Source organism: Lygodium microphyllum, chromosome 15 (assembly GCF_053477565.2).
Source record: "Lygodium microphyllum isolate KBCC chromosome 15, Lygodium_microphyllum_v1.1.10, whole genome shotgun sequence".
Taxonomy (NCBI): Eukaryota; Viridiplantae; Streptophyta; class Polypodiopsida; order Schizaeales; family Lygodiaceae; genus Lygodium; species Lygodium microphyllum.
The window spans coordinates 123,404,274-123,476,362 of NC_141149.1; the positions used below are offsets into that span (position 1 = coordinate 123,404,274).

General features: G+C 40.3%; 1 protein-coding gene across 1 annotated transcript; it reads right to left on the reverse strand.

The window, feature by feature from the left end:
* Positions 1-17,211: 17,211 nt before the first annotated feature.
* LOC148025013 (ribosomal RNA-processing 7 protein) lies at positions 17,212-39,589 on the reverse strand. The gene is made up of 5 exons (XM_087693791.1): positions 39,313-39,589; positions 39,067-39,219; positions 38,646-38,743; positions 38,255-38,462; positions 17,212-17,840 (listed from the first exon to the last, which is right to left on the reverse strand). The coding sequence occupies exons 1-5, from the start codon at positions 39,392-39,394 to the stop codon at positions 17,755-17,757; spliced, it is 627 nt and encodes a 208-aa protein (XP_087549917.1). The 5' UTR covers positions 39,395-39,589; the 3' UTR covers positions 17,212-17,754.
* Positions 39,590-72,089: the final 32,500 nt, after the last annotated feature.

Genomic DNA, 72,089 nt, shown 5'->3' on the forward strand with positions numbered 1-72,089 from the left:
TAGTCACTATCCAAGAGAGAGAGTGGAAGAATGGGAGAGCTTCTTACCCATTGCTTTCTTGCTCAAATCCTTGTTTCCTCTCCTTCACTTCAGTCTTTAAAACCGGCCTCTCTCACTGGTGTCACTCTGATACCATGTCAAGAATCGTGTGGTGGGGGGACTTAATTGAGCTATTGCGCCAAACACACGATGTATACACAAGAGGAAGCTCACTCAAGAACACAAGAAAAGAGATGGAAGCCAAAACGTTTTCTTGTTGGTTTCTTCTTCTTCTTCACACACAATACAATGTACACAAAATATAGATAAGATACAACATAAAGGAAAGTGGCCTACTAAGTCAAATAATGTATAACTGACTATACTAATCGACTAGCACTATTTCTATGCCAGCTATAGGTAGATGTAACAAACTAAATATAATAAGTGATAAGTTAGTGGCCATGTGAGGATCATAATGACCACCGACGTGCTCAGTGTAGACGTGCGGACCCATCTAGCTAGGTGGTCCATTATCAATGTCCACACATGTTGAGCTTGCCATCTCAACAAATACCTGGTGCAATGGTAAGTGAGAAGGTAGCACAATAGGTTGAGAGAGCTGTAGAAGGTAGGGAGAGAATACAAGGTGGGAGGCAAAGGAGTTACATGTAGAGTAGGTATAGATGGAGGAGATGTAGTAGAGGCATAGATGGATCAAGTGTGGGCAAAAGAGACCCAAGAAAAGTTGAAATGCATAAAATAGTCATGGGGGATGAAGACACAAGTGGTGATCAAGCATGCCGAGTGCATAGTAAGTAATAACAAAACTTATTTACAATATATATCATGTCAATCCCCCCATGTTTTTTCATATAGTGGTTCATTTTTGTTTTTGTGAGCTATCAAAGCTAGTGAAGCTCGTTGGGAAATCCATGTTGTGTTTGCCACTCTGGTAGAGCACTAGTCCAATCATAATTTTTGATGTGTCGATGTACACAAGGAACATGATTCTCTAGTTTGGGGCTCATAAGAAGGTATACTAAAAAGAACCTTCTTAAGGGCTTCATATTCTTGTTGATACTCCTTAATCTACTCCTAGTTCACTAAGAGCTAATATGCCAAATTATAGATAGTAAATGATGTGTTTCTAAATTTTCCTTATCAACTTAACAAGACCTACAACACAAGGACTTGTCAATATATCGAACATAATGAATCCTAAAAAAACCTACAAAAAATAGCCCCTAATAATAAACTTAGCATCTACATTTCGACATAATAGCATGTGATCACTTCTTTATTTAGCTTCATAAGGCTAAACTACTTTTCTAGACATAGCTTATAAAGTTTTCCATTTCTAACCCTAGGCTATCTATCCAGGATAGAAGTACGTCAAGGTCCTAAAGTTATCCCCCACGAGTTCACCAAGAACAGCGAATATTCGGTCAAGAGATCTCACCAATAGGATCACTAAGGGATGATTTCTTATTAGTAAGTTGTTATCTTTTAGAGCTAATTGAATAGAGGTTTTTATTTTGTTCAACTGTGAGCATATTAGTAATGGAACCTTCTTCAAATAAATCCAAAGGATATATGGTTAAGTCTAAGGCTCCTAATACATGGGAGGAACTTGATTAGAATAGAAACAAGGTCTATGCCATTGAACACGCACATCAATTTTTATGTAAAGCCACATAACATTTACATTTGACCAATGAAATTTATTCCAGCTAGTTGCCTTCCAATCCAACAAAAATTCCAATCCTTGTATTATGCTACTATGCTACCTCTAAAACCACACATGATTTACTAAATGGTGCAAAAGAGGAAGGGGGATTCCCAACCTCTATATTGCTTCATTATTACCCATTCGAAATGAAGAAAAATGGGACACAAAATGATTTCCTTTACCTTTTGTATGGAACTCTTTTACAAGAGTATTTCTTGGTTGAACTCAACAAAGATAAAGGATTTTTATACCAAGGGATAAAGTAGTTTGGAATTAAGAATACATGCAAAAAAGCCAGAAAAGGGCATGCTACAGAAACATGGTTAATTTTGTTCAGTTGATTTCAATAGAAGGAGAAGTGGAGGGAAGGGTGAATTGCAAAAAAGGAATAATTGAAAAGGATTGAGAAAGAGAGGGGTTTTACTCCCATGCATTGGTTCCGAGGAAAGCACTTGTCGACGAACTCTCTCCAACTCAAATTGGAGAGGAAGGGGTGCCAATTTCATAGGTCCCAAACCTAACAATTATTGTATAGTTAAGCATGAAATGGATATAGCAGCTGATGTGTCTAAGAAAATATTGCACACCTTTTGTGTTTTTAGTGGCAACCCTAAGATGACTTATGTTCTAGATGTGTCTATAGCCATACCATGTTGGAAACCATGTGGCCTAGAATGATGCTATGTTTCTCCTAGAATTGGTAGTTGAGGGGATGCAATGAGATTTGGTATTACATACACTATTCAAAGACTGCTCAAAGTTTATTTAAGTGCTCATTCAATGAAGAGTTGGCACAAACATCATCACAAACACTTCAAGGTACTTGTTGCAAAAGATGTCCTTGCATATCGTGCACATCAAGTATTGAAAGGTTGTAGGTGCATTTGTCGGACCAAAGGGCCTCCAAGAACAAGTGGAATGAAAAAAAGCAAGGTTAACATACCTTACACAATAGCTCCTAGATAGCTAATAAGGCCAAGCACAAATCAAGTTGCATTCACAAGGCTACAATTTTCTTTCATGAGTCCAACCTCATAGGGGCCATAGCTAGAATAGAGAGAGATGTGGAACATGTCAATGTTGATGTGGTATATTGTATGGCCTCAAACCTTACCAATATCTTCTTCTAAGAAATCCATTGTAGAGATCCAATGTTTATATGCAAATATGTCATGACATTACATAATAGAAAGTGCTTCATGATGCCATGACCACTACTGCAAACATATGTGTTGATTATGTGAAAGATCTAAAGGCACAATTAACTTTTTTATCACTATTGTAGAGAATGTAGTTTTTGAGAGGGAATTCAAACTACTAAAATCAAACTATAGTCCACCTTCATAAAAGAGTATATGATGACCACAACCTCAAAGTCATGCATATATGGAGTGATCCCTTTCCATCACCAATCAAAGACCTTCAATCCCAACTTGAAACAACCATGGAGCCACTGTCAATCATGATGCTCATCATAGGAATGCTAGAATTCCCTGACATTGATACAAAAGAAATTTACAAACTAGTAGAAACACAAGACACCCAACAATTGAGGAATTTCCTTGGAGTAACATGAGGTCTACAAAAGAATAATCAAGGCCCTCAAAGCTCCCACTCAAAAGGTAACACACATCCCCCTTGACATTTCGCATAAAGAAGAAGAAGAAGAAGAAGAAGAAGAAGAAGACATAGACATAGATCTTATCTCAAATTCTCACTTTCTTTCTCTAACTCTCTTTTTAGCTTTTGATTTCTCCTTGTCCATGTGTAGGCTATCCACATCTCACATAGATACAAATCTTATCGAATTCTCTATTTCTTATTCTAGATCTCTTTTTAGGTTTTGATCTCTCTTTCTGCATGCATAGGCTATCCACAACTCTGTTGTTTATCTCTCTTTCTGCATCCCAAGATAGTATATCTCCCTGCATCTGTTACATATACACATCGCACCACTTTATCACAGCCGACAGTTGTTCCCCTATCACAACCGACATTTGTTCCCCTTTTGTAGCCATTATCTGGAGTACCAGAGCTATATACGCACATACACATACACGACGCTTATCACACTCACAGCACCGTATTTTCAGTTTCCAGTTTTTAGCTTTTCATTCAGCACTTTTATTTTGGATAGCTGGACCTCATCAGTTGTATCACAGTTTGTCTCATAGGCCAGTTTTGGTCTTTAGAAGACGTTAATATAACTTTCTTTCTTTCTTTGTATATGTATCTTTATTTATACATAATCTATCTTATGAAAACCTCATTTCTCCATCTCTATCATTGTAAGAGGGAGAGAGAAAAGAGAACACACACACACACACACACACACACACACATATGTAGAGGACTAAGGAGAGATGGAGAGTGATAGAATGGAATTTAGAGATGCATACATACATACATACATACATACATACATACATACATACATACATATATATATATATATATATATATATATATATATATATATATATATATATAGAGAGAGAGAGAGAGAAGAGATATGAAGAGTGATACAATAATCAAATTTAGAGAGAGAGGAAGAGAGAGAGATACATGGCAAGCCAAAGATTCAAGCTATGAAGGCTTCTTGAATTACCTAAGGGCAAGGAAGAGCACTCATGGATGAAGTGTTATGCACAATATTCCCAAAAGATTTGACTAGGCTTCCACCAAAAAGATAAGTGGTCCATGACATAAATCTTGTGCCAAGACCCTACAAGATGCTTATTCCAAAGGCCATTGAGCTAAAGGAGAAACTCAAGAAACTACTTGATCAAGGGTACTTCGCCCTTACCAAATTCTCATCAAAGAGGAAGACATTCCCAAAATATCTTTTAATAAAAGGTACATGCATTATGAGCTCATTGTCATGTCTTTTTTATTGGCAAATACCCTGGTTACCTTCAGTTGGTTGGTGCAAGACAAATTCCACCCATCAAGTTTTTTCTAGTCTTTTTTATGATATCCTTATTTACTCCAAGGAATAAAATGGCATCATGCCTCACTTATGGATCTTCTTGGAAATTTTAAGGGACAACAAACTCTATGCCATGAAAGCAAGTGTGCATTTTTTGAGAAATGGATAGAGTATCCTAGATACGTAGTCTTTGAGAGAAAGAAATTATGATTCACCCACCAACTAAGGTAAAATATGTCCCAAGAATGACCACCACCACAAACAATCAAAGAAGTTTAGGGATTTCTTGGATTGATAAGTTGACACTGCATATTTGTGAAGGATCATGGCTTAATAGTAACTCCAATTTTATAAGCCTACATTGTTTGGACTCCAACTCCAATTGAGCAAGACAACTTTGAAAAACTCAAAGAATATCTTTATTGCACCTATTCTAAGATAATCATATCTTAGCAAGTAATTTGAGCTAGTAATTGATGCTAGTTCTCTAGCTTTAGGATGTGTTCTCTCTCAAAGAAGATAACCCAAACTATATTCTTCCTAAAAATTGAAGCCCTATGAAAGGAGTTGTGCCATCCATGAGCTCAAATTGCTTAAAGTAATCCATACTTAAAGGCATGGTGACATTACCTCCTTGAAAGAAGATTCTATTTTGGCTTAGACCATAAGAGCTTCAAATAGTTTACTAACCTTAACATGAGGGAATGGATGTGGATCGAAGTTCTCCAAGAATTTGATTTTGAGCTCAAATATAGGGAAGAAAAGAGAATGTATTAGCTAATGTGCTAAATTGGAAAGCTTTACACCATACCATGAATTTATAATAACCATCAAGAAGAGATACACTAGCATTCCTAGTATCCATGCCATGCCAACCCATACTTGAGCTAGTCAAAGTCAAAGTGACAAAGGATGCCAATTACCAATCTCTTTAATAATCCTTTTTCCAAAATGATTCGAGCCCTCATTTGAATTCAAGAATAGAGATTTCTTAATGGATAGAGAACTCTTATACTTTAGGGACATGCTATGCATACTTAATAGCAAAGAGCCGAAGAAGAAGATACCATGGCAAGCCAATGACTCCCCTTTCTCTAGACATCTTGGATATACTAAGGTGCTTAACTCAACTAGGAAAGACTACTATATGGTAGGATTTTTAAAATGTTAAGTTGCCAAAGGATCCAATCTAAAAGGATAAAATTACTTGAAAAATTGAAGCCCCTTGACACTCTTGAAATGAAGTGGAAATTCATCAATATGATTTCATAGTGGGACTACCCATTGTACAAGGGAGATACAAGTCTATCACGGCTATTATTGATATGCTTACTAAAGTCACTAATCTTATTCTAATGAAAACAGCCTTCAAGGCTTTGAATATTGTCATTTATTCATTAAAAAGATCTCTAGAATCCATGGGTTTCCAAGAAAAATTGTTGGGAACACCATATGCCATGGAAGGATTATCCCAAAGATGATGCTACTTAGGTAGATGAAGCTACCCTTTGTAATCAATACCCCTTATTAAGCCTTGGCTTTGACATGACAATTGTTAGTATACTTAAGACTTAGGCTTTCCTTAGTTCTAAACTTGAATATGTAATAGGCATGGCATGTAGTTGTGAAAGAGCATTCTCATGTTCTTATTCACTCTTTGTATGAGAGATGAGAGTATTGACAAAATAAAGTTCATTATAGTTTAGCCCTAAATTTCCATGTTGATTCTCTGTTTATTCTTCATCTATGTTGTTATTCTCATTGTCTATCAAATCTCACTAGGACCGATGCTTCAAAGACCACACCTACTACTACAGGGACCATCCTCAACATGCAAGAATACGTTGACAAGCATATCTATTGGCTACCATCTCTCTTTCCAAAGAGTAACCAAATGCAATGAGAAAACAAGTGTCATTGGCAATAAAGGTTCCCCTTGACAACTATATTTTTTCATTGAATGACTGGGCTTTGCTATTTAAGACATCATGCCTCAAATCCCAAAGGAGTACCATATCAATATCTCTTCAACATCAACCAATGTTATTTCTTCTGAGGAGACTGGGCTCCTCTCTCCCCACAATAATATCACAAACCTAGGTGTTGACAACCCTATTATACTACATTGTAAAAGAAAATAAAATAAAATTATGCACTCATAGATATGGCACTACACCAAAGGGTCCTCAAATTAGGTATGTCTAGTGACATCGAACAATTGGCTTCATCCTTAACACCCTAGCCCCACTTCCTAATCTCACACAACCTTAGGGAATATCAAGGGCAAGTTACACCTAAGGAGCCTTGGCTATAATTTCCTTCCTTCCCTTCCTAATCGCTCACTATAGCGACAACAATATTAGAAGTAAACCAACCACCAAGACTGTTGGGAACTGCCTAGTAGTACAATCTCACTTATACTATAGTCTTGACTCATTGAGGCATCATAAAAGGACCTCATCCATTGAATCAATGTGATCATGAGCTCCACCCTACTCAAATAGATTGAGGTTTTTGTCGTGATTCCTCTTCAACTTTCTTGTCCCTTAGCATCACCAATATTTTCCATCCTTACCCACCAATTGGCACCCTATATGAGGAAACCATAAAGATATCTTCTAACTAGGTAATAGCATGTGTATGCATATGCTCTCACATATAGTAATCGCACCATAATCTATACAAAGATTGGGTCCTCAAGTATGGGACAACACTCCAAGATTGGCCCATCTCCAAATCCATCAAAACAACTTGTGTATACAAAGCAAACTAGCATTTCCCTAGGGAGAGAACACACAAGAGGGTTTCCCTTGTAGATACAAGAAAATGTGGTAGTCTTACAACTTCCACCATGAGTCAAATCTCCCACTAGTGACTAACTTCAACCACCCCATTATGTTCCAAGAAATCTAATAATCAAATATTCCAATATCCAAACACCCCATCTAATCCAAATCACCACTCTAGCTTAGCATCTTAACTACAAGGCAACTACAACATCCACATCAAGATCTAATGACAACCATTGCTCCTCACAATAGCCACAACACTATCCCAACATTTCTCATTTGTGATGCAAGTTGAAGCATACTATCTCTATGATGAAGAGTGCCATAGTATTGGCACTTGACTAGAAGGGGCTAATATTAACTGCAAAATGGGAAAAGTAGTACAATCGATAAGGGTAGGTAGTACTATAGGAGGCAAAAAGTAAATATGAATGTGAATTTGGCAAAGGCGTAAGGTGCTAAAAACTTTTTGAAAAAATAATCATTTTGGACCATTCATGGCATGCATACAATAATTTTTTAATTGATATTGATTATCATATTTTGACAGTTGGGCTCAACCTCATACAAGTTACAATATTTTTCGATATCAAAAAGAAAGATCCACAACTTGCCAAGAGGGCACTAGTAGCTTTTTTGGGAACTAGACAATGTAATCTAAAAGCACATATATAAAGCGAGAAAGGTTGATCAAGAGCCAAAAAAGAGAGACTGGCACCTAACTTTGAGTGGAAGCCCAAATCCAAATCCCTATTATATATAAAAGCCGAAAAGTGAATGGTAAGCTTCTTCTTGTGGTATGTAATCTTGAGAGCTTTCTCCTTCTCCTTCTTGTTCCTACTCTATCTTCTTGTGCTTCATCTTAAGAGTGAGGGACTTGGGAAATGAAGCTTCCCTCTTGCTCTGCACTCTTCTCTTCTTACTCTTCTTCTTGGCTAAGAGGTGGATTAGAGGATGTGTTGGATTTCTTCTCTTATTCTTTGTGTTTTCTCTTACAAATGGAGTACTTACGATTATTGATGGACTAGGGGAGGCTCATAATCACCACAGGGATTGTGGATTCACTTGTGAGCCTTCATGTTGTGGTATCAAGAAGAAGGCAAGAAGGTAAACTCGATAGACCCTCATTGGTTTTTATATTCTTGCTTTTTTGGTGTTTGAAAGAACGATGGATAGAACAGTGAGAGCAAGAGATGTATAGACCATGGAGAGAGAGTCAGCTATGTGATAGAGAGCCCTTTTTGAAACAAGAGAACCACTTGAGACAATAAGCACTTCGTAAAGTCGGCATCGAGCTTGAGAAATCTTTGACAAAAGCATAGTCCAATACCATTATCCCACTACTTGCCTTAAATCCCACAATCTAAGTTAGTATGAGACAACCATCCTCAGTAAGAATCATGAAATAAGCCATACCAAGGAGTTGAAGACTAGAAGGAGCAGATATCATGGCAACAAAGAGGATCATGACTAGAATAGGTTGCAAAGTTGCATGAGCAAGTGAAGCCCCTCCATCTCTAAGCAATATCCATGTGCTCTAAGTGCTTGATCAAAGTAATGGAATATTTGATTAAGTTTATTTATAGGAAATTTTCCGAACTCTAGAACAAGAACTCTCCCCTATGGATCTCTTGTTGGAGAAAGGGCATGGAACATCAAACTAACCTTCAGGAGGATTTCCATATAATGAGTATCTTCTCATTATAGTTACTACCATGATAATACTAAATAGGCTAAGTTCAAATAGAATATTGAAGGGAAATAAGATATCAATCTAAATTGGGATAATTTATGCTTTGATTATTATCAAGGTTTTTACAATTCTTAGATTACACTTACAAAGAAATTCTTGACTCTAAGGTGTTGGAGAGGTTTTTGTGAGTATTATTTGAGCAAACTCTACTCTCAATAAGATCCTTAGGAGAATAAAAAACGACTACAAGTCCAAAGGAAGGAGATTATCTAAAACTATGGATGATATTCTTTTTATCATTCCCTATGAATAGATCATTGAGAGGACTACAAATAATTGTCTACTCACCTAGCATGAAAATTAGACCAAGAACAATACACCACTTGAATAAAGTCCCATGAGATGAGTCACAATCTTGTGCCTCTAGGCTCAACCATAGTAAAGAAAAGATAAAAAAGAATATTTCTTATAAATGATTTTTTTTCCCTCTCATTTGTTTGAAAATACCATACAAGATTATCTAAAAGATTGTATCCTACATGGGTAGTTTTGGGAAAGTGGATTGGCTCCCCTAAGTCACTCACTGAAAGTTCCTCCACCAAGAACTATGTTCACTCCACTTGCTAGGAATGGTGGTGCAAGTGAGAGATCTCTTTGTAGGGATAGATCTTATTTAGGAAATGATTAGGGAACTAGGGAACCTCTCGTAATAACCCAAGCATGTTAGAATAAATAGGTCCCATGTGAGCTAGGGAGAGCTTTTCTAGAACACATACTAGTCAACGGGTGGGTTTTTGGATTGCCTTCAAACAACAAATTTCAAGTTATGAGGAGTTGGATATGGCCAATTGAGCCAATGTTACTGTATAAACTCTTAATGAATAAAGCTAGGTATCATTATTTGATCTAAATAAAGATTTTTTAACGTATTTTACCCATTATTCAATATTTTCCCATATATTCAATGAATAGTTGAATAAAATTCTTTTTTATCCAAATTTCATTTCTAAAGCTTTTCAATTACTATCTTTGCTCCACCAACCTTCTTGCAAAAGTGTCTTTCAATTAGCATCCTCCTCATCTCAACAAATTATTGCTTTATATGTAAGATTTTATTGCTTATTTTAACATTTTGATCTTTTTTGTGTTTTAATATTTTTATTTGAGGTTTATTCTCATAATTCAAAAATATTTTTTAAATTTTATTATTATTATTAAATAATGCTATTATATTGAAGATTCATCCTACTTTTTTTAAATTTATTTATTATTATGTAATACTTTTGTTGTGTCAAAGGATTACCTCACATTTTAAAATTAATTTTTTATTTGGTCACTCTTTTTGTGTATGTTAGAGGCCTGTCATCTCACACTCTAGAGTTGAGATATTAGAATTAATCACTTGTTGTGTATTGTGTCAAAGGCTTCTACTCACGCTCACAACACAAACAAAACATTTGCTTGGATTTGCCATTGCTAGGGATTGAGACTTACACTCACATTGTAATAGTAAGTCCAAGCAATTAAAAATCCATTTTTGCATGTGCTAGAGGCTTTTCTCACACTCCAAAAATGACTTTAGATTATGATACTTGTAGTTGTGTAATGCTAGAGACTTTTACTCACGCTCACAATACAAATGATAGACTAACATAGCTTTGGTGTTTGTAGTGTTAACACCACTCATTTCAATCACCACATCTCGGAGCATTTATTTCAATCACCACACCTTAGTAACTCAACAATTATCATACTTAAAGCAAGCACTTGAGTGAGAGACTTACGACACACTACAAGACGAATTCAAGGCTTAGGATTTTCGTTCTTGTATTGTGTTTGATCATACTTAAAATCAAATAGCATTTATCTATTATGTTAAATCTTATACAATTAAAGTAGTGACTTTATTACAATATACTCATGCATGAATTTTTTTGTCTTTAGATTATGGTCAAAGTCGATGAATCTACAACAACATCTAGCGTGCAACCTAATGGTCTAGATCATAACAAAGCACAATAAATCCTTAATGAAGAGAAAATAATATGGGATATCAAGATCTATCAAGTTGTGTTTTAAAGTGTACTTATTATAGCTTTTCTATCGTGTTCATCATATATAATGCACTATGAGTAAAATGTATTATGTATTCAAACTTTGATACTTTAAGTGTATCAATTATAAGTTATGTGATGATCTTTGTTTATGGTTTATGTCAGAGTATCTAATAAAAGTTCATGCCCCTTACAAAGACACATACGAGTACATAAGTATAACCTTTGTCAAGACTATTATTTATTCCATACATTTTCATACTATAGACACATATGAGTATGAAAGTATGATTGGATTATGATCACTTCACCCAAAAAAAAAAAAAAAAAAAACCTGCATCAAGAATTTTCATATATCTACTAGTGTTTGCTTTGCATCTCACATTTTGACTCATGATACTATATTTTTCTCCAAGTATAAGTGTTATTTTACTTCTTAAGGATTATGATATTAGCTCAAAAAATAATTTTTTCTCCAAATAATTGATGCCACTAATGTATATAGAAAATAGGAGTTAATGTAGAAGCCTTAGAGGTCCTTGGTATAGAGGACAATTACATTGGATACAAGATTATCTGTTGAGAGGCCCAACTAAGAAGTTGCTTTTCTTTCTTTATAAAGCTTCACAAACATGTTACTTTGACAATGCCAAAAATATCTTCAATGTACCGTAGAATACATAGTATGTCATCTTGTCAAACACTTAGTAGTGATATTAGGAACAAACACTTAATAGAATTTCATTGTAGGTGTTACTTGTTGTTGAGATTAGGTGTCAATTTGTTTAGTGGAGGAGTCATGCAAGAAATTTGCATGTATTGTGTTTTTCTCATGTTTACTTAAGGTTGCTACATTTTTTTAATATACCATTCATAGTTACATCAATATGTAGTGGCAAGTCTTTAAAGTATATCAAACATAAAGAAATTGTGTTATTTTTCACTCAGACTTTGTCTAGATGTTTGGGGTATTCCCACACACATGAAAATAGAGACAAAGTCATACTAACTGAAAAATATGCTACAATCAATTGTTTTGCTATAGTCCAAGTTACAAAGGTTCAAGAAGTAAATACTTCTTGTGCTACAATGCTTATGCCTTGGTAGCCAATCCTCAAAAGAACCACCCATTGCAAGGTTATAGGAGGCAAAGATACCTTTTGCACAACAAAAGCACCACCTTCATGCTTGAGGACAAAGAGAAATATGGGGAAGCAAAAGGAAGCAAAAGGAAGCAAAAAGAGAATGCTTTTTTATTTACCTCTATAATGTAATAAAATAATACTAGTAAACCTTGATTATTTATACAGAAGGTTACATGAGTGACTCCTCTACAAAATAATGTGATGAAATTCACATGTCATGAACAAACTCTCATCATGCTAATGATAATCTTGATATTGAGTTACATTTGCATCTTATGTGTTTTCCTTGATGTGTTATCTATTATCTAATGATTTTATACATAGAAGCATAAAGAAGTGTGTTATGTAAGGAAAAAATCTCGTTAGTGTCATAAAGAAATGAGGTTACGAAAGAAAGTGGAAAGATATTATGCTTACTAAATAAGATGCGGTGTCCTTTACCCAAGATTTTACCATTGCTTCCACCAACCTTTTGATTGTCAGCTTAAGCCCAAATTATTCATATTCTACATCAAGAGTTATATGAAGTTATTGAATTCTATCTAGATCTTTAATAGAATCATTTGTTATCACAAGATTTCTATGTGAAATATGGTTCTTCCACCACCATATGGATAGGGATATTTTATTTATTGGAGGTTCATCCATGTTTTTTTAAATGAAAAGTGAGACCTACAACATTTAAAGATATGTTCATGAGTGACTTATCAAACTAATGCAAGTATAAACACATTGCAAAATTTAGGTATAAGTATATCAATAGTACCTTGACAAATTTATTGCCTCTAGGAATCCAACTGATGCACCAAGCTTCTTTCAATTGACGATGTTAATACACAAAAGGAGGAAGCATGATAGCTAGAAAGAAATAAGACAAAGCATTCAAAAGCATGTTAATACACAAAAGAAGGAAGCATGATAGTTAGAAAGAAATAAGACAAAGCATTCAAAAGCATGTTTACGATTTCTCAAACTAATGCAAGTGCAAACACAATGAAAATATTTTATATTGGCATTTTGATTTCCTAGATAGTATTCTTATTCTTTCCAATCCAACTAAAATGCAAGCTTCTTCCGATAAAACGTACAAGTACATAAAAATAAAATGAGGAATGGGTAAGAAAGAAAAAATATAAATAGAAAGGCCCATGGCAATGAAAAAAAATTATTAAATGCTTTCAAATGTAAATATAAAGAAAATGTGTACTCTTAGTACTTAAAAATAATACCTTAGCAATTGTCTTGCCACTTGTGACAAAAACGGTACCTCAAGCTCATTCCAATGGCATGGTTATAACAAAAGAAACAAGAGTGTTGAGAAGGCTTCTTCCAATGCTAATATGTGGATGAAACACACACACATACGACTTTGAGAAGGGAAGAGAATAAAGAGAGAAAAAGTAAACACAAAAATAAAGGAATATATGGAAGGTAAAAAAGAGAAAGATTTGAAAAAGTTAAACTAAAAAACAAAACTCACTAGACTTTAAGTCAGCACCTAGAGGTCATAATCGAATTTCTCAAGAGATGGAAGTCTTAAACCAAATGTTTGGGAATGGGCTCATTAAACATGAAAGTAAAGAAAAAGAGAGAAAACAAAGATATACCACCCCTTATTTAATATAAATTCGATCCTAAAATAAGACATAATCAAGCAATTAATGAGATTCCCTTCCCCCCTATTTTAATCTAGTTTAGATGTGATTAATAAATAATCCAAATCCTTAAGGGCCCTTTTTGGCTCAAAATATTCTCTTACGAGTCCTTCAACCAATGAGGCATATATGAAATAGGAACTCACATGCATACATGAATAAACCATATGCAATTACAAGTGAGGGAACATCTTGCATCGCCACATATTGCGTCGTCATCTTAGGCCCATGTTCCCTCTCCAAGCATGAGAACAATGGGTAGACATACAAGTAGGCAAGTCACTCTAATCAAGGGGAACTTCATGTGAATAATGAGTGTTCAGGTATGGAGAGATGCATTCTATACATGGTCTAGTATTGAGTCATGATACCTTGCTAGTTTATCCATCAATTCGAATTCCGTGCTACATTTATTTTGTAAGAAGCAATTACCAAGAATACCTAGTTTGCGGGACAATACTCAATGCTTGAAGGTCAAACTTATTTAAAAAGATGGCATATCATTAGGTCCTCCTTACAAAGAGACAAGACTTGAGAGATGGTTTCTTGAACAAGACATCAAAGCATATCATAGTTATGACTAGAAAACCCTTTGGTTAGGAAGCAATGGAGCCTTGCCATATCCAAAGACTTCATCTTCTATGACTTGCCATATTGCAACCATCTTCTAATGCATTACCTTCTTGATTTGATGCATATCTTCAAGAATGTGGAAAGTGTCTTACAAGTTCACTAGCTCACTCGAGAAACTTGCCTTTTGCAAACGAGGACCTTTGGAGAAGAACAACCCTACCGAAGGTCCCATGTGCATTGTTGCAGAAAGAACACTAATATAAGAACATCGTTGGAAGAACCGATACCGCAATTGATCTCATGCACAATCTATGAAGAATCGCCTCCATACCTTAACCAATTATCTCTTATTGGATATTCCTTGACATACATACTCTCTTGATTTCTACATAGTTTATTTTTCCAATGATAGTGGCCAATCATTAACCACATAAGTCTAGATGATCCTCTATAAGCTTGCACAATTGATACAATGGATCTTGCAAAAGAAGATTTTGAGCTCATCTATGGATGAAACAAAGAAAAATTTTATCAAAGTGGTGGTGTTCATGAAGAGATACTTTCCCACATCAATGTCAATGATCCACATATATCTTGTGCAAATAAAGTACCAATGAAAAAAAACAATTCAATATATATCAATGTTTTTCTTAGAGTGGTTCATGAGAACCCTCAAGGGTTCATGGGGAAAAAAGCAAGGCTAGAGGGGATCATGGTTGGGGGCTTAGCTAATCCAAGAGTCTCCAATCCACATCTAGATTTTTTTCACCCCAATCCTTGGATGAGAGATGGCTCTACACTATCCAAGTTGCACCTCAATAAGGATAACGACATTAAATTGACTAGGTGATAAAGAAAAAAGTGAGGGGGAGAGAGGGGTGTGTGTGTGTGCGCGCGCGCGCGCGCGTGCGCAAGCATGAGTGTGCATGCACACATACACTTACATCTACAAAAGGCCAAAATGGCTTATGAGACAAGAAATGATTACATCTAACCATGTCATCTCAACTCTGAAGATCAACAATGAAAATAAAAATGACTTAACTATGTTGGTGCTTGCAACCATAATGACTACAAGTATAGGCTGTACCAAATGAACTCTCAATGATCCTTCAACTAATCTAGAGGACCCCATCCTAATTAATAGAATCCCCTAGAAAAATTATACTCTCTGTGAGATAAGAATATCTATCATGGGTCTAAGACTAAGTCCACTAAAAGGGAAATGAGTACTCCTCTTAGATGGCATGTGATGACAGGTCAAATCTACCAAAGGTAAGGATATTAAGCACAACAATGGGGTGATGGGCACCACGCTTCATTAAGTGTGGCTATCTACTAGCCTTCTATGACCCCTCACTTGGCCTGATTCTTATGATTTTTTAACTCTTCTATAATGGCTTTGCCACATCAATAGACTACCCCTTTTCCCTCTTTTCTAACTAACTTCATCTTGACAATCTCACTTAGTTGTCCTTTGAGTTATGCTAGTACGAGCTCATCTGTGATCCACGATTTAATGCCCCTACGCCTTCTACTTATTTTTCCACAGAGAGAGAGAGAGAGGTGTGTCTGAGACACCTCAAAGGTGCATAGGACAAAATAACAAACTCAAGATTCATATACAATCCACTTCAAGGAACCATTGGCACAAACAAACATGAGCTACAAAAGATACAAGGATTACTTTACAAGTTAATGACCCTAAAGTAGCTTGATGCTTAGGTTTTTTGGACTCTTCTATGATCACTTCACGACCTCAACAAATTAACCACTTGCCCTCTTTTCTAATTGCATTCATCTTGGCAATCTCAATTAGTCATACTTTGAGTTGTGTTGTTGTGAGCTTATCTATTGATCCACAACTTGGTGCCCTTAAAACACTCGTGCTTATTTTTCCACACACAAAAGGCTTTTACCATTTGTGCTTATTTTTTCAAATGGCTATGCTTGTCAAAATATCTTTGTGCCAATACATAACAAATGCAAAGCTCAATGAATTGCTTGAGAGCTTGGACCCCATAATTCAAGAGTGCCTAGCATCACCAATGGATAAAATCATTCTCTGGTTTCAAGTCATATGTGCTACTAAGAGGGGGTGGGGTATGGGGGCACTATTTGTAGATTTTACTAGGGTGCCCTCTTCATTTTCGTATCATATTGCCCTTACATACCCATACCTTAATGCTAACACATGTAATTCCCTAATCCAAGCTCCCATCCATACCAACACTCTAGTTTCTATTGAGGCATGTACACCCCTATTATGTAGTGAGGCCCACACTCATGTTTAGAACTCAAATGTCCATATAGGTAAAGGGCCAATTAGTTGACATTCTATAGCATGGCATACCTTGCACCAATTTAGTATCATCTTCTTAGGCTCATACACTATTGGCTGCAATCATGTCCAGACTTGGCATCAATTTTCTTTGTTCTTTGTTGAATAATCATCTAATTTATGGTATGGTTAAAGCACCCAAACAATTGATTATCGATGTCACTGATTTTGTTCTAATCCACGACTATTTTGTTACCCATTCACATAAAAGAAAAGGCATAATTTATTTTTGTTAGATCATACCATAAATTACAACATTTTGAGACACAAATCTGCTAGGTATGGACTAGTACACATCAGCAAGACATACACATTCAAGAATACGACTCGACCTATAATAACTTTTTCAAAACAGATATTTTATTTACAATGGTCATGTTGCTAGAATGAAGGGCAGTTGTAAAACTGAAATCACAATGATGGCCCGTTGTGGACAACCCTCATCCTCTTTGCAAAATTGCCCCACCTTGTGAGATAAAAATTTTGATCATATTGGTTTAGAGAAGATATATGCTAATGTGTTATGCTGCCCTCCTCATCTATCTTCAAGCACTGCAGGCCCATCCTCGGTCATTGTAGTACTGATCTCTTTCACAAGGGTTATGTAATGCTTGTGACAGCAAATCCAGACGTTCATAAACAGCTGTGAGTAGAAAGATTAGTGCCAATATCTTCATAGTACTTGCTTTCTCAGCGTAGTCAATGCCCCATGTTTCTGCAACTTGCAGCACAATTACGCAAACTCTCAAATCTTAGGCTAGAGACTTCCAAACATTATGTTCAAACTGCAACAGGCTCAGTCTCAGGCAGATCATTGAGAAAATTTCAAAAACTACTGCTCTCGAATCTTTGAATAAACTTGTCTCAGAAGGGACGAAATTTGCGGGTAGCTCTTAGCACTGCAATCTTTTTCTTGTCCTCTTCAAACCTTTGCTGTAATTCCATGATTTCTGCCACCAGGAAGAAAAAAAACATGTCAGTTGAAGACATACTATAGTTTAGTACCTCTTCATTGTGCAAGCATCAACTTCTTAAGATACTTGCAAGAGAAAATCAGTAGACTTGAACACATCAAACCTCCATTCCTTGTAGAAATATCCCAAGGAGCTGGGTGATCTCGAGATTTGTGTAACATTGATATGATTTATACATGTGCAACCTGACAACCCATTGCTTAATGTTCTACTCTTATCAACTTGAAATTGATACACCACTAAAGGATTCCTTCATTTCACCAATAGGAGCTTCTCCACCATCGCAATTTTCTACCCACCCCAAAGGGGCTACCCAAGGACTGGTGAAATGAGGAATGTCATGTTTTTAAGTCTAGCCTCAGCATCTCATTCTAGACATGGGTTCTCCAATGTTACAAATGCAAAGGCAGGCAGATGATACAAGAAATGTGATTGAATATGTGAGTACCCATGTGAATGCTTCTCCTACACATGTACAGGTCAAAATAAATGAGACAATCCAAAGGTTAGCGGATATTGTCAATTCATGCGTGATTTTGTGCATGTCCCAATGGCTGGGCATTATTTTACCGGTCGTGATTCGGTCTGTGCATTTTTTGGCACCTGATTTTGTGGCCTACAGTCATTATCTTATGGCCAACCAACACTTTTTGGGCCCATCAAATCTGGCGACCAGTTCATGGTTAATGTCCTATTTATAGGACTGATGGCTCCCTCCTCATTCATCACTCTACATAGTTCTACAGCAGGTCTAGTTGGAGAGAGGGAGCCAGTGACACACTATTGTTTCCGTACTCTTGTCTAGGTAAATGGATCCCATTTCCTGAGCATTCTTCTAACTTCTCTTTGCAGTGTTTTTCTTATCTCTTCTTTCACATGTTGTGCAGTCCATGACAACAGATTTACACGCTTCCATTGCTGCACCCACTTCTGGTATGGTATCAGATTTCAGGTTACATGTCTAACTTGGTATGAACAGCCCATGTTAGGTTCTGCAATGCTGATTCCTTCTGCTGCAACTCTGCATTTTACCTCTTCTGCTGCTGATCTATTCATCTACTATCTGCTGTGACTAACCTTCAACCTGGGCAACCACCTATTACCAATTGTCCGCCTGTTTTCAGCCACAAAAATCCGCATTTTGACCAGCTGTCCCTGCATTTTGCAGCAACCATCAGTTTTCAGCCTGGACAACTGCATTTAATGCCTGTCCTGTCTGCATTTTGATCATCAGCATCTGCATTTCCATGTTTTGATCCTGTGCAGGGCTGGGCAACCATTTTCAGGCTCTCCTCTTCATCTAGGGGCCTGCCATCTCTGTGATTCTCCATTCCTTGGCTGCATTTTGATCTGTATTCTCCTGTTTTATGATTTATCTCTCTTCGCAGCAGTTGTCTTGTTTTCTGATCAGATTTTTTATTAGAGAGAGTTCTTGTGTATCCAGTTGTCATGTTCTCCACACCAAATTGTGTGTAGTATCACTCCATTCTCTATGTGCTTTCTTTATGGCTTGAACTCTTGCAACCCTTGTGAGCTTGTATTCTTGAGATCTCAACTTCTCAATCCTAGAGCTGGGATTGACATCCAAGCTCACATGAGGGAACACTTTAGCAACCTGGCCGAAGGTGGGGAATCCATGGTCATAGATGCATTGAGACATTGGTGACTAGCTTGTCACCAATGCTACTTCAAAGGATTTGCTAACAGACATAGGGAGCTGCTATGACTACTTTCTATTTTCACAAGCTAGTACGATTGACATCAACATCAAGTTCTATCCAAGGCACCTTGTGCGAGAAATGGCACCAACTATGGAGGAGAGAGAAACAAGAGACAATGACAACGTGCAAGCTAAAACAAGAGAATAAAGAATATTTGCTAAATTGAAAGATAGAGTTAAAGTACAACATATGTTTAGTCAAGGGTTGACCTAACCAACCTTCCACCAACTAACTAGAGTTATATGTATTTACTATAGAGCCTAGTGTCACTACTTTTATGTTCTAAGGCACTAGGTGTACACACAATACATTGACACTTTAACAAGTGTCCACACCACACAAATACATTGGGCACTACCTAGAATTGGCAAATTCTAATACCCCTCTGTAGTACCAATTGATGACATGCAAGGATGATCAATCACCAAAGGATAAGTTCAAGGACTTTTGAAAAGCCTCAAACTTCTCACATGGTAACACTTCGGTGAAAATGTCTACAACATTTTCCTATGTGGGTATATACATCAAGCTAATCTCTCCTGCATAGCATCTCTCTCTGATATAATGGTAATGCACCTCAATATGTTTCGTGTGAGGATGAAATACACAATTTCATGCCATTGCAATAGTAGTCTAACTATCAGAATGAATGGCCGTAGGACCCTCCAATGATATACGTAGATTAGCCAACAATCTACGTAGCCATACACATTCCATTGTCGCCATAAAGGCTGCCCTATACTCAGCATCATAAGACAAGGTAGCCATTGTAGGTTGTTTCTTACTTAGCTATGAAATGCATGAATAGCCCAGAAAGAAACAATTTCCACTAGTAGACTACCTAGTATCTCAATCACTAGCCCAATTTGAATCACCGTAAGCCTGTAGATGCAAGTCTCCTCCCTGGGAAATAATAATGCACGTGACTAAGTACCTTGTAAATATCTGAAAATCTGCTTAATAGCTTGATAATGTACAATCTATGGGCTGTGCATAAACATGCTCACCTGAGATATTGTATACTAAATGTTAGGGCATGTGTTGCAAAGATAAAACTATAAACTGCAACATCGGATATCTCTTCACCATCATGCATAGACAGCTTTAGGCTTGGCTCCATAGAAGTGCACATAGGTTTGCTATCTTGCATATTAAACCTGTATAAAAGCTTGTCCACATATTGTGATTGTGACATGATGATGCCTTGCTAATTTTGGGTGATTCGAATCCCCAAATAGTAGTGTAAACAGCCCATATTTAACATAGAAATTTCATATTTCAATTCAGCCTTGAAATCTGTAATTTTATCCTCTCTAAGTCCAGTGAACAACATGTCATCCACATGAAGGATGATAACCCAACGAGTCCCCCCTGCGCCCCCCACCCCTTTTCATTCTTAATGTATAGAGCAAGAGCAATTGGACTATTTTTAAACCCTTTGCTAGCCGAATAAGCATCAATTTAGTATCATGCACAAGGAGCTTGTCTAAGACCATAAAAAACTTATGTAACTTGCAGATCATGTGCTCTTTTCCCTTCACCACCAACCCTAGAGATTGTTAAACATAAACATCCTCATGTAGATCTCCATTCAAAAATGTTGTCTTTATATCCAATTGATGTACTTTCCAACCATAATTTGCAGCCATAGCATGTTGGGAATAAAGGCCTCGAGCCTTTAAATGTGCTCGGGTGTGAACACACCCTTAGCACTTGTACTTACACATATATATCTATCTAAAAACCTAAAGGTACACACTCGTCATTGTACCTACAAACATGCTCGCTCGCAGTTGAGGATATGAATCTTATACAGATGGATGTAAAGACTACATTTTTACATGGTGATCTGCATGAGGACATATATATGCAGCAGCCTGAAGGGTTTGTTGAACAAGGGAAAGAAAAGATAGTATGTAAACTCAAAAGGAGTTTGTATGGGCCGAAACAAGCACCAAGGGAATGGTATCATAAGTTTGATACATTCATGCAGTCTTAAGGCTTTCATAGAAGTCAAGTGGATCACTGCTTGTGCACCAAGAAGGCAACTATCACAACTCTATAGAAACAGAATTTGTATCCTTTTTCATTAATTTGTCTATATAATGATTTATTAAATTTATTTCCTTTGCACTAATTAGATATAAAGAAAAGTGCATTGGAGCTGGCCACTGATAAGTAGTCACAGGTTATGGTGGACCCACGCGGTGGGTTAGAGAAAAGATAGTTCACACTTCCACCTATATGGCCCGATTGGATGCCTGTGACCAGAACTCACGCATATCATGGTTAGACTCGCACACAGAAAAGATTGATGCTTTGAAGTGTGGGCTAGATCCACCAAAACAGACAGTTACAATCAACAAGATGGCATGATCATGAAATGCTTGTATAATGTGCATGTGTGGGCTGAAAGCTTGAAATGCACATTTCCTTGCATAGGAAAGTCACATGAAGATTCTGATACTGTTTTTGCGATGTACACGGAAAAAGCTTTCATATGACACCCATATTGGGGAGGTCCCTAAATTTTAGGAGATCCCTAAATTTTAGGAGCCTCGAATTAGCCTAAAAATGCTAGTCCTAAAAACTAGGGATGTCATTCTAAAAATAGTAAGTTCTGTACTCTGACTGTGCTTACTAAATTTGATTGTTTCTATTCTTGACAATATTCAGCCCAAAAATGAAGGCCATAGAGAAGAGACAAGTGTCAAGACACTTGTTACACAAGTGTCAAGTGTCCCACCACTTGTCACATCTCATGACATGTGGCTGGACACTTGTCTTGTGCTACTCCACTTTCCCCTTTTGTACTAGCTCTTCCCTCTCCTATAAATAAGAGCTCGTTTTTCTTCATTCAGCATCATTTTTCTTTGCTGTAAACTGATGTACAACACCCACAGATAGCCAGAAACTGGCCCCATCCATCCCCATCATCATCTCTCACTTCTCCATTATCAAATTCCTCCATATTCCCTCTTCTATCACTGCTGTCTTACAGGACAACAAGCCTGTAAATTCATTACAGAACCTCCTTCTCAAGCTCTTTTTTCCATTTTAGCAACAAGAAGCAAGCCCTATCCATGTACTACTGTTCAACGATGAAGAAAGGCTGATTTTCCTTCTTTCTTCTCTCATACTGTAAAGAAATCAGTTCTTATCATTGCATAATAGATAATGCATGTGTGTTTGTACATCTTTGCATGATCTTGTGAGAATGAGAATTACTTCTTCTCACTCTCAGGTTGATTGTAACTGAGCTCTTCCCTAAGGGACTTGGGTTGAGCAGAAATACATTCCTTCGGGGGGGGTTGCCCATCTTCAACCCTCAATCTTGTCTCCATTACTTTTACATTTTCATGGCTGTAATTTTGTGAGTAATTTTCATTTTCAGCTTTAAGTGTTCATTCTCTTTTATATTAAATCTCGAAAACAAGCGAAATCATAATTGTTAAGCATACTACGTTGTTCGGGGCGTTTACAGTGGTACCAGAGCTTTGGCTCGGTCCTCACCCCAACATTGATAGTGCTTACAATTATAAGTTTGTTTGTTTTCAGCCCTTGCACTGAGTGCTTGAGCATAATTTTTTTTCTTAAGAATCTCAATGGATCAGTCGAGTGCTATCCTTCAAGCCATTCAAAGTCTTAGAGAGGAGAATCAGCAAATTCGTGACCAACTTCTCAAACTAGAAAAAGTTGAGAATCCCAAAGAATTCAAGGAAAGAAGCCCATCTGCTTCAAGGAGACAAAGCCATACCAATGAAAGGAGCCGATCAAGAAGTCCAACTACTTCTAAGAGGCAGTCCCATTCTACTTCAAGACAAAGAAAGAGATCGCGCGAAGCTCATCCTCTTCTTCAAAGTCATCTGGCGCCTACTCTGATGGACCCTCTTCTAGTGATGAAGAGTCACACCCTTCTCGTGGAAGACCTCATCATCGTCAAAGGCGTCGACATTCTTTGCCCTCGTCTCCATCTTCATCCCCATCAAGCACTTCATCGTCTTCAACCTCAAGATCCGAGCATGGACGAAGGCATAAGAAGAAGAAGAAGAAGACTAAGTCACTATCTCAACTTGAAAAGAAGATCAAGTTCAGTATCTATGATGGTTCCCGAAATCCTGATCTTCTTCTGAAGTTTATTCGTCAATTTCAAATTTTGTATGGTCGTGACAAGTATAAAGAAAAAGAAAAGATTAAGTTTGCAACTTTACATTTAACTGACTTAGCCCATACTTGGTGGACGGGATTGAAATATGATAATGCTGCCCCAAAATCATGGCGGTCCTTTGTTCGCATGATACAAAGCCAATTTCTTCCTGTTCATTTCAAAAGAGATGTAAAAATGAAATGGGATCGGCTTTGGCAAAGGAAAAATGAGTCACTTGGTGACTATACCAAGAGATTTTGGGAGCTACTTTTGAAGGTCCAACATTTCAAGAAGATCAGCAATTCGGAAAAGCTTAGGAAGTTTCAAGGAGGTTTGCATTTTAAACTTTGTACTGCTCTTAATCATTATCATTGTTCTAGTCTCAGGGAGCTCATTGACCATGCTGAGACATGGGAAATGGAGCACAATGGCAACAAATCATTCCAAAAGAATGATAAGAAGAGAGTAGCTGATAATGAGGAGTATTCAGCCCCAAATGAAGGACAAAAACAGCGGCAAAAGTAGCCATCAAATCAAAAGAAGATGAAGCCCTATGCACCTCCTAATGCTCCTCAATTTCGCTCCAATCTATACCCACAAGCAAAGCAACTTTCCGAAGAAGAAAAGCAACGCTTCATGAAAGAAGGGAAGTGCTTTAAATGTGGACAAACAGGCCACATAGCGAAGCAATGTCCAAACAAAGGATAAAGCAAGGTTTCTGACAACAAGCCTAAGTCGCCAGTGAAAATCAATGCTATCAGTGATGTAGTTGCAAACACAACTCACACTCCAGAGACGCGCAAATTATTAAAAGCTTGGGGACAGTTGCAAGGTAAGCAAGCACTATTCTTGATAGATCTTGGGGCGAATGAAAATATCATTTCCTTGCGATTAGCTAAAGAGCTTGAATTAAAGAATGAAGAGATGGACACTCCGGTAGAAGTTCGCCAAGCTTTAAATGCTGATGAAGGTGACACTGTGAAGACTGTGACACCCTACATTGGCAAGCTCAAGTTTCAAATTCAAGGTTACAGTGACGAAGATACCTTCTGTATCGGAGACCTTGATGGTTGCGATATGATTCTTGGCATGCCCTAGAATCATAGAGTAGATTCAACCATCTTCTCTCAGAAAAAGAAGGTAGAACTCACCAACAAAAGCAAGAAGTACGAGATCCAAGCTGGAGTTTCTGGAGACACCATACCTATGGTAAGCCATATGCAAGTCTCTAGAGCAATTAAGGATTGTGATCAATGTTGTTTGCTTTATGTCAGTGATGTAAAAGATAATATGAATGCTGAAAACCAAGAGTGACTTCAGCTCTTGGAAAAGTAAAAAGATTGTTTATCGGAAGATCTTCCTTATCAGCTTCCCCCAGAAAGGCCAGAAGACCATCATATTGATATTATCCCGGGCAGTTCTCCTCCTAATATAGCACCATACCGTGTGAGTCGTCCTCAACAAGAAGAAATCAAAAAGCAAGTCAAAGACCTACTCAACCGTGGGCTAATTAGACCAAGTAGCTCACCATTTTGTTCACCGGTTCTTCTTGTTCAAAAGAAAGATGGCACATTTAAGATGTGTATTGATTATCGAGCCCTAAACAAAATCACCGTGAAAAATCGGTTTCCTATTCCCAGAATTGACGACATTTTGGATCGTCTAGGAGGCTCAAAGGTTTTCAGCCGCATTGATCTAAAGAGTGGTTATCATCAAATTAGGGTAATACCACAAGATGTACACAAAACTGCTTTCCGCACTTCATACGGTCTTTATGAATTCTTGGTGGTTCCTTTCGGATTAACCAATGCACCAGCCACCTTTAATCGAATGATGGAGCGCATCTTTAGAGAGCATCGACAATATGTCGGTACTTTCTTTGATGATATTCTTGTCTTTAGCAAGAATGAAGAGGAGCATCATCAACACTTGGAAATTGTTCTACAATTACTTCAACAAAATCAACTCTTGGTAAATGGTAAAAAGAGTGAATTTTTCATGCATAAAATAAATTACCTTGGGCATGTCATCTCTTCTGAAGGGATTCAGATGGATCCTGAAAAGATTAGGATAATCCAAGAATGGCCTCATCTTCATGATGTACATGAGGTGCGATCGTTTCTTGGCTTATGCTCTTATTACCGCCGCTTCATCAAGCATTTTGCACATATGGCTTCTCCACTTCATGACCTTACAAAGAAGAAGATCTCTTTCCAATGGAAGGAAAAAGAGAAGGCAGCCTTCACAAGGCTGAAAACAGCTCTTACTTCTGGACCTATTCTTATCATTCCAGATCTGGTAAAACCATTTGTGATGGAAGCAGATGCTTGCGATGATTGTATTGGTGCGTTGCTAAATCAAGAAGGCCATGCCGTAGCCTTTGAAAGCCGCCGTCTAAATGATGTGGAAAAAAGGTATGATATTTATGAAAAGGAGCTCTTAGCAGTGGTTCATGCTTTAAAGATATGGAAACATTATCTTTTAGGCAATGAATTCCTAATTAAAACTGATCATCAAAGCTTGAAGTATTTCAAGACTCAAAAGCATTTGCAGGAGAAACATGCAAGATGGGAAAATTTCTTGTCTATGTTTCATTTTCAAATTATGTACACTCCAGGGAAACAAAATGTAGTTGCTGATGCACTTTCTAGAGTGCCTCGCATTGCAACTATTACAGTGACTCATCATGAAGATTTTCAAACGATGAAGAATACTTATGATGAAGATACTGATTTTGCAGCAATTTGGTCAAATTTACAGCAAGGAGGTTCTCATCCAGATTATTCCATCAAAGATGGTTACCTTATCATGAACAATCGCCTTTGTGTCACTCTTCCTGTTCGACAAAAGGTGCTTAAAGAAAGTCATGAACCCCCTTATGTAGGGCATAGAGGGAGGGCAGCCACTCTAAGTGCAATTGAGCGCTACTTTTATTGGCCAACATTACGAAGAGATACTCATAACTTCATTGAGGCTTGTCTGGTATGCCAAAAATCCAAGTATGATAGGCAGAAGATTCCAGGATTGTTGCAACCTCTTCCAGTGCCCAAAGATCCATGGGAATCTATCACAATGGATTTCATCTCAGGTATTCCAAGAACACCTCAAGGTCATGATATAATTTGGGTCATAATTAATAGATTCAGCAAACAATCACATTTTATTCCATGTCATAAAACATTGAAATCCGCACAAGCTGCAAGACTTTTCATTCAACATATCTTCAGATTACATGGTATGCCTTCTGAGATCATTTCAGATAGAGACTCCAAATTCACAAGTAACTTTTGGCATGCTTTATTTGAGAATTTGGAAACCACTTTAAAGTTCTCCTCAGCTTTTCATCCTCAAACTGACGGCCAAACAGAGGTGATGAATCTTACTCTTTTGTATATGTTGAAAGCTTATGTTAGTGAACATAAGTCACAATGGGAGAAATATCTTCCATTATTGGAGTTTGCTTATAACAATACAGTGCACTCATCCACAAGGAAAGCTCCAAATGAAATAGTACAGGGTAAAGTGATTCCTCCTCCAATTATTCACACTAAAGATAAGATTTTTGCTGCTGATGAGTTTGCTTCAGATTTAAAAACCACAATGGATCAAGTTCGAGCCACTATCAAAGTTACCCAAGAGCGACAAAAGAAGCAAGCAGATAAACGAAGAAGATATTTGGCTTTTGAAAAAGGTCAATATGTCTTGCTAAAGTTTGATAAAAGCAAGCTTAAACAAGGTTCCGGTCAAAATTCATCTTTTCCAAAGCTCTCCAATAGATACTTTGGACCCTTCAAAAATATTGAAAAAATAAATGAAGCTTCTTATCGACTTGAGCTTCCTGCTCATTGGAAAATACACAATGCTTTTCACGTAAGTTTGCTAAAACCTTACATAGGACCAGAACCAAAGGAACCCATTATTGAAGATTCCCCAAAAGTTGAAGAAACAGAGCAACTCTTGGAACCTGAACAAATTTTGTTTCACAAGGATCGAACCACGAGAAGTGGCCTTGTGACACGAAAATTCTTACTAAAATTCAAGAATCTATCCACAACAGATGCACAGTGGGTAGATGAAAATTTCATGAAGGATTACCCAAACATTCTTCAGCCATATCAAGAAGCTTTTCAGCTGAGGACAGCTGAATAAAAGCCAGAGGGCTGTCACAACTCTATAGAAACAGAATTTGTATCCTTTTTCATTAATTTGTCTATATAATGATTTATTAAATTTATTTCCTTTGCACTAATTAGGTGGACCCACGCGGTGGGTTAGAGAAAAGATAGTTCACACTTCCACCTATATGGCCCGATTGGATGCCTGTGACATGAAGATTCTGATACCGTTTTTGCGATGTACACGGAAAAAGCTTTCATATGACACCCATATTGGGGGGGTCCCTAAATTTTAGGAGATCCCTAAATTTTAGGAGGTCCCTAAATTTTAGGAGCCTCGAATTAGCCTAAAAATGCTAGTCCTAAAAAATAGGGATGTCATTCTAAAAATAGTAAGTTCTGTACTCTGACTATGCTTACTAAATTTGGTTGTTTCTATTCTTGAGGGTATTCAGCCCAAAAAGCAAGGCCATAGGGAATAAACAAGTGTCAAGAAACTTGTCACACAAGTTTCCAAGTGCCCCACCACTTGTCACATCTCATGACATGTGACTAGACACTTGTCTTGTGCTACTCCACTTTCCCCTTTTGTACTAGCTCTTCCCTCTCCTATAAATAAGAGCTCGTTTTTCTTCATTCAGCATCATTTTTCTTTGCTGTAAACTCATGTACAGCACCCACAGATAGCCAGAAACTGGCTCCATCCATCCCCATCATCATCCCCCACTTCTCCATTATCAAATTCCTCCATATTCGCTCTTCTATCACTGCTGTTTTACAGGACAGCAAGCCTGTAAATTCATTACAGCACCTCCTTCTCAAGCTCTTTCTTCCATTTTAGCAATAAGAAGCAAGCCCTATCCATATACTACTGTTCAACGATGAAGAAAGGCTGATTTCCCTTCTTTCTTCCCTCATACTGTAAAGAAATCAGTTCTTATCATTGCATAATAGATAATGCATGTGTGTTTGTACATCTTTGCATGATCTTGTGAGAGTGAGAATTACTTCTCCTCATTCTCAGGTTGATTGTAACTGAGCTCTTCCCTAAGGAACTTGGGTTGAGCAGAAATACATTCCTTCGGGGGGGGTTGCTCATCTTCAACCCTCAATCTTGTCTCCATTACTTTTACATTTTCATGGCTGTAATTTTGTGAGTAATTTTCATTTTCAGCTTTAAGTGTTCATTCTCTTTTATATTAAATCTCAAAAACAAGCGAAATCATAATTGTTAAGCATACTACGTTGTTCGGGGCGTTTACAACAACAGATGGCAGCCTCATTATCTTTGTATGTTGATGACATGCTGATTATTGGCAAGGATACTCATGCCTTGGATTCATTGAAGCAAAGTCTTCATAGCAGCTTTGACATGAAGGATCATGGTGATGCAAATCACATTCTTGGCATGCGAATACTCAGAGATGGGTCAACAGGCTTACTCTATCTATCTCAGCAGAAGTATATCTCCAAGGTTTTGCAACGTTTCAATATGGAGGGGGGAAAAACAATTGGGGTTCCATTGCCTCCATGTGTGAAGCTCAATGCAGAGGACAGCTCTACATCTGATGATGAGAAGACTGAAATGGCCAAGATACCATATGCTTTAGCTGTTGGCAGTTTGATGTATGCTATGGTTGCTACACATCCTGACATTGCCTTTGCAGTGGAAGTGGTTAGCAGATACATGGCAACCCCTTGCAAGAAGCATTGGGATGCAGTGAAATGTATTATGAGATACCTCAAAGACACAAAGAAGTTGTGCATCTGCTTTGGAAAGCAGAAGGCATCTGTTGTTGGCTTTACGGATGCAGACTATGCTGGTCATGTGGATTGCAAAAAGTCCACTTCTGGGTATGTGTTTACTTTCACAGGAGGAGCAGTCTCTTGGATCTCCAGGCTACAAAAGTGTGTTGCGTTGCCTACTACAGAGGCAGAGTATGTGGTTACCACTGAGGCATGCAAGGAGACTTTATGGCTTTCATGTCTGGTGGGAGAGCTTGGCATCACAGAGTTACCTGTTCTCCATTGTAATAGTCAGAGTGCTATCATGCTAGCACGGAATCCTGTCTTTCATGCAAAGACAAAGCACATACAAATGAAGTACCACTTCATTAGAGATATACTTGACAGCAAGAGCATTGAGCTTGTCAAAGTGCATATAGATGATAATCCTGCAGATCTTCTCACAACCAGCAGAGCGGTTTGCTCATCGCCGACAGATGATGGGAATCGGATAGATATATGTATTTCAGCTTTGTACATACCTAGACTTAGCTAATTCTTTTCTCCTCTTAAAGCACATTGCCTTTAGGTGGGAGGTTGTTGGGAATAAAGACCTCATGCCTTTAAATGTGCTCGGGTGTGAAAACACCCTTAGCACTTGTACTTACACATATATATCTATCTAAAAACCTAAAGGTACACACTCATCATTGTACCTACAAACGTACTCACTCTCTACTATGCTCTATCTCACTCTCTGTCTCTCTCTCCCTACGCATAACGACTGACTGTCTCGATCTTCGTGCCTCTCCCATCACTACATAGCAATGATACATCTTACTATACTCGTACCGAATGTAGAAGCAAAGGTTTCCTCATAGTCTATGCCCTCCTTCTGTGCATAGCCTTTTGCTACCACCCGTACCTATGCATCTGTCAATAGTGCCATCATCCTTGCATTTGAATTTAAAAACCCAATAACCTTTTTACCAAGTGGTAAATCCATAAGATTCCATGTAGAGTTCATGGCAATAGAGTCTAACTCTTCTTGTATGGCTTGCATCCAATGTACATCTTACTAAGCTTCGTCCAAGGAAGTAGGGACATCATCATCTAACAATGAGCTCATGAACACATGCTTTTCAGAACCATCATCTATTTCCATAAAATCAGCCAAATATGCCCCCCTTGCATTATGTGTTGCATATCTAGCAACCCTTCTAGTGCGTTGAGGTAAGGGAGCACCCATTGTACTCTCCTAGAGAGTTTGTAACAGCCATCTAGGGATTGTTTTAGCTGCATTTACAGCAGCCCTTTCACGTTGTACTGTATATTCCACTGCATGCAGCAATCCAAGATCAAGTGCCTCCTATTCGGGAGCACATGGTGCAACAACAACTTGCTATAATATGTTTATCCGGCCATTTACAACAGGCGAGACTCCAATGAAAGTGGCAAAAGACCCTCAAAGACATCACTTATGTCATGGGTGGCTAGGATCTCAAATTGATCATATGAACTGCAACATTATCAACAAAGATAACATCCCAACCGACAAATACTTTCTTGATGTGTAGATCATATGAACAATAGCGCTTGCTCTATAAATTGTAACCAATAAAAATGCATTTTCTTGCTTTGTCATCGAGTTTTCCACGAAACTCTTTCAAAACATGTGCATAGGCTATGCATTCAAATACCGAAAAGTAATCAACCTTGGGTTTCTTGCCATGCCAAGCCTCAAATGGTGCAATTGTCGTTAGTGCTTTGGTGGGTGCACAATTTTAAACATGATTTGTACACTAAAGGTCCTCTACCCAAAACTTGTGTGGCAACCCTTTGCTCTTAAGCATACAACGAGGCATTTCCATAAGTGTCCAATTTTTCCTTTCAACAATACCATCTTGCTAAGTTGTCATCCTAACAATGGCTTGATATGTGATGCCATTTTCAAGGAAAAATGTCTCAAAAGCACGAGAGACATGTATTCCCCCCTCCCCCCGACAACTATCCATGCAAAGTGTATGCACTTTCAAGCTAGTTTCAGTCTCAAGCTTTGCAACATGATGTTTGAAATGAATAAATATATCAGATTTTGCTTTCAGCCCACACACTCATGTATACCGTGGGTAGTCATCAATAAAAGTGACAAAATAAAGATGGTCCCCAAGTGCACGTGTCCTCGTGGGACCACAAACATCAATGTATTAGCTGCATTTTCCGAAAAGCATGCACTACACCATCCTTCTTGAAAGCAAACGTGTGCATCTTGCCCAAAATACATCCTTCACATGCATGGGGAGGTGGGATCTCCACTGGAGGCAATGCATCTACTATCAGACATTGCTAAAGGATCGTCACACTACCAAAACTCATGTGTCCATAGTGGGCATGCCAAAGCTCCACATTCTACATTGCAAGCAAAAGAGTACTAATTGCCAAAACATCATGAGACCGTCTGTCATACGTATCCAACAAAAAGAGACCATTATACAAGGTGCCGAATAGATTGAGGGCGTAATCCATCTCTATATCTCTAACAATGCATTTGTTATCTTCAAAGACGACCTCAAGGCCATGCTTATTGAAAGCAAATATAGACAAAAGATTCTTTGTGATACTAGGCACAAAGAAAACATCCAAAAGCATGAAATCTAAACCATTTGTAGCAGCAATCATGACTGAACCAATACCACATACATCATACTCCTGTTATTCGCACCTATGACACGTTTCCTTACAAGGGCTGAATGCAAAGATGTAAAAAGGCACACTTCCTAGAAGTGATATGCTTTGACGCTCCACTATCAAAATACCATGTATGCTGCATTTCAACAGCGTTAAATACTAAATCAAACAACAAAGAATCAAAACTACATGTTGAGAATGCATAATCCTCCACAATGTTAGTGGTAGCATCACCATGAGAAGATCTACTCGCTGAGGTCTCCTAGACAGCCAAACCAAAGTCTTTCTTCTTCTCTTTGGCCAATCGCTTACCCACATCAATCTTTTGCTGATTTTTCACTCTCCTTTTCCTTCCCTTTGCCTTTGTACTTTGAGAGCATGGCTATATCACCTAAAGTTTGTTCCTCCTATAGCAAGAGGTTTTCCAATTCCACAAATATAAGGGGCTCCTACCCCCACCCCCCCACCCAAAAAGGACAACATCAATGAGGTGTGGAATCCAAAATACAACTCACAAAGTGAGTTCAATGTGATCTTTACCATTCCTACATCCTCAACGACCTTATCAACATTAAGCAACTGCTCACGCAAATCCCGTATGTGTGTAAGGTGATCACTCATGCTATCACCCTCATCCATATTTACATTAGCCAACTCTCTACATAGATAAGATAGCATGGCTTCATTACATTCTGCAAATACACGTTCTACCACATCCCAAGCTGCTTTTGAGGTCTTTCAAGACCTGAATATGTGGAATAATAGCTCTTTTTACTAACAAGGCAATCAAGATAGGGCCTATGCACCCTTCAAGTCCCACCTCCATTGATCCTCTATAGGAGGAGGGAATGCAACAGCAACAACCCCAACAGCCTATCCTCTAGCATTAGCTGAGGTGTCCGAGGTGCTAGACCTCTTGGTTGCTACAAATCACCAATGACATGATCCCATAAATCCTTCGCCACAAGAAGATCACACACCATAAAGCTCCACAAAGGGTAGTTGGTGCCATCAAGCTTGTCCACTTGAGTGAGGGGAAAACCCCCAAGATTCACTACCAAATCTGATTGAGGCAAGAAAGATAATGCTGTTGTAACACCTGTTGTTTCTCTTGGAACGTGTGTCGGGCAAAAGCCCCAAATTGATTCTATCAACTCATCTCTATGCTTCCATTGCTCTACACCATTGAGGCACTTCCTACTCTTTGTGGAGGTAATATCTTATTTCCTTCACTCAAAAGTCTGTGAATTAAGGGGTCTTAAATTAAGAGTCTTAGGTTGTCTATGCAAACGGAGATGGAGTTGTTGGCCTTTGAGTGTGCAAGTGACACAACTTATGCTAAAGATAATAAGATGATGCTCAAGAGAGTGAGATTTGCATTGAAGGCGTTTTACGTGGCAGCATGAGCAAAAATCAATTGCCACAAGTGAGTTAACTTTCTTACAAATTGTAACTTTCACATAAATTACAAAGTTCACTTGGGCTTTGAATGGTTGAGCAAGGGACGCGAACAAATAGTTAGATACCTTAAATTCCAAGTGAACTCAGAATCAATGCAATCCAACAATTTGTACCTACATTAGGATCCATTCTGTAGAAGCTAACCTCTTGGATCACAACTCATCTTTCTTGAGCAAATAAGCTATAGTGGTCAACCAAGCCTTGATGGTGGTAGCGTGAAATATAGCTCCACGCAAATGCTTCTTCATCTTGTGTTTTCACTTCTATCACTTGGTTCTAAACTTTCTTTGGTTCAATTCAAAAAGGTCCAAGGCCAAGCCAAAGTAGCTTCATAGACTGTCATCAAACATGGCAACTTTGGGGATTCTAGATCCAGAGGCCTCGAGCCATACCCTTTTAGCCAAGTTGGTGGTCCATACACTCACCCTAAGTGTTTTTCTTCTTTAGAAACAATCTGCACCTACTGATTGGAATCTTTCTTTCGAAACTTGAACCCGAAGATCCTAATTGGCAGCTTGGGGGCTCGAATGTCAAAACAAGCAAGCATCTTTCGAAGATTTGCATATGCAACATACTACATGAGATAATCAATCAATTTGATTCCACCATGGGGATATCGAAGGTTGAGAACCACCTCAAAAAAGAGGAAGCTGCACAAGCTGAATAGGACTCTCTCCAAAGGAGAAAAAAAAGAGAGCCTATAGAAGAATAAAATATTGAAGCAAAGACACTCTCTTTTCCAAGGAGATGGCAATGATGGCCACGATGTTGCCCAACTACAGAAGAGAAATAGAAAGTTGAAGCATAGTTGCACTTCCTCTAAAGAACAAGGTTATGTTGGATGTAAAGTCCCTTCGTCTCCGTATAAAGTTAGACAGGTGTGAACACACCCTTATTTGTACCCTAACATATAAATACATTTTATTCTTTGTGTATTGTAACAATCTAGTACACTTATCTTGGGATTCTCTCACTCTCGCACTCAATGCTGTTGTTCCACTTCTAACTTGCACTCCTACTGTGCACTCACCCCTTCAAATTGGTATTAGATTTCTGGCTAAGGTGTGCGCGCTTCCCAAAGTCCGTACATGTTAGCTCCAGCTTGTCTACACGAAGAAACATCAGGTCATCACTTTATTCAAGCACGTGTGGGTATCTAACAGATAGGCGGCAGGTCCAAAACCCTGAATTTGTGCAGGCAACAACCTGAGAGACAGGTGACGAGTTCAAAACCCTAAATTTGTGCAAGTGACAATCTTTCCAGTAGGCGACAGCTCACGTGTGTGCAAGCAACAGTGTTTTCAGCAAGCAACAACTCCCTAACTAGGCGACAGCTGACATGACCAGGCGGCAGTCTATTTTGACCAACGAGAACAACTCACGACAGCTCCTATAGGTCACGATAATTTGTTTCATAGTTTTTTGTGACTTGGCACACTAAAATAGGCTCCAATTCACCCGTGGAGCACAATTAAGCTTTTTCAACAATTTTATGGTAAAAATTTGGGGTTTTTCTCAGATTTGATGTTGTTCATGCACAACAATGACATTTAACCCGGAAATTGCAAACATAGTGCACATTGGCTTTGGAAAAATTTGGAGTTTTTCATGTACCAGTAAAATTTTGCACAACTGAGCCAAACTTACTGACATTGGTGCACATTCGAACCCAAGAAATTTGGGGCTTTTGCAAAATTTTGTGGAATTTTGTCAAATTTGCTTGGTTTATGCTCTCTGTAACATGTATTAATGCAATCGAGGTAGATTGGTTAGTAAAATTCTAGGGCTTTAGCTAAAATTTGTGAATTTTGGCAAAATTGATGTATGAAATGCACTTTGGGGAAATTGTTAAAGCAATCTTGGCGCTGAAAGCAATATAATTTGAGTTATTTATCTCCCAATTCTAAGATTATGGAGAAATTGCAAAGAATTTCTTGTTTATTTGTGTCCCAAAGGTTGATTTGGGCACATATGTATGCTGTATACATGTTAGGCAGCTCCTATTGAGTTGATGTATTGCTGAATATTCATGGTGCAGCAGTCTTAGAAATCATTTGCACATCTGGGATTGTTGCAAATGTATTTTTGGTGATATTCCTGAAGTGGGAGCCACCTTGCAATGATGTATGCATGCAATGTATGCTGAAATTTCAGATACATTACTAAAAGTCATCTTTTCTACTGCTGTACATGTATTTGGGCACTATCAATAATATAATGACACTAAATCTTACTCTTGTTTCCTAAAATTTCGGGCTGAAATTAGCTGAATATTCAACTTATTGTTTGCTGTCATAAATTACAGCATTGGTTTTTTGGTGAATCGCTGAGAAATGGCAACTAATGCTTCTAGCAGCAGTGACACTAAATCCCTCCTTGAAATCAAGAGGCTCGATGGCACTAGCTTTGATCTATGGAAGGACAGGATGCAAGGCATTTTGTTTCTCAAGGACTGTGATGATGCTCTCTTGGAAACTAAGCCTGTAGCTATAACAGATGAGGATTGGGCTAGACTCAATAAGAAGGCAACTGCATACATTAAAATGGCTATATCTGATGATGTAGTTACAGACATTAAGCATCTTAATACGGCTTATGCTATATGGAAAAAGTTAATGGATACTTATGAAAATACAACTCCAATGAATCAAGTGCATCTCATGCACAAGCTTGTGAACATGGAGTTGGATGAGTCTAAGCCAATATTTCAGCATTTGAGTGCTTTCATAGAAATTCTGAGTCAGTTGCACAACTTTGGTTTACAGCCCTTCGGTGATAAACTGAAGGCTATTTTCTTATTAATGGCTTTGCTTGATAGCTGGGAGGCCTTGGTTGTTTCACTTAGCAACAACACTGCCTTAACCTTTGATGGTGTTAGGGGCTCTATCCTCAATGAGAAGATCAGAAGAAAAGTCTAATGGAGAAAGTAGTGGTTCAACCTATCCTCTTAGAGGCAGGTTAGAGAAGAAGGGTGATGCAGCAAACAAAGGCAAAAGTAAGAGTAAAAGCAAGGGCAAACAGCAGGATGTTACTTGCTATCAGTGTGGGTGTAAAGGGCATAAAAAGCCTAATTTCCAATACTACAAGAAAGAGCAAGAAAGAAAAAAACTACAAGGAAACAAAAAGAAGGATGACAAGAAAGATGATGGCAGCTCTTCCTCAAAAGAAGTTGCAAAGGCAAATGTTGCATCTAGTGTGGTTATTGAAGAACTTCTTGACACTGAAGAGGTACTTGTTGCAACCGCATGCAATGATGTAGATGTTATAGCAGCAGCAGGTGATATGTACATCGCCAAAAAGGAAGTGATTGATGCCTTACTTTCAGTCCATGATGAGCTGTCCCAATCGATAGTGAACAATTGTGCCTCTTTTCATATTACTCCCTCTTTGTAGTCATTTTCTACATACGCTGCAAGTTGCCTGGGCAAGGTTTACTTGGGTAACAACTATGCATGTGAGATAGAGGGTGTAGGTACCATTCACTTGTTCCTTGAAAATGGCCGAAGTTGATTTTACAAGATGTCAAATATCTATCTAGCATAAAGAAAAGTCTACTGTCAATTGGGCAGCCTGATGCAAGAGGGTATTTTACAACCTTTGGTGGTGGATCTTGGAAGGTCCATAAGGGCTCTATGCTTATTGTTAAAGGCAGAAAAAGAGGGACTTTATATTATTTGCATTGTAAAGCATTACCTAGCAAGTTCTTGGATGTGGCTGAAGTTCATTCACATATGGAACTTTGGCACAAAAGACTTGGTCATATGAGCCAGAAAGGCCTTCATGTTCTCTCCTCTTTAGGGACATTTGATGTAAACAACTCTGGTCTCAAATTTTGTAATGATTGCATATATGAAAAACATGTGAAGTCTCCTCATTACTCTGGTGTCATTAAGAAGTTTAATACTCTTGATTTAGTACACTCTGACAAGTCCACTATGCATGTTAATTCATATGGAGGTGCATAGACTTTGTCACTTTTATTGATGATTTCAGTAGAAAGTCATGGATGTATGTGTTAAAGAGCAAAAAGGAAGTTTTCGATGCTTTTAAAAGGTTTCATGCTTTTGTTACCACACAGAGTGGGCTTAAGTTAAAAGCTATAAGAATGCATAATGGGTGAGAGTATGTTTCCAATGAGTTCAAAAAGTTTTGTGAGACGCATGGCATTATTACAACAAATGTTGAGATTTTGCACACTTGAGAGAGTGCAAGTTGCCCAAGGTGCAAAACCACAACTTTTAGACTGATTATCAAAAGCTCTAGAGTCTAACACCTCAAGCTACAAAAGGCTACACAAGTAATGTGGACTTGTATTAGGTCTAGGGAAAGCGTACTGATAACTTGTTCACAAATCCTTAAAATTGTCTATTCACCTCAAAGCACTCTGCTTAATCCTACCTTACAAACCTCCCCCGTAATCTACAACGGCATCCACTTTAAAAAACCACTACATGAGCCCATCATGAAAAAGCAATCAATATCTGTTCTAAAGAAACACAATGAGTTTTTCAATACACAAAGTTAGAGGCCCACCATTCTTACGAGCCTCACGCCGCTGGAAGCGGTAGAAATTGACAGCAACCTCTTCATTCTTCTTTTTAAGTCTGCTCTCAACTGCAGCTGAAGCTACTCCACCTACTGTTACACCGCTCTCTAAATCAGTTGTCTTCTTCCTGCCCTTATGACCTCCCACCACAGTCCAACCTTCCTCCATAGCTGCAGCCTCTCGTTCCTGTTGAGCCTATGTAAAGGAAACAAACGAGTCTGTCTTACAACAGGGTCTTAAAAATCCAGGCACTCAATGGGCTTGTAGCATATCACAGCTTATTGGAACTAAACCTTTATTAGCAAAAGAACCAGTATGACCAGTTTTAGGTATCACAATATTGTATTTAAAACAGACAGTCATGCCAGTGTTCACAACCTTTTCTTCCTGAGCCTCGAAGTCTGCTATAAACTCATCTGTCTGTTGCTGCAAAGCAACAAAACCTGGTCTTTTGCTGTGATAATCAGCAAGCCACTCTGGTCCAGATGAATACAAACATTACCTATCAGAATCTAGAATTTCGAGAAACATTAAGCTTTCAATATTGAATTGAGACTAAGCCCAGTCTCGCTTTAAAAAGACGCTAAAAGTTGCCGCAATGCAGACTGATCCTTGAAAAAACTCGCAAAGCAGTTACAAAATAGTCACAATGCAGCTGATCCTGATTGAAAAGCATGAAAGAAGAAAAGCTTCTCATGCATCTACATTCTGTTCACTGCTCTCTTATTAGAAACTGAAGGATAAAAAGCCTGAAAGCAAGGAAAGGAAAACCCCGTAAAAAACACTTGATGGCACCCACTTCTCATTCCTCTGAGAGGCCCATCCTTGCTTGGTTGAATCTCTATGGGAAGACTGGCCTTGGAAGGTTTCAACTTGTCCTGTTTCACCTTCAGCTTGCCCTCCTCTGCAGATTGTTTTGACTTCTTTTTCTTCTTCTGGCCATCTGTATCATCTGCAAAATCAAATAGCACAATATTCTCTCTCTCTCTCTCTCTCTCTCTCTCTCTCTCTCTCTCTCTCTCTCTCTCTCTCTCTCATAACAGACCAGTGTGCAACTTCCTCGACTTCTTCGTTTTCTTCTGTTGTTCGGTAATCTTCGGCCTCTTCTTCTTCCGCACCATTGTCATAGTGTGTTCTTCTTCTTCTTCTTCTTCAGGAAGAGTCTGCTCCTGCTTCAAATTCTCGACTCCCTATTCATCAGAAGGAGCTTCAAACTCTTCTTTTTCTTCTGTTTTCGGACACAAACGGTGAAGTCGTTGTCGTACACAAACAATGGAGTTGTTTGGGCCACTCCAAACCAGCACGCATTGAGAGAGAGAGAGAGAGAGCGGGGGGGGGGGGGGGGGGAGCTTCTAAGGGGCATGCCACGCGCAACTAATGAGTCAAGTAATCCCCCTTTATAGTAAATAGGAGGGTACCGCATGGAGCTTACTTCACTTGTTATACTTCCAGAAAGTATAGCAAGTCTGTGCATGGCATGGCCCTAAAGAAAAGGCCATGTGAATTTCTCTCAGTCTATAGGGTAAAGGGGCCAATGATGGAATATTTAACTTTTCACACACCATTGGCCCCTTTACATTTAAAAATTTTTTGGGCACCCTGACCTTATTGTCAAGTGTGTCACATCAATCTCCTATTGAGGAAAAAGTAGACATGTAAAGTTGACTTGGAATTTATCAAAAAAAAAAAGTGTAATTTTTCAAAGGGCACAACTAAAAACACTCCTTTCCCTGCCACATGTCACATCTGCCTCAAAATAAGCATGGGTAATGGTCAGTGATGAGAACCCACTCCTACATGGCTATTGCTCCATGCTACTCCAATGGCAAAACACTCCAACTCCATCTGTGTGTGTGTGTGTGTGTGTGTGTGTGTGTGCTGCACTGTGCCATTTGAAGCTTTGACCAAATAGGAAAGCCCCACACACAATTGCCCCCGTTTGCACCATTCGACTAGTCCTCTTCAACTATCTAGAAGCCTTATCATGTGTGACATTGCTTATTACCGATTTGCAAAATGCTCCCCCCGATTGGTAATATGACTTTAAGCATGCTTTGATAATGTCAAATTTCATGTTTGAATCTGACCCTGGAATGGTCAATTCTCTTGTTTGCAAATGTGTAAACATCATGGCCATGCATGCCATGACGTTTGTGCCGAGTTTGCAAGCTTTCTATCCGGTGCCGTAGAGTTCCTATTTTCAAGTATTTGCATGGAGCACAGAGAGAGAGAGAGAGAGAGAGAGAGAGAGAGAGAGAGATTTCTAATTAACCATCCATTCCTACCAATCCTAAGCTTTTTGATACGCAGGCAAACAATGAATATGTCATACAATCATTGCAAATCTCAATTATACAAAGGGCATGTCTCTTACTAATTCATAGAAGTCTCCCCTCGATTGGCAATATGAGGCTCCCCCCGTTTACATAATTCTCTCCCCCAATTAGCAATATGACTCTAAGCATACATTGATATTGTCCATTTTTAGGTTCGCCTCTAAACTTAGACCGATCAATTCTCTTATTTGCAATTGTGTTATAATATTGTCCATCTATGCCATGATGTTTGTGCCAAGTTTGCAAGGTTTCTATCTATGTAATGTTGTAAAGCTCCTCTTTGAAGGTACTTTGCATGGAGCAGAGAGAGATATTTCTAATTAACCATCCATTCTTGCCAATCATGAGCTTTTCATTGTGCAAGTAGACAACAAATATAGCATAAAATTGTTGCTTATCTTAGTTACAAAGGGCATGTCTTGTACTGCGTGGGTCGCACCTAAAGTTGAGAAGCTTGTCATCATGTATCTATCTTATTGTTGAAGATCTCTCCCTCTCCTCCTCTCACTCTCTCACTTTCTTACTCTCTCTCATTGGGTACAATTGAAGTCTCTGGGATGTAGTACATGGTATGTATGTTTGCTTGTTTTGAGAGGGCTTGCTTCCAAAGTTTCACATAGCTCTGTAACATCCTACTTGTGCAATACTTAGAAACCTGACCTTCATAGGAAAACTACCCTTGCTTTACAATGTAAATGCTTGAGATGACTTACCAAGTTAGGGAGTTTAAAATGGGGTTTGACTCATAGTTGGCTTTAGGCAACTCAATGACAACAATTTGATCGAATAGATCCCACTAGAGCTTGGCAAGTTACAAGACCTCTTTGAATTGCAAGCCTTTCTTCCAACTATAGTTTGCTAATCACCTTCTTACCAAATGGCTGCAAGAACTTGTTCTAGATTTATGGTTGCAAGTGAGAAATAATCCATCCTAACAATGACTTTCTAATACATGTCTTGATTGAGCTTTGACAAATTATTCAAATATGATTTAAATTGGGGGTATATCTCTATCTATCCCCAATTTAGATTCAGATTCAAGCTTGATTTAAAAATGTACACATGCATGTGTAAGACTACAGCCTTAACATTGGCATGCTTATCTATAAATTAAGCCTGCTCAATTGATGGTACAAACGATCAAGCAACATAGAAAGGTTGGTGTAGGTGAATTTCTTCTCACTAATACCCTCTACCTTGTTTCGTTGCTAATTACTATGTGAAAGCTTCCATTAAAGCAAACAACAATAGTGTATATAAATAGAAATGGTTGATAGTTGTGCATGTAAGGACATGTATTAGTGGGAACAAGATTGAACCTAACAATTGACAAAAAATTAATTAAGTAATACCAAAATGGGGTGTTGTACAAGCATTGATATCTTGATAAAGGCTAGCCATTAGCCTGGTGCAAGATAGCACAGTAGATATAAAAAAAGGGATCGTAGGATAGTGCATGCAAGTTATATGTATTGCTATTGTTTGTATCAAGAAAGCCACACACCATATGATGAACTATCAATGGCATGTTATGCTCAAGCTTGTCAAAGCTTCTCTAGACAAGAGGACCCTCAATGTGTAGTTGCAAAGGATGATTATCGAAACCTCCACACCCTCCCATAAGATTGCTTGAAGTTGTGCCTCAACTACTAGTTCTTTAACTTCCCATGTTCTTGTTGCAAGTTTTCCATGTCATTTTGCCTCTTTTTACTATTTGCATAGCTCTATTACTACCAAATTCTCTTTCTTCTTTCGCTCTCTCTCAAGCCTCTTCTCCTCCTTGGCCCTAGCAATTTCTTCTTTTTTAGCATTCTTTGCCTTCAAGCTCTCAATGTACTGGTCTAATGTCAGAATAAGGCTATTGGTATAGTCCACAAATGGCTCTCTAGATGTAGAATGGACTAAAACCTCTATCAGAGGCAAGCGTAATATGTCTAAGATCCTTCTAGCGTCATTAGAAGGACTTGGGACTATTGGTTTCATAGGCTCAACATGATTGGCCATCGCTTCATTGGTCCCCAATGATGTCACACCTCTATCACCTAATCTTTTGCAAGCTCTTCCATTGGTGTAGTTGGAACTTATGATGCAAGTTCTTCAATCACCCCTTCGTCACTTCCAATGAAATTCATTTGTTGGGATGGCATCCCATCAAATTGTAGAGCAACTAGATAAAGTGGCATATCCCAATGGTCCTAAAACCAACTGTGATGTTGCTTTCAACGCATGAAATTTCTTGCACTTGGCTTGTGGAGAGGAGGCGTGGCACCATTGATTGGGATTGAGAACCTCCCCTTTAGGCACCTATTACTCCAAAAAATAGGCCTTGTCATCTATAACAAAGATATCAAGAGAAGATGCATTAGAAGTTGCATTCTAGTATGGATATTACATCCATCACTATTGATTATTTGAGAAAGTGATGCTATATGAAGGATAAATAGTTGGGTTATGTACCATGTAAGACAAAGATTGATCACTATTACACATCCTTTAGAAGAGATGAATAATCCTTCACATAGAATTTCTTATTGGGTGGTTATGCATCATTGTCTACAAACAAAGATTGCCTCTTATTAGTAGATAGAGGCTCTAACACATATTTGGAGGATGTTGTCTAGGGTGCAAAAGGGGGATTGGATTTAAGGCACAACTTGGATGGGTGTTTGATTATTGGTGCATAGAAATTGGGCAATAATTGCCAGGGAGTAAGAGCCATGGATGCCATTGTTGGGGTAAAAGGAGGCCCTTGGGCCTGCCCATATACAATGACCACCCATATTCTTTATTCATATATATGAGATAGTGTAATAAGGCTGTCATATATATATATATATATATATATAATTCTTGACAGCACCTACATTGTGTGTACTCTTCTCTCCCGCATCTTCCTCTTCTCCTTCTCCGCTGCCATTGCATCCCCTTCAACTGGTATTCAGAGCTTTGGATCAAAGCTTGATCGTGGAGCTTGGCTTGGTATTACTTCAGCCTGGATTGAAGAGCTAGAGCTTGGAGCTTAAATGCCAGCCATGGCTTCTTCCCCCCGATGTAAGATTTCATCTTTGCCTCTCCCTGGCCCTCGTAGGCTCTTTGCAGGTGTTCCTTGGCTTCATTGGGCACCTTGTATGCCCCCATTTTCCCCCTTATCCTCAAGATAACCAGTAGGCCCCATTGTAGTAGCTCATGTTTTTTTTGCGTTTGTTTTAAAATCTGGCTAAAAATTCCCATTTTTTCTCATATCTCGGTCATCCAGAACTTGATTTAGGCAAGGTAAGAGTCTAACTTGGGGTTTTGGCATACTCCAGATGCAATGGTGATGTCAGATCTACCAAATTCTGATCACATAATTTTTTGCAACAGATCTAAGTTGATTTACAATAAAAAAATGTCATGCTCTTAGCTTATGTGATGCTCCCAAGGTTTGGTATTTGATGCCCAGATGCTTTGGGGATGTTTTCCCAATGTTTTGAGATGCATTGGGACTTGGTTTGAGCTTCCATAGCTTGATTTATGTAGGGATTTACTGCTATACATTGTTTGGGCATCAAGGTTTTATTAGGGAGGACGGCTTATGCATAATGCTCTTTGTTGACATTCGGGTGTCCTGTTGGATGTATTGATGCTTGGTCATCATGGTTTATGCCCAGATATGCTATTTGAGAGCTATTGAGCCTTGATTTGGATGTGGACACTTCGTTGTTGGTTGGGATTTATGCTACCTTGGTTGACATGTTATTTTACCTCCAGTTTGGTTACGCCTACGGTCTATGGGTGCTCCTGACTACTCGGGATGATATGCTGATGTATTTGGACGATGCCACTTTGACGTTTATGCTCATGGATGCTTCTTGAGAAAAGAGTAGAGCTCAATTCTTGGTTCACTGTCATTTTCTTTGAAGCTGGCATTTCACTTGACAAGGTTTATGCCCTGTGCTACCCATTATGGGACTAACGTCTGATGTGAATGCTTTTGGGTTCGGCTGCAGTATGGCAGATGTTTGGGCTTAAATCGACTTGCATTTGAGATTTTTGTGGAGCAGTTTGCATTTGGTCAACTTATCACTTATGCAACTTGGATGTTATTTGGCCCTTAATGCCCCGATTATGGATCTTGGATTTACTTGGATGCAACTACATGTTTGAGCAATGCTTGCTCTATTGTCTTAGCAGTTGGTTATTGAGCTTTCATTGCTCATTAAAGCTTGGTTCTTTGCGGGTACTCCTTGATTAGTGGATTTTTTGACAGCGCTCGGGTTTAGCAGTTATGGCTTTCTTGCTTCTGTGTTGCCTAGCTTTTATGCTAGTTGGGTTGCTTTTGCCCATACAAGTCAGAGAGCAGTTGCTCTTGATGCTTACCCAACTATGCACTTTGTCTATTGTCATGTACTTTATAGAGCCACTTATTTGGATGTCGTTGTACATATATTTGGGCTTTTCATGGAGCTTGACTCTTGTAGGATTTTTTGCCTCTTGCCGGTCTTGGCTTGACTTGGCTTTTCCCAGATGGCATTATGTACTACATAGCTATGCTTATGCATATGGTTATGGACTGATTTCATGGTTGAATACCGTATGCTCTTATGACAGATGTCTTATGATTTACCGTATTGTGGTTGGTTATGTCATGTAGTTGGCTACGACTCTTCTTCATGTGGGAGCTTTTGCATCCTTGGTTGATGCCTTTATGTTCTCTCATCCGTTGAGGTTTCATGAGCCTTTGCAGCATGCTTCTACCACTGATGTACTAGTAGCAGATGATTGTCTTTATGAGCAGGTTCCCTCTGTTGGGATAGCCCTTATTTAAAAAAAGCAAACCTTTGAAGTTTTTTCTTATCGATTTGTGTGGGTGCACACGCACAAACCCATAGAGATGCAGTCACTCATAGTTAGAAGCGCACGGGCACCATGTGGTTGGGAAGTAAGTTTGTTTTAGATCCATAATGCTTGCATGTTGTGAATTGAACAAATGATTAGTAGTGTTCAAAATAGAAAAGATAAAAGAAAAGGCAAGCACTTTTATGAAGCATATAGAGATATTGGAAACATTGTAGGGCTCTAAAATCAAAGTAGTAGGCGTGAAGTACAAAGAAAGAGAAGGAGAAATGTTTGGACCATTGAGGTGTCCTACAAGACACAAAAGGATTAAAGGCACCATCACTATCTACCATCATGGCCTACTACACACATATCCCTTGAGCTGCCTCCTTTGTTTGATTCCACTAAATTTTTTTAACCTGAAATAAAAGCAAGTCAAGCATGTGGTAGGGAAGTAGGTTTGTTTTAGATCCATAATGCTTGCATGTTGTGAAGTGAACAAATGATTAACATTGTTCAAAAGGAAAAAAAGAAAATAAAAAGCATGCCCTTCTATGAAGCATATAGAGGTATTAGAAGCATTGTAGGGCTCTAAAATCAAAATAGTAGGCATGAAATACAATGAAAGAGAATTAGAATAAAAGTTTGGACCACTGAGGTGTCCTACAAGACACACAAGCATTAAAGGCACCATCATGGCCTATTGCACAAGTACCCCTTGAGCTACCTCCCCAATTTAATTCTATTGAATTTTGTTAATTTGAAATAAAAGCAAGTCGAGTTGCACAATTGATGAGTTTGGCCTCCATGATTAGAATTGGCCTAGTAGCTACATTGAAATAAAAGAATGAATAATAAACAATTATGGTTTTGTTTTCAATTTGTATATTGTGTCATCATCCAATTGCATATCATGTTAGAGCTGCAAGTTGGGGGGATGGTAACCCCTCTTCCCCCACAAACACAGCAATAGCCCACACAAAAAGGGTGAGTGGCCCAAGAAAGACCCCACAAGCCTTGTAAGGTTTAGTGTAGGGCTAGCAGGGATAGAGGATATGAATGATGCTGATTAGTTCATCAAGAGGTAGGTAGAATCATCTACTAGTGGTGGTCTGGTTATTTGTCTTTGTTGGCCATTAATGCAATGTTTTTTGGCATTCAATTACAACCCTTCTCCTGGGTATGACAGGAAGGACTTTAAGCATGCTAATAAACTTTTCTTCACCATGTTAGAGCTTATGCAACCTAGAACTTTGGCATGATATATTGTAGTGTTCCATGATATTCTGCACATTGTAATAGTGATTGCCCATAAGTCAATGATTATTACTAGCCCCCTTGCCATTTAACCTATGGCATCATGTTCACCTAGATAGTAGTTGCATAGCCACGTAACACTTACACTTGGCCAATTGCTTATCATTCATCCTCATAAGCAACCTTCTAGCTATGTGCATGATTGAGCCCATGCAATGCACTTATCCACACGTCGCCACTCACCCATAAGAGTCACATAGGTTAGTAAATATTTGACAACATAGTATGCCATACTCAACTACATTCCCAACATAGTTGACCGTTCCACAAGACATGCTCACCCACATAGGCACCCGCTTAGGCACAAAACACATAAGACTAAGCGGGCACATGATGTACACTTGCAGGCATATCATGATTGGCTACTTGAGACATGCATGCACATTCGGGCACATATCACAAATTAGGCACAATAAGTCACTTGGGCATACATACCATTAGGCACTCATGCACATAGAGTGCCAACCAACTTAGGCTCCATGTTTATCACTTGGCTTAACATTGACTCAGACCATCTTGTTGGCCACATAGGTACCACACTCAACCATGTGTAGGATCTTCATTAGCCTATAGTAATCAAACATGTTCACACATGACTACCACCTCACATGGTGCACTTCGCCATAATCAACTTTGTAAAATCTAGAGTATAGCTGCATGCTTTAGATTGTGCAGAGAAGGGAAAGATAGCAAAGGTTGAATTGGTAGATGTTGGTTAGAGTATATAGGGTACGACTCAATAGGTGACACTAGCAGATTCATTAGCTAGCCTATGCATATTTGGCTATGGTGCATAACATGGATGCTCTTGTAAAGGAAAAGAGAAGAAGAGATGATGAGGCTGTAGGTCTTTCAAAGTGCATGACATGTAGCAAAATAGAGAAGCAGAAGGCTACTGAAAAAGCCATTTTAAAACATGCAATGGAAGATGCATCGCACGAGAAGAAGTAAGAAGGGACAAAGAGAGTCAAGCAGCTTGGCTATAAGCTACAATCTGATATAGAGATTGCCACTAACATCAAGAAAGTGCTTGAGGAATACATTCTTGGAAGCAAGGTTGAGTTTATGCTTGGTGAGATTCTTGGCATTCCTAAGCATGAATTCCATGATGAAATAATCGATATTATTAAGAGATAAATGCAATTTGTGGGAGAGTCTATTCAAGCACTATTGCAGGTTGAAGAATATACAAATGGAGCCCCAAGAGGAACACCAAGGAAAAGGGAATTCTCTTGCAAGAAAATCTATCTTGTAACATCAACAAGCTTTTTTATTAGGGTTTTATATGATCACAATGAAGAAAAGAACACCATGCACAACAAATCTTCATGCAGCATCATGTAGATCTCCCACGGATTTGATAGAATCAACCATATTCTTCAATATCTTCACAAAACCCATCAATAGAACAAAGAAAGCAAAGGAATACACCATCTTTGAATGGAAATACATCACATAGTATTCATCTTCAATATCTTCATAGTCTTCTCTCTCAATCTCTCATATACAATCACTCTGTTTTGATAAAATTGGCTATCTCTGACTCTCTCTCTCTCTCTCCATCAATAGTACATCATATCTTCAATACAATCTCTCATAATCACTCACAATAATCCTTCTTAGGTCATGGATACCCCTCCCAAGAGGTATGTCTGATATGAAGAGGCACTAGAGCCACTACAGTGTCCTTTCGTAACTCACCACTGTCACTGTCACTCCAGTCTTTACTTGAGTCTTCAGCAGCTACTTCTTTCACTTCTTTTAGCTCTTTTGCACTTGTATTCACCTCTTTCCAAGGCTAGAAAACTTTCCCAAGCTACACATACATTCTACAGAACACCTACAGAAGGTCTACAGAATAGTCACAGTACAGTACCAGAACAGCTACAGTACGGAGATAGAAGCTCTACAGAAGATCTACAGAAGGTTATTAAAACCTCATAACTCATACTCAAACCATTCCAAACCATCAAAAATCACTCAAAAAGCTTTCAAAAGATCTCAATCTTCATCAATAATCAATCCATGCTTCATACAGAAGACAATCAGAACAAAACAGAAACTATACAGAAGGTATACAGAACCAATCATAACCTATCAGAACATCACAGAACCTTATATCTCCACTAACAAACATCATAAGCTTAATAAAACCATTACAACCTATCCAAAACACTCTCAAACCACTTCCAAACCAATCAATCATCTCATAAAATCAACCATTCAGCTCTCAAAAACAACAAAAATCAGCCAAAAAATATGTCATTTCAACACTCAACATATCCCCACACTTAATAAGGAAGCGTCCTCGCGACCTAGGAAAAAGGGAATACAAGTTCATTCAAAAGCTCAACTTGATCTTCAATATATCTTCAAAAACAGTCCATCCAACCACGACCCCAACTTATAACCTGTATCTGATATAAAAATACAACGAAAGGAAAACCCTTTATACATTAACACTTCTTATCAAACTGAAAATCACAACAAACTTGTAAAGGATATAAGAGGTTTCTTTTTCTTCTGCATCAGCATCTTCAACTATCCAACCAGCAACACCATCACCAGAATTGTCCAGAAATGTAGCTCGCACGAAAGTAAATCGAATAGGCAACCACCATGATCTTATTACATCAATTAACCCACAATACAAACACTATACACAACACAACCATCTGAATGACTCCTCCAAAAAGAGAGATTTTATCATTAAAAATCATCCACCATACATTGGAAAATGTATCAATGAAGATGATCCCTCTTAAAAGATTGGTGATTTCGAAAACGATCCATAGACAAGGATTCATCTACAAATGTCTTGGGAGGATTTTGAAAAAACTGAAGGCAGCACATCCTTTCCAACAAGACAAGGTATCTGCTAGGCAAACACAGGGCATGAAAATATAGGACATCCAACTGGTGGGAATCAATGCTCACATTGATATTCATGCACAACTTTGGAATAGGCTTTGAATCATTATGAGAATGCCTATGCATATACGCCAGGTACCAAGCAAAATGAGATGTCAAACTCACCGAAGGATCTAGAGACTGTGAATATTGGTGAGCAAAATGAATGTAGTTCTGGTATGCTTGACTGGCAGTTGTCCAATCTCTTGGAATTATTGGCCAGTTTATCTGAGGTCCTGTAAGAGAATCATTCGAGCTCCATCCCCTTCTTCTAGAAATCTGATGATCAAACCCGTCATAGTCACTAACCAACTGAGGTGGTTGAGATATAGAAGTGGTAGGAGATGGAAGTGGAATAAGGAAAAGTGGATGAAGAGATGGGTAGGCAAAATCATAAAAGGAGGAATAATTTAAAGAAGGAGTGGCTGAAAATATTAGGGAATCACTTAGGAAGGGTGTTAACTGATAAATAGGAAAGGTAGAAGGTACATGAATGGATGGAGAAGGACATGATGGAGAAAGGGAAAATACTCTATCCTCGATAAAAGAACAGTATGTAAATATGGGAATTTGAGAAAAAGAGTGAGGTTGGAAAATAAGGGGTAAGATGGTTGTGGAATTGGTTTGATAGAGGGAAAGATATATATCATAACAGTGAGTCATTTGTTGGTAATACAGTAGGGTAGGAACAGAAGGACCTAAGATAGATCTTCGCTGATAGGCATAAAAAAGGTAGAATAAAATGGATTATGTTTGGAAAGATAAGCTAAGAGATCCACCCTCAGTTGATTAGTGCTCTGGACATAGGTAGGGGCTGTGTTCTGTCTTTGATTCAGGACCACAGAATCAATCATGGTATGCCAGGAATTATCAGGGCAAGTAGCCACTTTGGAGGAGTAACTCTGAAACATGTCATCTATTCGCAACTCCAAATGATTGAACAAAACAGCTTGTAAAACCACGTCTCCCACATACCAAGCCATATCCACTTCATCTAGAATCAACAAGTCTCCTCGTAGATACATATATGACATCAACATGGTATCGGTCGTGACAGAATCATCAAACACCATACGGACCACCTCTATCAGCAACTCAGGAGACCAAGCCCCACTCCAACCATCCTCTGGAAGAGGAAGATCCATTGTGGAAAGCTTCATGTAGAAGGCCAACTTCTGTAATTGATAGTGGACAAAGAAAGAATGGTCCTCCTGATACTACTCAAATGAAGACCATAACAAATCCATTCGAGATTGCAATCTTTCCACCTTGGCCTGGAATAAGGGACATAAGGTAGCCTGTCTTTGAAGAGCTGTCAAGTCCTGCTGTGAGAGAGAAGGGATCAAGGGAACATGAGGGCTTGGAGAAACAGACCGTGACTTTGCCAGTTGATCTTGCAATTGCTTGATTTGGGAAGCTTGTGATTCCACTATGTCATTAGCAGTCTGTAAGGTTGAAAGTTTGACATCTAAAAGAGTTTGGAACTCTTGCGCTTCTGTGGACATCCTCTCCTTCTCCTCTGAGAGGCTAGTAACCTCTGATTGAGCCTCTATTAACTGAATCTTCAAAGAAGATATCTCATCTCTTTGGGTTTGAATCAGTTGGGTTTGTTGCTCCATCTGCTTAAACAAATCTGCTAGGGTATCCTTAGCAGAGGCTAACTCGGATGTTGCCTTATGCAACTGGTCCTTAGACTGCATCAGTTCTTCATAAAAGGAAGCGTACAGCTGTTGAACACAGGCTGTCACTGACAGTTCAATGGAACTCTGAATGTCTTTACATAGGAAAGGAATGGCATCTCCCGAGACTAGACTGTTTAGTGAGGGGACTGATATGTCCAATGAACCTTCTCGATGTGCTCTGAACAGGTTATTACATGTGAGATAACCAGGGAGATCACTGCCAGAGGTAGCAGGAATGGGCACGGAAGGAAGAACTGAAGGAGCTTTATCTGCTACCTACTTCAAGCGTTTACGCTGTATGACCAGGGGAGGTGGAGAATCCAAATCCTCTATATCAATTGGTTCTGACTCATCTGAAGGTGGAGGAGGAGGAGGTACTGGATCAGATGGAGGAGGTGGAGGCACACTCTTCTGTAAACCTGAGTAGGTCAAGAAGGCAGACAAGTACGATCCATAGGTGACATTGGTAACATTGCCCCTGGTGACTTTGACGAAATGTTGATCCATCTTAGTGAGTAGGTAAGTGCTCCAATCAATAGCTACTCCTGTTAACACCATCCTTGAAGCTGTAAAGAGCTCTTTGGACAAGTAATGGGATGGCGTTTTTGCAGGCATAAACCTGTCTTGGAGAAACTGACAAACCAACTTCCACACAGGATCAGTGATCATGGAAAAGAAAACTCCTGAAGAGTTGATCACCTTCTTAACATTCAGAATTTCCCTAGTCTGTTTTTGTAACAGCTTCAAAATCTCTTCGTTAGAGAAAAGCTGGCGAGTTGTAACAAAGGGTTCACCTTTGGAGGGAAGAAACAGAGCCTTCCCGAGGCCTCGAGGTGTCAAAGTCATGGAAGTACCCTGGACCAGTCCCGACTTCTTGCTATAGGAGGTCAGAAACTCGTCACACATCGATGGATCCTTTGGAAGCAATGGAAAGGAGGCAGCCACAAAAGTCGTGAGTCCCGCCTTCGTGAGAGGCTCAAAAGTGCGTAGAGAAGAGTAATCCCTACCGACTAGTGGGACATACTGGATAGGGGGAGGAGCGTGAGGCGCCATTCAAATGGTTACACACACACCACAAACACAGACAAACAAGGAGAATGCCTGCAAAGCAACAGACAAAAACCAAGGATAAGATATCAACCAAAGTGATAAAACGTGACTCGACCAACTATCCCCAAGCAAACCACAGCCTAGAAAAAATTCGGCATGACCTCTACACATATGTGACCGAAAGCTTCATGCTATGCAACATGCAAACACCCAAATCCCCGTATCAGGCAATAAAGAAAAAAAACTACACACCGTACCCTTAACCGTAACACAAAAACTGAACCAAAACATAACAACAACCCACACATATCATGACCACAACTTTGATAATCAGGTTGGACCATGGAGACAACTCCGAAGACGCGTACCCATCCCACAAAACGAGTTCATTAAAAAGGGAAAATAAGTACAGTGAGGGAAAATTAATTTAATGAAGGGTTCATTGGAATAAATTATTAACAATGGGTGACATTTTTATTAAGTGATAAACCTTAATAAGAAAATGACGGTTCCTTCTTAAAATTTTAATTACCAATTATTAGGTTAGAGCGGTGCTTTAATCCGAATCCTGGACTTCGATACCCAGACTGAGTCTTTAAATGCAAATTTATTTTTTAAAAATTAAGGTGATGTGGAGCGTTTTTTTGCCAGCGCGTGCTTTTGTGACGGCTGGTTCATTTTTAATTAAAAATATTAAAGTGCATCTTAAGCACATTAGCACATGCTAAGTGAACGGTGGGTTAATTTTTATTAAAAAAATGGTGTGTTTGGCGCGAGCGCGCGTGCCATGGTGGTGTTTAGGGTTCATTTTAAAAATTAAATGTGAATTTTGGGGTAGCGGAAAAAAAAATAAAAGGAAAAATACCTGGTAGTGGGTGTATGTGAATGCAATGAATGCGCTCTCCTCAATTCCAAAATTATACGTCAGCAATCCAAAAAGAACCAAGGTATCTGGATTTTTTTTTTAGATTTTTCAGTTGGTATTTTGAATGAAAGAGGATTTTTTTATAAATTTAGCATTGAATGAAGGATTTGTACAGCTTAGAAAATATGCCAAAAATAAGGAAAAATGTTAATGAAATTTTTAGGAATTTTTGGCAATTAATTTGGATTTTTTTACCATTTTAATGACTTTTTTTCATTTTTAGGTATTTTTAAAAGAATTTTTCAATTTTAAAATTGTCTAATTTTTTTTTCTGAAATGTTCAGGTCAGAAAAATATGGCAATTTAATGCAAAAATATTGGGAATTTTTCAAGTTTTTTTTTTTGTAATTTTTTTTTTAAAATTTTAAGTGTTTGTTAATGTTTTTTTTTTAATTTTAATGTATTTTGAAGGTTTTCGGGTTTTTGGAAGTAAAAATTCGGGAATATACCCAGGAATAGGCTGTGTGTCAGCTGCGTGTGAACAGGCAGCTGCACACCACCTCACGGACCAGCTAACGTGCGTCCCCGCACGTGAACATCCATGAACAGTCTCTCGCACACGAACCCGTACAATCACGATCAACCACGCGTGCGTTTGTGAAGGGCTGAGAAAAGGTGCCTGCGGGTTTCTGCGTCTCAAGGGGGAATAGGGGGTTGGAGGGTGGCGTCTGTGGGTTTCTGCGTGACGGGGGGCTTAAGAAGGGGTAAGGTTCTGCGCTGGGGCTGTGAACGGTGCTTGGGAAGGGGTGGTTTTCTGCTGTTCTGCGGGGTGTGAACATGGCTTGGATAGTGGTGTTCGGTGGGGTGTGTTTTTGCGAGGGGGAACAAGGGTTTGGAAGGAGATGGTTTTCGGCAGGGTGGCTACGTGACGGGGGGCTTACAGGGAGGTTGGGTGGGTATGTGATTGTGGGGGGGGAAGGGGGGGCTTAGGTAGGGTAATGGGGTTGTGTGTTTGTTGGGGGGAAGGGGGGCTTAGGTGGGGTAATGGGGTTGTGTGTTTGTTGGGGGGGAAGGGGGGCTTAGGTGGGGTAATGGGGTGGAAGGGTGGTTGTGGGGGAAGGGGGGCTTAGGTGGGAGGAATGGGGTTTGGTGTGCAGGGCACGTGGAGGAGGCCACGGCGGGCAGGGCGTACAGGAGGGCTCTGACGGCGGCCAGCAAGGAGGGCGACGGCGGCTGCAGCAGAGGCCACAGGGCGACCGACGGCTACATCGGGAGACAGGGCGCAGCGCCGGAGGCAGGGGGCGCAGCACTCGGAGGTGGGGAGGACGGCGGGGCTACAGGCGTGCAGGGCAGCTCGGCGGTGGCGGACCATGGCGGCGTGGGGCAGGGTCACACAGGGCCACGTGGCGGCTGCAGAGGGCTTCACGGCGGTGGTCGGCGTCCACGAGGCAGGAGGCAGGGCCACGAGGGCCACAAGCGCAGGACCCACGAGGAGGGGGGCGGCGCTCGTTGTGGAGGAGGGGAGGTGGAGGAGAAGAGCAAGGTAGGCGTGAGGGAGGAGAAGAGGAGGAGGAGGAGAAGAGGAGTAGAGGAGGAGGAGGGGAAGGTGAAGAAGAAGACGAAGGGGAAGGAGATGGAGGTGAAGGATATGGAGGGGGGAGCAGAACGCATGGAGCGGGATGGAGAGAGGGAGGGAGGTAGTTGGGGGGGAAGGGGTCGGGGAGAGAGAAGGTTGGAAGGGTGGGGGGGATAGGGAAGGGTGTGGGGGGGTTGGGTAGGGGAGCCCATGGGATGGGGGGTGGTAAAGGGCGCCCGAGGATAAATGGGGGGGGGGGGGGGGGTGCCCGGGGGTGGGCATAGGGGAATGGGCATGGGCCCATGGGGATGCCCATGGGTAAGAATGGGATGGGCAGGCCATAAGAGAAAGGCGTACCCCCGTCCCGCGTGCGTGCACGGGGAGGGGTAAAAAAATTTGCTGTGACGGGATCGAAATAGTGCCGAGATGACGGGATGGGTCACGCGGACGCGACCAGGGCGCATGGAGACGCGTGAAATTGAAAACGGGCGCATTCACGCACGGGACGAGTCGCGCGAAAACATAGAAAAAGAAAAAAAAATCAATATCTCCCAATCCAATCATCAAAACGAAATGGCATAAAAATAAAAATTGGGCAGGACAGCAAGGGGAAGACAGGGGAAACATGCAACGGGGGTTTCGGGGGAAAGACAGGGCGTTCACAGGCAAAAAATGTAAAAAACGGGTCAAAAAACACAATTAAAAATTAATATCGAAAGATCCGTGCATTGAAACGAGATGTAGAAAAAAGGAAAAATGTGCAAAAAAACGTGCCCGACAATCCTACCAGGTCAAAACATAGTTTCGATTGAGATAAGACGCAGTCCTGTGGGAAAAACCCAAAAAACAGACCCGAAAATGGGATCGAAAATTAATATTGGACGAACCGCTCGCCGGAATGTCATGCAGTAAAAATAAAAAATGACCGCAAGAAGGGTGGGTACAGGGTTGTCATGTCAAAACACAGTTCCGGTGGAAGTAGAAGGGGTTCACATGCAAAAAACACCAAAAATACTTCCGAAAACACATTGAAAATTTAATAATTAAAAATACAGAAGCCGAAAGAGGGTGGAGAAAAAAGAAAAAAGGTGGGGGAAGGCGTGAGGGACACGGCTGTCAAATCCAATTGGAAGTCCGATGCAAACAGGGCAGGTTCATATGGAAAAAGTCAAAAAGACGCACAAAAAAGTCTCGAAAAACCGCAAAATTAATATTGGACAAACCGTGAATCAAAATGACACGGAGTAAAAATGAAAAATGTCAGGGAGAAAGTGATTGTCAGGGCTATGAAATCAGATCATGGTTCCGAAGCAAACAAAGTGCATTCACATGGAAAACCGGCGAATGGATACAAAATACTTCAAAAATTAATAACGCAAAAATCGGGCACCGGAACAGGGGTAGGTAAAAAGGAAAAATGGTCAGTTCAAAGGGATGAACAGGGCTATAAGGTCAGATTGGAAGTCCGCTGATCGTAAGATACGTGCACTTGGCAGGACAACAAAATCAGGAAATGAAGGAAAATTGCAAGGGAACAGCCCCAAGGGTGGGTGGAAAAATGAATAGGTGGGTGGGAAGGGACCTCATCAGGGTAAAAGCAAGTCATGGCATACATGCATGAGCAGGTTGAGGCATATGCAGAGGGGTATACAATGTAGACGCGCAGGGACGTGTCCCCATACTTAAAACCTTAACGGATAGGGTTAACCGAGCAACAGGGACCTAGGACCATACAATAGACCAACCGCTAACGTCCCCACACTTAAAACATGAACGTCACTGAGAAACAAAAGGTGTAGGGTTAGAAAAACTTGGCCCATGTTGTCGAGGATCAAGTTTGATTGTCGATGGCACGTCCTGTGTCGTTGTCGGCTGCAGGAGGTACCAAGGCATCTTCACAGCACACATCCGTCATGGAAGGGACCACGCGGCAGCACCCAGGGAGGTAGCTAGTTGAAGGAATCACGTCGAGTCGATCTCGCTGACGAAGGAGAGTTACTCAGCTTACAGCACTCAGATGGGATGAGAGAACAGTCACTTGCCCCATTACTAATATCACTCGATGAATAATGTTTGAAACCCATATCTCATACCCGATTTAGAAATCGACAGGGGAATGGTGCAGAGGTAGTATGCCAGGGTGCACAGTTGATGGTGCATTAGTGCGTCGAACCCGTCTGGCATAAGTGCAAGGAGGAAGGCAAGGGAGCCTTACAGTGCAGTGTACAGAACAGGGTGATGTGCCTTGTGTCGATGACAGAGACCCATCCCGTGGGTGTAAAGGGAAACGGGAACATACTTGACTCCAAGTATTGTAACGTCCCTCAATGTCACCTCTCGGTAATTGATTGAAGAAACTTCAGTCACACTCAACCCACTCTCTGTCTCACACTCTGCTGATAGATACAGGAGGGCAACCCTTTCCTGAAACCCATTGATGTAATCCTCACGGTCACTGGTGCAAAGGTTGTATGCCTTGTGCATAGTTGATGGTGCAACTGTGCATCCCGCCCTGTGCCGGCATACAGTGCAAGAAGGAAGACCAAGGAGCCTTATGGTGTAGTGCACAGAAACAGATTGTGCTTTGTGCATTGAGAGGCCCATCCCGTGCGTGCAACACTTCATTCACACTTCTCACCTCTCATTTGATTTGAAGGGAAAAGACTGGTCTCTCGCCCCACCCTCTGTCTCACACTCTGTTGATAGTTACAGAGGGTAACCCATACTCACTTTCCCATCTGGTTAGGATGAAAGCTCGCGTCACTCAATTGTTTGTCGATGAAGATCGCGTCGTATGTTGTTGAAGAGGCGTACCCAAGGAGGTAGCCATCAAATCGAACATTGTGTTGGATAGGACATGCCGTCTGCTAGAGGACAGTTAGACACTCTGCAGAGAGACCCAGGACACAGCGTACCAAGGGAGGTAGCTTCGGAATTGGGTCCTGAAAATTTCAATTGATGAATCCACTTTCTGGACTTCTGGTTATTGCCACCTTTTCCACAGCCAGCTTCTCGCCCAAGGGTGTTAAACACCTTTTCTTGGAGCGAGGCCTGCTATGACAGGGGATTGCTTCCTTTTCTCCCATAACAGTTTTTGTTTTTCTTGTTTTTTTTCTTTTTTTTTTCTTTTTTTTCCCTCCTACTCCCGAGGGTGTTTCCACCTTTTCTCGAAGAATAGGTCGGCATGACAGGGACCTAAGTCCTTTTCTCCCATGACCGATATATATATTTTTTCTTTTTTTCTTTTTTTTTCTCTTCGAATTAAGCAAGGGAATGGTAGAAATACCATTTGTCAGAACCAACCTCGCCACTGCCGCTGGTGGAAAATAGAGGATAAGAGATTAGGGCTGGAAGGTGGAACTGAGGGGACAGAGGGTTGTGTCCACTTCATCAGGAGTGGCTGAAGAACGGCTATCAGAAGTAGCATCATAAGAAGTACAGTGCCACGCCAACGAGGGAAAGGATCAGGTGACTGTGATTGTCAAGATCCCCAAGGAGGGAAGTACTTCTTCATGCGATATCCATTGATTATGAAGGGATCATCAGAGGCATCAACGGTCTGCACCTGAACAGAGCCGTTAGGATTGACGACCAGTACCTTGTACGGGCCCATCCATCGCTGTTGAAGCTTGCCAGGAAACTTGCCAAATCGTGAATCATAGGCTAGGACCAAATCACCTTCTTTGAACTCCTTGTGCTTGATGAAGCTGTCATGGTAAGCCTTGTGTCGAGCTTGCGTGGCTTCCATGCACTGTAGAGCCATCCTACGAGTTTCGTCCAAACATTCCAGGTGCAAGAGGCAGCGTTGCAGTGAATCATCATCCCCCAAATGCTCTTTGATAGCCACTCACAAAGAGGGCAATTCCAGTTCAACAGGGAAAACAGCTTCTGTACCATACACCAGCTGGAAGGGTGTCTGTCATGTTGCTGCTTTATGGGAGGTTCTGTACGCCCAGAGGGCCTCTGTAAGTTGATCATCCCAGCCACGATGATGTGTAGCAATCGTTCTTGTCAAAATCGAGCAGAGGATGCGATTGGTGACTTTGACTTGGTCGTTGTCTCTGGGGTAGTAAGGAGTGAACTTGCGATGGAGGATCTTATACAGCTCTGTCAACTCTTCCATGACTTTATTAATGAAATGAGTGCCTCTGTCACTTACCAGCTCTAAGGGACTGCCAAACGGGTGATGATATTCTCGTACATGAACAGGGCCACGTTGTTACCATCGTCCCGCTTTAGGACTTTAGCTTCACACCACTTTGTGACATAATCCGTATATACCAAGATGTATCTGTTCTGCTTCCTTCTGGTGGGAGGATCGATCGGGCCTACAAAGTCGATGTCCCACTTCTCAAAAGGCTTCAAAGGAAGGATAGGTTGCAGTGGCATGGCACTTGTCTTCGTGGGTTTCCCCATCCTCTGACAAGCATCACATCTTTTACAGTAATCATAGGCATCCTTGTGAATGGTAGGCCACCAATATCCTGCTAGCAGAGCCTTCTTGGCTGTGGCTTCTCCTACAAAGTGGCCTCCACATGGCTCGTCATGGCAAGCCTTCAAAACAATCCCAGTCTCATCTCTTGCAACACATCTTCTAAGCACTTCATCTTTGCCTTTCTTGTATAGTGCGCTACCTAGCAGGGTGTAGGGGGCTGATTCTAACACAAGCTTCTTCCTTTCCCAACTAGAGATGCCATGAGGGTATTGTTGGGTTGCCAGCAGATTGGCAATGTCTGCATACCAGGGGGTTACAGTTTCTATCAGGAATAGGGAAGCATCAGGGAGGTCTAGATCATTCTGCTCCTCGTCTGCAGTTTGTGGGATACGCGATAGATGATCAGCCAGAACATGGGAACGATCAGGTTTGGTAATTACCTCAAAGTCAAACTCCTGAAATAGAAGGAGCCATCTCATCATTCATCCTTTCACGTCTGCTTTGTTCATCAGGAAGGACAGGGCCTCATGATCCACATAAAATTTAAAGTGGGTAGATAGCAAATAGTGGCGGAACTTCTCTAGGGCAAACACCATTGCCAAGCACTCCAGCTCTGTCACTGTATAGTTCCGTTCCCTATCAGTGACTTTTCGGCTTGTGTAATAGATGGGTTGATCCAACTTCGAGGAGCCCTTCTGACAAAGAACAGTGCCTAAGCCTTCAATGGATGCATCAGCGTATACATGGAACTCCTTCGTCCAATTAGGAGGTTGCAGAATGGGTGCCTCAATCAGACACTGCTTCAGAGTGTTGAAGGCTTTGTCACATTCTTCCGTCCAAGTAAACTCTGCATCTTTCCTCAGAAGCTTGTGCAAGGAGGTTGCCTTTGTTGCAAAATGGGCTATGAACCTTCTGTAGTAATCCACATGGCCTAGGAATCCCCTCAACTGTTTGAGGTTGGTGGGTGCTGTCAGAGCTGTGATCTTTTTAATCTTTGCAGGGTCTATTGATATCCCTTGTGCAGAGACAATGTGGCCCAACAGAACTCCAGAAGAGACCCCAAAGATGCATCTTTCGGGGTTGAGGGAAATCCCATATTCCCGGCATCGGTCAAAGCATTGTTCCAGGTGTCCCTAGTGTTCACGGATCAAACTATAGACATAGAAGTCATCCAAATATACCTCGATAAAGTCGTGCAGATGATTTTGGAATGCGGCCATCATGACTCGCTGGAAAGTAGCAGGGACATTGCAAAGTCCAAACGGCATCACTCGGTAAGCGTAGGTTCCCCATTCTGTGGTGAAGGTTGTTTTGGATTGGTCTTCTTCTGCTATCTGCACTTGGTTATATCCGCTGAATCCATCCAGAAGGGAATAAAGCTCATGTCCTGCCACTGTGTCCAACAGTTGGTCTGTGAAAGGAATCGAAAAGTGATCCTTCTTGGTCTTTGAATTGAGCTTGCGGAAATCCACACATATACGAAGCTTGCCATTCTTATTGGGTACAACCACAATGGGTGAAACCCATTCACTATTGCCACTAGATAGATGAACTCGGCTTCCAGAAGCTTCAGCAACTCTGCTTTCACCAATGTCGAATAATTCGGGTTCATCCGCCTCTGTCGTTGCCGTACTGGCTTGGCATCAGGCTCCAAGTCAATATGATGCTGACATATTGTGGGATCAATCCCTTTTAGGTCTTTGTAGGACCACGCAAACACGTCCAAATTCTCTTTCAACAAGTTGTACAAGGTTGACAACTCCTCTTCTGGTAGGCTGCTACCCACCTTCAAGTGGCGTTCAATGCCGTCTGCATCCACAAAATTTAACTGCCTTTCACCTTCTACTTCATGGATGAAGGTCCCACGGACTGCTTCTGGATATAGATCCGACTCCTTCAAGGGGGTGGTGTTCTCTTCTGATGTTTCACTAGAACCAACTTCTTTTCTTGGTGGAGACTTAGGTTGCTCCTTGGGATGTTGAAATGGGATTAGAGCCGTTTCGGGTTTGGTTTCATGATTAGTTACCTCTTGTTGAAGACTCGTCTTCTGATGACACATCCAGGAACGTCACATAACAGGGACCCTCTGATGCCTGTTGGAATCGTGAGACTGGTGCTTGTTGGCACGGTGCATCATCATCATCTTTCTTTGGCAAGGATGGGTTAGGACGGCAAGAGCCACTGCTGAAAGACGGCTTGTTCTTTTTAATCCATTTCTTATAAAGATTTTGCATATGAGAAGATCCATTTACCAGACCAAATGGTACCATCACCATCCTATCCCACAGCATGAGCTCGTCTGCTTCTGATGCTTCTGGAACTTCTTCTTCATATATATCCTCTTCAGATGGGATAGATTCTTCCATCTCGCTTTCATAACCTTCTTCTTCCATATCATCTCCTTCCTCTTCTGTCTCTGTCTCTATCTCTGTCTCTGTCTCTCTGGCTTTGTCTCTGGCTCTGGCTCTGTAGGAGCTCTGTAAGAGAAGAACAGGTTCTCTGTTTCATCTTCTGCCTCTATCTCTGGCTCTGCTATGGCCATGTAACAGGGAGAGCAGTACATCCATGCTTCTATCTCACTGTCAGAAGTGATTTCGGAAATCATTCCTGGTTCAGGCAGGAAGTATTCTCCCATTGACAGGGACTTTGCATCTTTTGGGAGTTGGCGTACAGTATCTACTGTTAAGGAATGTGCCATTGTTTTCTTGGGAAGGATTTGTTTAACAACATCTTCGTCTGCTGATGTTCCATCTGTAGCCTCATTAGGGGAGTCAAAAGATAATTCCAAGGAGGTGGATCCATGTCCTTTTTGAGTACCATATAGCTTCAGCACCACTTTATTAGGTCCTCTACCCAAGGTCAAGGTTCCTTTGAACCAATCCGTCCTTGCTCTGGCTTCAAAAAGCCATGGTCTGCCCAGTAATAGAGGGTAGAATGTACCATAAGAGGGTTAGCCAATAATCTCTTCCAGCCACTGTAGTCTTCACATATGGGAGAATGCCCAAAGGCTTGATTTTGCTCTAATCCGCTAGTCTGATGAGCCATTGGGTTGGTTGCACACCTTGTAGGCCTAGATCCTTCATTGTCACATCCGTCATAATGTTCACTGATGAACCACCATCAATCAGTGCATTTGCAATGAAGCAGCCTTCTATCCACATGCCAATCTCTGGGGTACCCGGATCTAGAAAGGCGTTAGCCACGTCCACTTCTTTGACAGGCTCTGGAGCTTTGTTGGACTTTGTTGCTATTGAGGAGCAATCCTTAAGCCACGTCTTTTTGTCAGTATACTTTTGAACCTTTTTCGGCAACTAGGAGATATCAATAATTGTCGGAATGTGAGGTTTGGTTTAAAGGTATCTAGATCTCTGACCAGATCGTATTCCTTAATAGGATCCACTGGCTTCTCTAACCGGTTAGGGAATGGGGTAACACCCATTTTCATTTTCCCTTTTTCTTCCAACAGAGGCATCATGGGAACTTCTTCTGCCACTTGTGGCACTTCCTCCTCTTTTATCTCTTGGACCTTTGGTCCTGTCTCTGGAACTGTCTCTGTGACTCTATGTGGCACTGTGGTGCTCTGTACGGAACTGTCAGGCTCTGTTCTGTTCTGTTCTTCTGGTGGAAGATTGAACTTCACTATTCTAACAGGAGGATTATTTTCTTTCTGGATAGGTGGTTCCTTCTTCTTTGCACGCGTGATGGCAGCAACTTCCAATTCCACTAAATTGGAGGTAGGCTCTTGGGACTATCAGTAGCATTGCTTTTCACCGGGGCTGGGCTTGGACAGTCTTTTGCAGTGTGGCCTTCTCCTTTGCATCGACTGCATAAGGGCTTATAATCCACTGACCTTCTAGGATTTGGACAATTTGGTGAAATGTGTCCCTTTTCTCCGTATCTGTAACACTCCACTTTTGATCTCTGACCATCACCAGACTGTCTTCCTCTGTAACTTTGTGAGGGAAACCTTCTGGGTCCGAAATTAGGACCAAACTCTCTAGGCTTGGGTCCAATATTCTGTGTTGTTATTTTGGATTCCAACAAGTTGAATCTTGCATCTTCTTCCTTCCTTCTCCTATCATGCATCTCCTTCAGAGAGTAAATATCCTCTGTATGGTTCTTCCGTAAACAGTAGGAACAGAAGGCTCTAGGAACGGTTGGTTTTCGTGTACATTCAGTGGCTAAATGGCGTGCTTGATGACACTTACCACACCAAGTATTTGACCACATCAGATCTCTTCCTGCTCCTGCAACGTTGGATATGCTAGCAGTATTCACTTTCAGTGTCTAGCTGCTCTGTAATCACATCCATTAACTCCTTTTTTATATTTGCAACTCAGTTGGATAAGTAATCCTTCAAGCTTTCTCCTCTTGAGATACTGGCAGTAGGGTTTTGAGGAGTCTTTGTAATCACTGCATAAACAGGTTGGGCTGGTGCAGAGGGGTCTCTGTTCTGATTCTGATTCAGAGCTCCTGTTTGAACTGTTGGCTGTTGGCTCCAGTTGGTAGGGTTCCAAGTTTGCTGCTGATTTGGCATTGGGAAAATTGGTTGGGACCATTGTTGTTGTGGTTGAACCATCATTTGAGGCATTGATTGTGGCCACTGTGGATTTGGTGCACTATACTGTGATACTGGGGGCATCTGTTGGTAGGGGTAGGGGACTGTCCCTGGGACTGCATTTGGTGGGTACATCATTCCTGGCATCAGAGGAGGTAGGACTTCTCTTCCTGGATTCATCGCCAATCTAGCTTCCACTTCATCGTACAATCTTGCACCTTCTGTTGCAGCTTGCAGTGTGGCTGGTCTTTGCAGCTCCACAAACTTACGGACTTCTGGTTGTAATCCTCTGAGAAACACCCCCTTCTGAATGCCATCATCTAGATTATGGTTAGTCCATCTCTTCAGGATGGATTCCATTCGTGAGACATAAGCTTCTACTCTTTCTCCAGAGGACTGACTTAAATTCATAAATTCCAATCGCATCCGCTCTTCAAAACCTTCACGCCTGAATTTAGTGAGGAAGGTCAACTTCAGGTCGTCCCATGTGCCAAAAGTTCCTGCTACTTGTCTCTCATACCACTGAAATGCCGCGCCCTTGAAAGTGGCGGGGAATATTGCCAACCAGTGCTCAGGGGTTCTGGCATTGTTAGCCACATATGCTACCATAAACTCTGCTACATGAAGATCGGGGTCTTCATTGTACTCTCCCTTAAAAACTGTGGGACTACATTCGCTGGCCTGTCATCAATATTTCCAGGACAGATCTGGCTTGAAAGTGGACCTCCAGCACGAGGAGGAAGGGCTTGATATGCCATTGGGACTTCTGTAAAGAGTTCTGCAAGGGCGTCAAAGGCGGCCTCTGCTGCGAGCTCATTCTCAGCTTTGATTTTTGCTTTCTCTCTTCTCACGTACCTCTGGACTCGTTCTAACGCTTGCCTCTTTATTGCGTCATTCATTAGGGGGTTGGCTCCACTATGTCGTTAGTGCTCCACAGAGGGATAACAGAAGGCTTCAGTCTCTGGAGGACTGTCTTGCCAACATTTCTTCTACTTCTTCCTTTTCAACGTCTCTGAATTCTGCTTTCATGCCACTGCACAGAGGAAGGTATTCGGTTCTGAAGGTGTCAAAATGCATACGTCTAAGCATTGTGGTGGTGCCATCATCATAGTAATGCCAGCTTTTCTGATGGTTTCAACAGTGTATATTGTAAAGAACACTCTATCTACCAACTTCCAGTGGGTTGCTAATTGAACAAACAGAAGATTATCAGTGCATCAAGCACCCATGTATCTTGCTGTTGAGCATCCACGAACAAATTCCAACTATTTTCCTTCTTGTCTTTGTAAACCTCTACAGACCAAGACTCCTGAAGCTTCTTCACAATCTCCCACTTGATGATGTCTGGAAACTTCTCAATGAATGCCAGATCTTCCATGTATGGTCATTCTCTCTGTTTCTGCTCTTCAGTTTGTTCCCAAACACTTTGCCACCAAGATGCAAGTTTCTACTGCTTCAACAGGAAGAGGAAACTGTCCACCACATAGAGCATGCATTATGATGGTGATATGTTTCCGCCATTGTGGGATGAACTTCTTGTGGAAAGTGGCTTTGATTATGAGAAATTCCAACTCTTCAGTGGAAGAAGGAACTTTACAAACATCCATTGAATTATTATCTTCTTGGTAATGCCAATTCCTTCATTTTTAGCCTCTTCTGGTGCTTGTTGATGGCAAGATTTCCCCGGCTGCGCACAAAAAATATGGAGCCCCAAGAGGAACACCAAAGAAAAGGGAATTCTCTTGGAAGAAAATCTATCTTGTAACATCAACAAGCTTTTTTATTAGGGTTTTATATGATCACAATGAAGAAAAGAACACCAGGCACAACAAATCTTCATGCAGCATCATGTAGATCTCCCACGGATTTGATAGAATCAACCATATTCTTCAATATCTTCACAAAACCCATCAATAGAACAAAGAAACCAAAGGAATACACAATCTTTGAATGGAAATACATCACATAGTATTCATCTTCAATATCTTCATAGTCTTCTCTCTCAATCTCTCATATACAATCACTCTGTTTTGATAGAATTGGCTATCTCTGACTCTCTCTCTCTCTCTCCATCAATAGTACATCATATCTTCAATACAATCTCTCATAATCACTCACAATAATCCTTCTTAGGTCGTGGATACCCCTCCCAAGAGGTATGTCTGATATGAAGAGGCACTAGAGCCACTACAGTGTCCTTTCGTAACTCACCACTGTCACTGTCACTCCAGTCTTTACTTGAGTCTTCAGCAGCTACTTCTTTCACTTCTTTTAGCTCTTTTGCACTTGTATTCACCTCTTTCCAAGGCTAGAAAATTTTTCCAAGCTACACATACATTCTACAGAACACCTACAGAAGGTCTACAGAACAGTCACAGTACAGTACCAGAATAGCTACAGTACAGAGACAGAAGCTCTACAGAAGATCTACAGAAGGTTATCAAAACCTCATAACTCATACTCAAACCATTCCAAACCATCAAAAATCACTCAATAAGCTTTCAAAAGATCTCAATCTTCATCAATAATCAATCCATGCCTCATACAGAAGACAATCAGAACAAAACGGAAGCTATACAGAAGGTATACAGAACCAATCAGAACCTATCAGAACATCAAAGAACCTTATATCTCCACTAACAAACATCATAAGCTTAATAAAACCATTACAACCTATCCAAAACACTCTCAAACCACTTCCAAACCAATCAATCATCTCATAAAATCAACCATTCAGCTCTCAAAAACAACAAAAATCAGCCAAAAAATAGGTCATTTCAACACTCAACAACATATTCACAATGGATCATGTTGGAATCTATTGATGCATATATTGTTGTTATGAAGTAGGTTGAAGTTGAAAATGGGTTGATTAAGGGTGGGGCTGAAAATGTCGTGGTGAACAACACTACAGAAAGAGGAGTTATGTAGCAGTACTCTCATGAGGAGAAAGAAGCTTGCTTCATTCCTGGATCTATTATTTTCACACGCATTGGGTGAGAGCTACAATAGAAAGTGAAGATAGGAGAGTAGGAGACACCATGTATTGCTTTGTTGGACCATGGGTCTAAAATTAATGTTATGGCATGCAATATATACGAGAATGGTGGTTGGCTAGTGGATGTAGATATTGGCTGGTGCGTGTGGGCTACAAATAACTCATATGGGGATCTCTATGCTGCATGCCCCCGAATATTCTAGGGAATACTGAAGATGTCCATGATGGTCAACACTTCTTTATGTGAGATTTTGTAATCTAGTGATTTTGGGGTATCCATTCATTGTGTCAATAAGGATAGAGACTTAAGTGATGAATGATGTTTCGTCATATGCTCATGTGAGAAATAGAGATGGCAAAAGAGTAGTTCTATTCTTAACTATTTGTGTTAGTCATCCTAGTAATATAGATACTCTCAAAGATTTTCCATTTCCATCTAATATTAAAGAATTCAAGGATTTTTAGATGGCATTGCTATAAATAAAGGCTATGGTAGTGCTGTTTGGAGGATGATTTTGCCTCCAAGGAAAGGGGAAACTATTTTATTGCTGGTGTTATAGAATCCCAGATACACACCCGACTTTATACTTAAAATATATATAGTGAATATTATGTTGGCATAGAGGGAGAATAGATGAGAGAAAAGAAAGATGTAGAGAGAGAGGTAGAGAAATTGGAAACACACTAGGGACTGGGGAAGATGGGCCAGTCCCCCCCTTTGTGGAGTTATATTATTGACAAGGAGCAAACTCCTCCGTTATACATAAGCCAGTTCTTACTTGTAGATCTTGGAAACAAGATCACGGTTCCTTGCATGGTATACAATCGGCTAACACTTGCACAACTTGGAAGTTGGCACCTTTTGATCCTTCTTGAGTCTCCTTCTCTCCTACACAATATATGTAGGGCTCTCCTCTTGGCGCTTGATTCCAGCTAAGCTTTCGGAGCACTTGCGCCTTCTCTTCTCCTCTTGGAACTTGATTTTGGCAGAGCTTCCGCAGCACTTGCACCTTCTCTTCTCCTCTTGGAACTTGATTTCAGCAGAGCTTCTGCAACACTTGATTTCAGCAGGGCGTCCGCAGCACTTGCACCTTTTCTTCTCCTCTTGGATACTGTCAAGATTGTGGGAGAGAAGGAAGGAGTCTCGCTTGAAGCTTTCTTGCTTGCACAATGGGGGAAGACACATAAGGGTGGAGACTGAAAACAGTTTTCCTCTTCTTAGTTGTGTAAGCCAAAAGAACTCAAGTACAAAGAAATAGAAGAACCCTATATATGGGTCTTAAACCAAACTCAACTAACTAAGGTGGCATACTAACTGAGCCACGAACTAGAGTAGATAAGGATAGCTATCATGTAGCTATTATTCATGGGCGGTGTACCAACCGCATCTGCAACTGACAAGTCGGTGACATAAATACACAACGGTCACCCTGGCGTATCACGAGTGGAGCTCAATATCTCAACACTCCCCCTCGAGCTCAATCCCAATTCCTGCACACCAAGCAAGTCTCTGAACTTGCGCAGCTTCTCTGCACCCAATGCCTTCGTGAATATGTCAGCTACCTGATCCTCTGTGCTGACATAAACTAGATCAATAAGACCTAGTAAAACCCTCTCTCGCACATAGTGATAATGCACCTCAATGTGCTTTGTTCTAGCATGATAGACTGGGTTATTTGCCAAGTGTATACTACTCATGTTGTCACAATAAATGACAACTGGCCCATCTATAGACTGATGCATATCATAAAGTAGCTTATGCAACCAAGCTACCTCACATGCAGCCATTGCTGCACCCCTGTACTCAGCCTCTGTGCTCGACAAGGCAACTGTAGGCTCTTTCTTGCTGCTCCAAGTGACTGCAGCACTCCCAAAAGAGAACACATATCCACTGGTAGATCGTCTATCATAATTACTACCAGCCCAATCAGCATCAGTGTATCCATGCAACTATATCTGAACCCCAGTCTCATAAAATAATCCATACTGCAATGTGGACTTCACATACCTGAGTATGCGTCTAGCCGCATCCAAATGTGGTTTTCTTGGAGCCTGCATAAACTGACTTACCAATCCAACAGCATAGCTCAAATCTGTCCTGGTAATAGTCATATAAATCAAACTTCCTACTATGCGTCTGTACATAGTAGGGTCTTCTAGAAGCTCACTTGCATCTGTGCTCAGCTTCACATTCTGCTCCAAAGGAATTGAAATAGGCTTACAGCCTGTCATCCCATATTTGGACAGTATGTCCAATCCATACTGCCTCTGCAAGAGCTGTATCCCACTTGGTGATCTAATCACCTCAATGCCCAAGAAATAACGCAGCTCTCCCAAATCCTTCATCTCAAACTTCTGCTTCAATAGCATTTTCACATGAAGGATATCTTCATCACTGTCACCTGTCATAATCAAACCATCAACATAAATGACAAGTAGCATAATACCTTTCTCTGTTTTTCTCACATAAAGTGAAAAATCTGCCTTGGAAATCTGAAAGCCAATAGTGACAAGATACTGTCCTATCTTGTCAGACCATGCTCTAAGTGCTTGCTTCAAGCCATACAAGGCTTTCTTCAACCTGCAAACAAACTCAGGATGAACAGCATGCACATAACCTGGTGGCTGCTCCATATAGACCTCTTCTTGCAAATCACCATGCAAGAAGGCATTCTTTACATCCATCTGATGTAAAGACCATCCCTTTGATGCAGCCATAGCAATGACTGCTCTTACAGTTGCCATCCTTGCAACTGGACTGAATGTTTCTTCATAGTCAATGCCATATGTTTGTGCATACCCCTTGACTACTAATCTTGCCTTGTATCTGTTCACAGAACCATCTGCATTGTGCTTCACCTTATAAACCCACTTACAGCCAATTGCATTCTTACCTTTAGGCAAAGGTACTAACTCCCATGTAGCATTTGCTTCCAAGGCATCCATTTCTTCATCCATGGCTTTCTCCCATTTTTCTTTTCCCATGGCTTGCTCAAAAGATGTGGGTTCTGGTTCCTGTATCACTTTGACCATATATGCATAGTGAATGGCTATAAATCCATCATATTTCAGCCTATCCACAGGATACCTAGCTCTCGTAGACCTGCGCAAAGTAGGTTCACTCCCAGGTGCTCTCAAAACATCCCTGGTCTTCCTTACTCCAGGTGTAACAATAGAAGGAATACCCAACTCACCATCAATGCTCTGTTCTGAGCCACTGGATTCACCATCCACATAAGAGTGACCTGCATTCACATCAAACATGGGCTGATCAACCTTCTCTTTTCCTTTTTGTGATACCTGCATACCACTATCTGCATTGCTTTGAGAAGATTCTCCTGATCTCAATCTGCCTGTCCATGGCGAAGAATGTGAACCACTACTAGAGGACGCTCCAGGTCCACTAATATTTTGTGACTGCTGCTGTGAATTTTGCGCAGCATTACCATTTTGTGCATCTACATCATCAATCACATTTACTGGTTTATACCAGCTACTCATCTCATCAAAAACAACATCTCTGCTCACTGTAAACTTACGAGTAGAAGGGTTATAGCATCTATACCCTTTTTGCTGCAGAGAGTAACCAATAAAGATGCACTTCTCAGCTTTTGGATCCAACTTGGATCTCAACTCATCTGGCACATGTACATAGGCAATGCAACCAAAAATTTTCAAATGAGAAATATCTGGTTTCCTACCAGTATACCTCTCCTCTGGAGTCATTCCATGTATTGCTGCAGTGGGAGTCCTGTTCATTATGTAGACTGCTGTAGCAACTGCTTCAGCCCAATAAAAATCTGGCAAGTCTTTTTCATTGAGCATGGCACGAGATACCTCTCCAATATGCCTGTTTTTTCTTTCTGCAATTCCATTTTGTTGTGGGGTATGACTGCATGAATATTGCTGCTTTATGCCATGCTCCTGCAGGAACCTTGCAAACTCATTTGAGAGGTACTCTCCCCCTCCATCTGACCTTAGACATTTTATCTGCAGGCCTGTTTCTTTTTCAACCATCGCTTTAAGAGTTTTGAAATGCCCAAAAACTTCACTTTTCTTTTTCATAAAATACACCCAAACTTTTTTGCTATAGTCATCAATAAAACTGACAAAATAATGACAGCCTCCAAGAGATGCAGCTTTAGTAGTCCACACATCAGAGTGGATTAATTCCAATGGCTTCTCACTCTCTTGAACATGTCTAGGAAATGGTTTCCTTGCCTGTTTTTCAAACTGACAGGCTTCACATACCTTATGCATTTCTGCAACCTTGAATTTTGGTAATCCTGCAACAATATTTTGGGCCTGCATTGATTTAAGTCGCTGTACATTAACATGACCAATGCGTTTATGCCAGATATCAATATCTGCAACTACACCGGTCCCATGTGCAAACATTGCTGCACTCAATTCAGACATGTCTGCATCCAACGTAAACATTCTGCCCTTCTTCTTTCCTTTTGCTATCAAGCGACCTTTATTTTTCAGATCCTCAATAAAGCATCCATGAGGATTAAATCTGACTTGCAAGCCCTGCTCAACCATTTGACCGACAGAAACCAGATTCTTGGTGATATTCGGGACATGAAATACATCGGACAGGTATTTCTTTTTCCCATCCTGCATAGACAAGGGAATTTTTCCAATCTGCACAATAGGATGTGTAGTATCATCACCAGTCTCCACAAATCCTGGTTTTTCCATTTTCCTCGCATCCTCCATCCATTCTGCATGACCTGTCATGTGGTTTGATGCACCTGAGTCAACATACCATACATCATTGCTTTCTTCTGCACTTGTCACAGAATTGTTCATGTGCTGCACCATAAACAAGTGCTCATTTCTGTCATCACCCTGTCTACTAGAAGATGCATAATTCCCTTGTTGTAGTTTTCCATTCATGATGTCATTTTGCTTTTTATAGCAGTCTTTAGCTATATGACCCATTTTACCACAGTAGTAGCATTCAACATTACTGTTTGCATTTTGGCCTCTTTGCCATCCACCACGACCTCTTTGGCTCCCCCTGCCTCTAGAGTTACCACGTCCTCCTCCATAGGACTGGTTTTCTTGAGTTTGCTGCATATTCTGATTTCTGCCATGGCCTCCAAATCGGCCTTCTCTACCTCTGCCTCTACCTCTTCCAGCATTCGAGTAGAAGACAGCTTCTTTTGAAGTTCCTCCTGAAGAAGATGCACCACCATTTCTCTGCTCCTCAGAAATTAGAAGAGCAATCAACTCCTCAAAATCAGGAAATCTTTCACGAACTGAAATGGA

Coding starts and splice junctions, on each gene's coding strand:
- LOC148025013 (XM_087693791.1), bottom strand. CDS start 39,394: ATGACAATGGTGCGGAAGAAGAAGAGGCCGAAGATTACCGAACAACAG. Junction 38,744..39,066: donor GCCTCTCAGAGGAATGAGAA/GTGGGTGCCATC, acceptor CATCTGGACCAG/AGTGGCTTGCTGATTATCAC. Junction 17,841..38,254: donor GCGTGAGGCTCGTAAGAATG/GTGGGCCTCTAA, acceptor TCCTGGTGGCAG/AAATCATGGAATTACAGCAA.